This window comes from Oncorhynchus keta, chromosome 4, assembly GCF_023373465.1.
Source record: "Oncorhynchus keta strain PuntledgeMale-10-30-2019 chromosome 4, Oket_V2, whole genome shotgun sequence".
Classification (NCBI taxonomy): domain Eukaryota; kingdom Metazoa; phylum Chordata; class Actinopteri; order Salmoniformes; family Salmonidae; genus Oncorhynchus; species Oncorhynchus keta.
In genome coordinates, this window is record NC_068424.1 from 30,844,614 (window position 1) to 30,916,702 (window position 72,089).

Genomic DNA, 72,089 nt, shown 5'->3' on the forward strand with positions numbered 1-72,089 from the left:
CTGAATGGTCACTATAATGTTTGTATGGGGATTGTTCTCTGAAGATTCCCCATCACAATGTTCCATTGTATTGGACAGAAGTCATTATTGAGACACTCCTCTCTGTCTTCAGTCTGATTTGGAGTGAGCCAGGATGGAGGTCTCCAGGTGTCTCCACTCCAGTCGACCTGCCCGAGGAGCACCTTCTCTGCTACACGCTCACTGGATTACCGGGGCTGTGGGAAGATGCAGCCATAGACAGGTCAGAATAAAGATCCCTGCTAGGACAGTGGCTTGGATGTGGATCATGTATGTACCTGCCTAGGACATGCTGGAGCAAATCCTGTCCCTCGATGGACCTAGGACATGCTGGAGCAAATCCTGTCCCTCGATGGACCTAGGACATGCTGGAGCAAATCCTGTCCCTCGATGGACCGAGGACATGCTGGAGCAAATCCTGTCCCTTGATGGACCTAGGACATGCTGGAGCAAATCCTGTCCCTCGATGGACCTAGGACATGCTGGAGCAAATCCTGTCCCTCGATGGACCTAGGACATGCTGGAGCAAATCCTGTCCCTCGATGGACCTAGGACATGCTGGAGCAAATCCTGTCCCTCGATGGACCTAGGACATGCTGGAGCAAATCCTGTCCCTCGATGGACCTAGGACATGCTGGAGCAAATCCTATCCCTCGATGGACCTAGGACATGCTGGAGCAAATCCTGTCCCTCGATGGACCTAGGACATGCTGGAGCATATCCTGTCCCTCGATGGACCTAGGACATGCTGGAGCAAATCCTATCCCTCGATGGACCTAGGACATGCTGGAGCAAATCCTATCCCTCGATAGACCTAGGACATGCTGGAGCAAATCCTGTCCCTCGATGGACCTAGGACATGCTGGAGCAAATCCTATCCCTCGATGGACCTAGGACATGCTGGAGCAAATCCTGTCCCTCGATGGACCTAGGACATGCTGGAGCAAATCCTATCCCTCGATGGACCTAGGACATGCAGTAGAAAGAGGAAGCTCACTGGATGGAGTGACGTGAGGCTGATTAGCTGGATATACTCATCTTAATCACCAGTGGGACCATATTGCATTGTGTCAGTGTGCTGTACTCGCAGGGGGTTACACTTGTAGAATGATCTTCACCAACCAAACTCTGTGTGTTTGAAGTAACTTCAAGGACAAATGTGCAACAACAAAATGGAGACCCCAAAAAATAGAGTATTTCTAACAAGAGGATGTAAAGTAAGATCATGTGTCTTGGGGGCTTTGTTAGCGAACCTCTGTATTCCAGTGGACTCGTATAAAACAGGCCCACATGGAGATACGGGTGAGTTTCCATACAGTGGCTGTTCATAGCAAACTGTGATCTGAGGTTTGAGGTGTGAACTGCATTGTCACAAAACTGTGTGAATGGCATTATGTGGAGTGGGTCTCTGCATGGTGACTGTTGGTTCAGACTCCTACTGCATTGTATGGACCCAGGAGGCTGGCATCGGTTACACTGTCAGCCTCAGACATCATTCTATGCAGCAGCCTTCCCCCCTCTTCTCTCCTTCTGCCTGCATCCAGCCAGTGCTAATCAGGTATTTGAGCACACACCATAGACTAAGGCCTCAGCCCTGGGTGCCAGCTCCAACACATGTAAACAGTGCCCTGCCCTGGTCTGTCCTACGTGGGGATAACTGAGAGGATTACCCCCCTAATGTGGCTTAATGTGGTCTCATTAGTTGAACACAATGATGTCCCCACCTCTCAGAGCAGATAACACACCATGCTTTTAACCCCAAACAGAGCTTAAAACCCATCCTCAGACCATCAAACTCAGGCTGCAGACAGTGCTGCAGTAGCAGGGGCCAGACTCAGAATGGGTGTATTAGGCTACATCATTTTTGCGGTAATTTCATCATGATTATGTATTTATTTAAGGGTGATTTGCATTTTTTTTCAAGATACACTTGAAATATATATTTTAATACACCATTTTTTTCTGTTTTCTTTTCATATGTTTAAGTCCAATGTTTGGAATATTAAATAAAACAAGACAAACACGATCTAGGTACTGATATTACAATGTTGTAATACATTCAGTGGTTATGAAGAAGTCAAATATATACCCAATAAACAGCATGTTAGCAAGAACACAACACTGTTGGTTTAGAAAAGACAAATATAAAAGAGGCATCTAGAGATCCAACAGGAACCAATGACGGCTGTCTATTGTGTCAGGCCTCTGTGACATGATGAGGAAAAAGCACTTCATTGTCCTTATCCTATCATCGGATTAAAACTTCATTCCTGCCTATGATGATTTATTGGTGTAAATCCCTTGTGGGTTACACATAAATGTCTTCCATTGCAAAATGCATTGCGCCACAGCTCTGAAATACGCTATTGAAGGGAAGATCATTTTCAGTCATGCCTAAAAACAATTATATTCTTTGTAAATGAGCAATTGTATTCTGGACCTGGCCCTCTGATAAGACCCTTATCTATTAAATTGAGTGCTTCTTTTATTATCCGGGCTATTGAGCTTGGGCATTTGATGAAGTGGTGTCGTATTGCCACAACAGGCTATTGCACTATACATCCAATATAGACAGTCTCAGTCTCTGATCCTCTCTGCTGTTCTACAGCGCTGTCATGGACACTGCATCCCATCATGGTGCTGTGCACTATACCAGATTCTCATAGTTTAACCAAAGGTAAAGACTTGTCCCCTAGTGATGTACAGTATAGCCCTTTGATCTGTCCCACTGCTCCTCCCTGTCCTGTCACTAGTCTTGTCTGTGTGTCTGTCTTGCCTGTGTGATCCCCCTGGCAGACAGACAGAGCTCCATCTGATTGCAATCGCCTCTAATTATTAACTGGTCTGGATAAGTATCAGTGTATAACCCTCACCAGATCTGCGAGACACCATGATATCTGCGTCTGTCCCAAACGACCTACTCAGCGATAGCCGATGGGCAATTACAATGACCTGGTCTACTTGGACAACGACAATGTTGAATGTTTAATTAGATAGTGTGAATTGGTGCTGACTATCACACTCAGACATTAGATGATTTGGAGCACAAGCAATGGTAAATGCTTTGTAAACTCCCAGCAAATATTTGAAATCTTAAATGTTGGATAATTGCTTAGGGAACTCGATTGATGGCGTTTCTATAAAACGTTGTTTAGTCTATCTAATTTAGGATTAGAGTCTAATAACACTTTAGTCTACTATTATACTAAAGTGATGCTTTCTGTGTAGATACTTCAAATTCAACATATACTCCAGCCTAGGGATTTCAGACAACCATCCCGAAGATTTAAACCAGAACCAGATTCAAACGGATTTCTGTTGCTTTGAAGATAAGGACTGTAGCTCTGCAATAAACAGTAATTGTTTAGTTGCTTTCCTGTGGTGTGATTTATTTCAAGTACTGTGCTGTAAGATTTCAGGCTTGTTTTCCCGGCAGGGCCTGACGTGTGTGTACAGTGTCAACTAGGTGTATATGTTGGTTTATTATTGTCAACAAGGTGCCAATCCTGAGATTCACACCTCCATCACCCCCCCAATTAACACATGAATCCACCTAGAAAAACACTCATGATGACCTTCGAATTTGCACAGTTTACAGAAATAGCATAATACGATCTCTAACTACCTAAGTAGTAACAATGGGATTAAGACATTTTTCATTTAGAAATTAACAGCTGTGCACTGTAAAATTCCTCTAACATTGCAATTGTGAAAGTCTAAACCAAACAAGGTGAAATCTATGCCACCGTTGGCAATTCCTATTACAATACACCCAAGCTATTCACAATACACACACTAGATAATACAGATAAAATAATACAAGTAATAATAATAATAATAATATAATTTACAGAGCTTTTATCCAAAGCGACTTACAGTCATGTGTGCATACATACAAGTAAGCGCCATGCTCTACCAACTGAGCTACAGGACATTCAACATTGTTCAGTTCATATGAACCGAAGTAAAGTTCATTTCTATTGAAAATCCCTGCATCATCAGTGCGAGTATAGAAAGAGCATGGCAGTGGGACTACTGAGGTGCTGCGGCTCCCCTACACGCTCACACACACAAACATATGCTTCCCTAGATAAAGACTTTCATGCAGCAGAAAGACAATGTCAGCTTAGAATACCAAGTTATTTATGGAGAACGTTTTGTCTTAAAATATTTAAAAAAATAGAAGTGGGATGGGAAATACAGTATGAATATAAAGGCCTTTTCTGATTTGATTTATTATTTTATTGATGTGGAATACCTCATCCTAGTATTGCCGGAAAGGGTTATCATTTAGATAGCAATCAGGAAGTGATTTTGGAGCATTACATCAATACAATCATGGCATTTTCTAAATACTCTTTACATATCAGTCAGCTTTAGATCATAACAGGGGTAGAACTACAAGTGTGTGTGCCTCAGATTGTGTTCCAAACAGGGGGGTACAGTCGTTTGAACGTCCAGGCCAGGATACAGCTGCCTATGACTCATTTCAAACTCCCCCTTCTCCAGCCAAGGCAACCCATTTTACATTTAACACACATCAGCAGGCATCTGCTTCCTGTTTTCATTCTTTGAGTCATCTTATGTTTCTTATTTCCCCCTCACCTGTTTGGGTCTATGTTCCTTCCATCATGTTGGACATTGGTGTTTCCAGCTAGGGGAACTAAAGCACCACCAGCGGAAGTGATCATTACAGCACTTTCATCCGAGACTGCAGTGTGGTTACTTATCAAAGTCAACACGTTAGTCCAAGTGTCCGCTATCCCAAGAATTTCCCTGATCAGTGCACGACCGTACCATGTTTGTAACCTAATCGAAACAAACTCCTCAATCCACTATAAGCATTGAACATAAAAGCATGGTGCATTACATACAGAGCTGCACTGTAGAAATACATTGTCAGATCTTGGGTGAAACACCCCTAAGATGAACGACAGAACAATGGCACTAAATTATGAATATTTAATACAACACACGCAGTAGATCAGTGGTGTTAAGAAAAAGCTGAATCTATTGTCAAGTTGTGCTCAGAGACATTCCTTTTAAAAACAATCACAAAAAAAATCATGACACTTATGTACATCAACAGGGCATGTACATTTGAATAATTTATGAACTGTAATATTGGAGCAGTTTATCATCAGTCGGTTTCAGTATCTTCTTCTCGGCCATGTTGACGACCCAGCCTGGCGAGAGGCCAAAGAAGATCTGTCTGGGGTCCTTTATCATAGAGAGCATGTGGAACAATTCGTCTTTGGAAATGTCCGGTAAAACGTAGCCATACTTCTGGGCCAAGGCTACCCGTGCTTTTTGAATCTTCTCTGGATCTGCCAGGTAACCCCGGTTGGCAGCATCTGTGTAGTAGGGAACCATGTCTTCCCCAGGCAACATTCTCTTTGGAATGGGCTGTCCACTTATGAAGAATGGGACAGGCTTACAGAGGACCGCTAACAGACAAGAGGAAAGCACAGGGTTACAAACACTCCAAAATGCATACAATTTAAGTGGCGTCATGGCAAGATCATTAAGTTTTGGCCTAACGTGTCACTACTACTCACCAAGACTTCTGGGGTCATAGAAACCTGTAGTGACCATCCCTCCGTTTCTCTCAATGGCAGCAATGGCCTCTTCAGACGCCATCTGAACTTCTATGTTGACTTTCGCCGCAAAGATACCAGCACCCTAGTAACACACACAATTGGATGCAACATTAAATAAAATAGACTTCCAAAACAGAACAAACTAGCGGGATGGGAAAAACAGTCTTTGGATATCATAATGACAGCTACAATCTTAACTAAATACTGCCACCTACTGGCAAAAGATAGGTGCACTAAATAACTACAGATCCAAATAAAATCTAAATCAAATGTTATTTGTCACATGTGCCAAATACAACAGGTGTAGTAGACCTTACCGTGAAATGCTTAATTACAAGCCCTTAACCAACAATGCAGTTCAAGAAATAGTCATAGTCCTTGCATTACATATGTAACAGGGTTGGTTATGTTTCCACGTGCCTCTAAAGAAAGGTGTATTTAATGTTCAAGCATTCTTATTGGTTGGTTCAATTCCGATGACATGGTGTGTTATTGGCCCCGCTTGCAGATAGGGGGAGATCGAACATCAGGTCTCCCCAGTATGAAAATGTGATGCAAGGGATTTTGCCACCGACAGCCATCAACATCATTAAGCCCTGCACAACAAACATGCTGTTTCCTATTTAACAACAGCTAATAAATCATGATCAACTTGGACCACTGACTGGAGTGATTTAGTTGGACAAAACACAATGCAAGGGGAGTACGATTAACATCTCTTACACATACACATAAGCACTTAACTGCCTTTGTGAGATTGTGCTTCATCTCCAATGTTTAATTGATGCTTCTGTAACAATTAACTCCCCCAAATCAAGCGGAGACATCAGCTAGCTATGACAGTTTATGTGTGAACGTAGCCAAGACAACCATCTTACCTCGCCAACAAGCTGAACACCATAATCCCTCTTCTGTGGCTGGATGGTCACTCCCCTGCCATTAACCAGCTGAGTCAGGTCAATGGGCTGAGTGGGGTCAACCCGGCCCAGGTCAATCAGATACTGCAGCCTGTTCAGGGTCAGGGGCTGGTACTGAGCCCGCCGACTGGGAAGATGAGCACAAATTTGTGAGTATAATCTCCTGTCTCTAGCTATGTATGTACAGAGATGCAGTATGAAAAGTTACAAGGCCTTTTTTGCTTCTAGGCCACCAACTCTGTATAGTATGATCATTTGATGATAGAACATGGAGTGTTCAACAATGGACATCAATGTATTTACCTGTGTCCTTCATTGTAGCCGTATTTTGGGATGGCGAGATAGAAGGGTGTCTGACCCCCTTCGAACCCCAGACGAGGTCGGTTGCCTCGCTGCCTCTCCCCCTTGTGACCCCGGCCACTTCTGTTTCCTCCATGTTGGCCTCTGCCTCGCTTCTTCTCCTGCAAAATAATAGACAATATGAAAAATACCAGCGTTAGAACAGCTGTACATATTCTTCACTATTAATGTTCAATAATATATCCATAGTAATTAATCGCTAATTGTTTATCATTGGCACAATGAATTCATGCAACGAATGTCTGTTTGAGACAAGACCAAAACTGTCTAGAAATTATAACTACTATGCTATTTGCTTGTGTTTTGATATAGCAGACAGTGATGATAACTGACCAATTGTGTTCAAATCAGATGTTGTGCTTACATTCTAGGGGTAAACAAGAGATTTAGCTATAGATAGCTACTATTTGTACAAGCAAGCCATCTTTGGCTGGCTAAATTACAGTAGTTAGCTGATGGATACTACTAGCCATGCTAGTTAGCTTGCTAGCTATTCAGCAACTGATGGTCTGGTAAACGCATACTTACAGCCTTCTTGGTCCCCGGTTCAGGTCGTAAGTTTGCTAATGAAATACGAGGCAAATTCTGCAAAATATCTAATGCCTTCCCACTAGGTTTTCTCGTAAAAGACATCGTCCTCTCCACATGTCAACGTCACCCAAGGACAAAATCGGCTACCATGGATATGGCTCACGTGACACACAATCTGCATTTGCCGGAAACGGAAGTGCCATTGTTTCACAGACTTTTAGACCATCTGTATTTTCTACGAATTGAATGGATTAGTACATTTTCCTATCCACTGGGTTTACCAGTTAATTAATTCTTACTGCGCTCTCTCTTTGCCAAACTGATGCCCGCGAGTACGAAAACATACTGTTCCCGCAACTATTGCATGTAATAACAAGGGCGATACAAATTTAACGTTTTCGTTCCATCCAAGGATACATTGTCAATTCTCTTGGAGAATACCAGCTGCCTACGTTGTATGTGCGGTAATAGTATGTCAGTGCCCTTGCCTGCTATTCTACCTGCCGCTCGGAAAGCCACTGCAGCGGTGAGTTAAGATGATTTTTGACAGCGAGTTTTGAATACATAGTTTATTGTTGCGGACAATAACTTGCCCTCACATTAAAACTGTATTCTCAGTAAAGGACCACTAGTGGGAAGCTAGAATCAAGTGTTTTAGTATAGGGCTGTAACAAAATCCTGCACAGTAGCTCTCCAGGTGGAGGGTTGGCCACCCCTGACCTAGATTTACCAACCATAGACATTGAAGTGTCAATAAAGCTAACCACATTGTACATTTATGTATATATTTTGCATTACAGGTGATATTTCTTCATGGCCTAGGTGACACTGGGTATGTGCAGCTTATTAGTTTCATCCCTCATCTTACTCCTTCCACTCACCATTGATTTCAGGGTTATCTGTTGTTATTATTCCCAATCACTATAGTCTATAGCTCATAAAATGTCATTTGCTTTTGTTCATAGCCATGGCTGGGCAGAGGCCTTTGCTGGGATCCGGACACCACATGTGAAATACATCTGTCCTCACGCGTGAGTACCTCTGTGGACAAGTACAGCTCCTGTATTTGGACAATGTTGATGATAGTGATTATTGATGACATTAGGTTTAGTATACACATTTATTACTGACATTGAAATATTTTTGTTATTTTGATTTTTCAGTCCAATCAAGCCTGTTACATTAAACATGGGGATGTCCATGCCCTCCTGGTAAGAAGGGAAGTCTCTTTCATTTGATATAAAGTAGGCAATATCGAAGAACAGTACTATTTGGGTTAATGTTTTTATGTTTTAGGTTTGACATCATCGGATTGCAAACAGATGCAGAGGAAGACGAAGCTGGTATTAAACAGGCTTCAGAGAATAGTAAGTTAGAGTAGTAGGTTTGAATGTAGCAGTACTAGGACATTACAGTATGATGGAAGTTTAAAACGGTATGAACTTGAGCTTGACATGATTCTATTTGAGCTTGATTTGATTTACTGCTTCCAATCTCCTCAGTTAAAGCACTGATAGATCAAGAAGTGAAGAATGGAATACCATCACACAGAATTGTTCTTGGTGGATTTTCTCAGGTAGACTAGTGTATGACAACAAAAAACTGTAAAACAATGCTGAAATCTACATAATTCAGTGGTAAGACAGTGAGTATTCGTGTTTTTGTGTGCTTTGGTATAAATAGGGTGGAGCGTTGTCTCTGTACACAGCTCTCACAACCCAACAGAAGCTGGGGGGAGTGGTTGCCCTCAGCTGCTGGCTCCCTCTACGGAACTCCTTCCCCCAGGTAATACAATTAGAAGTGTTCTGTGGTGCACTTAGGTTATGCATATGATCCATTCAATTGTTTTGGAATGCAAACAGTCTATCAGCTTGTTACTTTACCAAATCACACAAATCAACCATGTTCAAAGTCCAAGACAGACCAAATAATTTAAGAGGCATTGCAAATTGTAGCTGATTTGAAATATAACCATAATGAAATCTTTTTTCAGGCATCGAGAAACTCTGCCAACAATGAGATGCATGTCCTGCAGTGCCATGGCGAGGCGGACCCTCTGGTGCCCGTAATGTTTGGATGTCTCACTGTAGAGAAGCTAAAGATCCTCTGCAATCCATCCAACATCATCTTCAAGACCTATCCCAGAATGCCACACAGTGCCTGCCCTGAGGTTAGTATGGCTTGCACAGTGGCTGTGAGAAGAGATTAGAATGAAGATCGACACTTTTTGAAGACTTTGGACATGCACTATTGAATTGATATGACATGACTTTATATTTTGTGCAGTAATACTTGTCTTTCTTGCATCCCACAGGAAATGATGGATATCAAGCAGTTTATTGAGAAGCAGCTTCCTCCAATCTAACAGTTAGACCCACACACCCACCACCATCAGAGCTCATCGAAGGTGACACCCGTGACGCTCCATAGACTGTCTGAACCACAGACCTCACTCAATAGTACCTGCTAACTCTGGCTGTCAGAGACAGAGTCCGAGACAGGCCCTAGGGCTAGAGACAAGCTGGGGTGAGGGACATCATAACTAAACCTATTGTATTTTCTGCTGGAGCCAGGTGGAATCCTCAGTATTTGAATCGTTAATGTTGTCAGTTGCCAGTAGTGTAGCTGTTTGCTATTGGGATGCCATCTTTCCCAGGGAATACATGTGTTGGGAGTATCTTAGATTGTATGGTTTGAAAATATGATTCTTAATATGTTGATTTGTAACAAATAACTTAATGAATGTATAAAAGCCTGATATAATGCAAGAGTAAAATAAGAATATGGCATAAAAGTATTGTGCTTTCATAGATTTGTAAGAATTGGAAGCAATGTTCTGTCAATTCAATACACAAATACCATATATGAATGGTCACATTCTATTTATTTCATACATATATTATATTCCTGTTTACGTTTTGTGTGAGAAAAAAAATTGGACTGAATCAGCATCACAATATTAAAATCCACAGGCAAGATCTATTTCCAGGTATCAGCTTACACTATATATAAAAAGTTACTATTATTGTGATCAACTGTTGCACCATTTCTGTGATATTTTATTCAAACGATCTTGAAGGTGAATGATCTAATGCCAAGGCACTTCCCCATGTCTTCTTAACAATAAGTCAAACCTAATTTTATGCTTTAAGGCTGACAATAGACCTACACACGAATGCAGTGCTCACTGATACAACATGCTTCCCCCTCAGAAAAGTGCAATGCCAAGCGCTATGGAATATATAAAAATATAAATATATATATATATATATGCAATCGGGAACTGAATCTAGCGTATGTTCTTGCTTGCTCTGAGTATTTTGGAAAGTCAATATTCAAGGTAATATAAACAGTAGTTTACACCTTAATAAATACTGTTTGGAAAATACAGCTTATTAACCTGTTGATCAATCAACATTTGAACTGTAACTGAAAGCTAAACCTAAAACCCCCTTTGGATAAGACAAGTGTCCTCTAAAAGCAGTGCAGAGTGATTGATGGTGAGTGAGAGTCTATGGCTCTGTGGCAGGTGGCTGTTCGGCCAGGTCCTGCAGCAGCTCTGCGTACGCTGTGGAGTTTATGTAGCGTGGGTATGAGTCTCTCTGCATTAGCGTGTAGATCTGATGCTGGGCGTCTTCGAACGTGTGCGACGTGGGCTCCAACATGTTCTTGTTAATCACGTCTCGAACACGCGAGTCCAAACTCACCTGGAGAAGGAAATAACAATTTAAAGGGAATAAGTATACTCTATAGAAAGAGAAAAAATGATAGGCTTATTGCTTGAACTTAGAGCGTAATTAGAGTAAACCACCTCAGTCATATAAATGCCTAGGGTGGTGTAGGCTCACCTCTTTAGGGGAGAGGATGGAGATGAAGTCCTTGTAGATCTGTCGTACTTTATCCTCCACCACAGTTTTGTTGGTCTCCTTCTTCAGCTCCTCGCAGGCCAACCAGAACATCATGTTCTCTTCACTGAACTCTGTCCTCAGGAACTGGCGGAAGCAGCCCCGCCCTGCAGAGCTCTTCATCAGCCTCTCAAATGACATGGTCCATGTCATCGCATCCTCCAGAATAGGCTTGGGGCTACAAAAGAGGGACCATGAGCTTTATTTCATACAGTAGATATCGTTGAGACTGTTCAATGTCAATGTTTCAGCTCTAGCTCCATACAATTACATATGGAACTCCGAACATATAATTACTCGGAACATTAAATTACATACAAGTCACTTAATAGGATCTCCATGTCTAGAGACCGCATTTAAAGTCGACATTAAACAGGCTAAACTATATCCCCTCTTCTTTTTTTCTTACATTATGTGGCTAGCTGTATAGGGGATATACTTGTGAAGAGCTGATTCTCATTATTATACAATATTTATCACAATATTCTAATCAATGATATGCATAATCTTAAGACCTATATGCTCACACAACCATAGTCATCTGATTGACTGAAATCTTGAACTAGTGAAGTGTTATATGATTTTGATGTTGATCGCTAACAGCGACCAGAGTATTCCAGAAGTTACCTGTCATCACAGTTTGCGATTTCCTCTGCTCTCCTCTCATAGGTGTTTTTTTTTATCCTCTCATCCTCCGCCCTAACAGTCAGACTGAAAAACAGTGAAAAACAATAGAAATAGAAAATGCATCAATGTACAATGTGTGTTTCTGCTATTGTCAATTGGGATGGTGGGTAGCAGATAGAGAGGCATGTTGTTAGTTTCAAGCGGTGAAAAAAAGTGGTGGGAGGTGCACATCCTGCTTCGTGAGCTCTGCAGGGGGGGGGGGCTTCTGTAAACACTACTGTCATCCAGTCTTTGGAGATGTGTTGCAACACCTGGTGTGGCAGTCACCTGTAGTCTAATTAAAGCCCTGTGAGAATCCACCACACCTGTGATCCCCGGCCACACTCTGTAGCGCTGCGACAATTTGCATAACTGAATTGAGGTTGATGTGGAGATAGAGACTATTCCCACTCAATGGGGACTGAATTAGCATGCTCTTATTCTGCACACAACAGGAAGAGGCATAACTTGCTTACGTGCAGTGGGGCAAAAAAAGTATTTAGTCAGCCACCAATTGTGCAAGTTCTCCCACTTAAAAAGATGAGAGAGGCCTGTAATGTTCACCATAGGTACACTTAAACTATGATAGACAAAATGACAAAGAAAAATCCCGAAAATCACATTGTAGGATTTTTAATGAATTTATTTGCAAATTATGGTGGGAAATAAGTATTTGGTAACCTACAACCAAGCAAGATTTCTGGCTCTCACAGACCTGTAACTTCTTATTTAAGAGGCCCCTCTGTCCTCCGCTCGTTACCTGTATTAATGGCACCTATTTGAACTTGTTATCAGTATAAAAGACACCTGTCCACAACCTCAAACAGTCACACTCCAAACTCCACTATGGCCAAGACCAAAGAGCTGTCAAAGGACACCAGAAACACATTTGTAGACCTGCACCAGGCTGGGAACACTAAATCAATAGGTAAGTAGCTTGGTTTGAAGAAATCAACTGTGGGAGCAATTATTAGGAAATGGAAGACATACAAGACCACTGATAATCTCCTTCGAATCTGGGGCTCCACGCAAGATCTCACCAAGGGGGGTCAAAATGATCACAAGAACGGTGAGCAAAAATCCCAGAACCACACGGGGGGACCTGGGACCAAAGTAAAAAAGCCTACCATCAGTAACACACTACGCCGCCAGGGACTCAAATCCTGCACTGCCAGACGTGTCCCCCTGCTTAAGCCAGTACATGTCCAGGCCCATCTGAAGTTTGCTAGAGAGCATTTGGATGATCCAGAAGAAGATTGGGAGAATGTCATATGGTCAGAGGAAACCAAAATATAACTTTTTGGTAAAAACTCAACTTGTTGTGTTTGGAGGCCAAAGAATGCTGAGTTGCATCCAAAGAACACCATACCTACTGTGAAGCATGGGGGTGGAAACATCATGCTTTGGGGCTGTTTTTCTGCAAAGGGACCAGGACGACTGATCCGTGTAAAGGAAAGAATGAATGGGGCCATGTATCGTGAGATTTTGAGTGAAAACCTCCTTCCATCAGCAAGGGCATTGAAGATGAAACGTGGCTGGGTCTTTCAGCATGACAATGATCCCAAACACACTGCCCGGGCAACGAAGGAGTGGCTTCGTAAGAAGCATTTCAAGGTCCTGTATTGGCCTAGCCAGTCTCCAGATCTCAACCCCATAGAAAATCTTTGGAGGGAGTTGAAAGTCCGTGTTGCCCAGCAACAGCCCCAAAACATCACTGCTCTAGAGGAGATCTGCATGGAGAAATGGGCCAAAATACCAGCAACAGTGTGTGAAAACCTTGTGAAGACTTACAGAAAATGTTTGACCTCTGTCATTGCCAACAAAGGGTATATAATAAAGTATTGAGATAAACTTTTGTTATTGACCAAATACTTATTTTCCACCATAATTTGCAAATAAATTCATTAAAAATCCTACAATGTGATTTTTCTGGATTTTTTTTCTCATTTTGTCTGTCATAGTTGAAGTGTACCCATGATGAAAATTACAGGCCTCTCATCTTTTTAAGTGGGAGAACTTGCACAATTGGTGGCTGGCTAAATACTTTTTTGCCCTGGAGATGTCAATAACTCCATAACATAAATGCCCCTGTGTGTTTTTCCCCCAATGAGACTGTGTGTGTAACCGGCTGACACTCAGTTTTCATGCTCTGCTGGTTGTGTCCTGTGCAGAGCATATGTAGCATAAGAGTTTGGAGTGTTGGAAGGAGCATGGTATGGAATCTCATTATAGTAGGTCCCCCTATGTCCCAAATGGCACCCTATTCCCTATGTAGTACACTACTTTTGTCAAGAGTCCTATGCATCCTGGTCAAAATAAGTGCACTATATATGCAATAGGGTGCTGTTAGGTAAGCAACCCCTTACTATGGACAATATAGTCACAGATAGAACAATGAGACAGATCTTTCACTGGATGTATAAATATGAAGCATCAGCTTGGCGTTGCTACGAAATCCAGCAGCCGGCAGTGGGAGAAGATGGAAGGATATGGATTTTGGCCTACATTCTGCACATTTTTTCATCGATGAAACTTTTGATCTCAATACAGTTTTATGTTCCCAAAACTAGAAACTAGAAAGTTTGGTTGACTTTAGGCTTTGCCAAAGTTTTTAAAAAGCTAGTTGTTTAAAAGGACTGCAAAGGCAAATTGAGTTACTGCACACACACATTTCACAAAGTAGACGTTCCCTAACTGAAATATGCAGATATATGCCAGAACGGGCCAATAGGAAACCTCACTAGCTCGTGCTTGGCTCTCCCCACCTCCCTGCTTGTTCTTCCCACTATGACTAATCTGTTCCCATTGGAAACGACAGGCTATGGTCTATGTTGGTTTAGTTATAAGAATATTTGGTATAGTGGTACCTACCAGGAGCAGCTGCAGCAACAACACCAGCAGAAGCAACAGGCATTGGAGGCATTGGTGGGCGTGTTCCCCATCCCGTGCTGCGTTTGGAGAACACTGGCAGCAGCTTCCTGGTGCACCTGCATCTGTCTCTTGCGCATCTCCACCCGCTCGGACCCCATGGGCTGCAGACCAAGACACAACATCATGCTGAAGATGTAGGACAGACACACAATACAGGAGAACACACACCCCGACAAAACAATGCAGCACACTGCAATCAATTCGGTCCAGAACATGATGACATAGAAGGCAGGTGTCAGTCATCCATCCCTAATCCATATCTTCATGTGGATGAATACGACATTTTAAAGACTGGTACAACATCATGAAACCATGGTACTGTATAATCATCTCAGAGGAAAAATATTACTGAGGGAATCACCATGGCATGTCGTCACATAATTTCGAGTGCGCATGTCTTTCGGAATACTCTGACCACTTCAACATAACAGAATGATCTCTGCACGAACTTTTACACTGTCCAAGCTTTAATTTATTATAGCGAGAAATGTAGTACCATTTGGCTATGCAAATTACGGTCACTGACAGTAATGCACAAATATATATAAGCTATTAAACGCCTATTACCAAGCATTATAGCCTATCATTTGCAGGATCAAACTATTGTAGCGCGCTCTGCGATGAAAAATGCACAGGACGAGAAAGACGGAGGCGTGGTGTTAGTTATACAGGCAAGGCGTTACTGCCTCCATCCTAGCATCCTCAGATGCAACACAGATGGATCCTTGGGGGGTAGACAGCATTTTAAGCATGTATTAGGTTCTAATAAAGACTAAGAATACATGTAACGAAATAATACAATACTTAAAGCATTTGTGTTTTTCTTAAAAAATGGACAACATGGCATCTGGTGCAAGTTATGACTACAGCAATAAATACATAACCATTCAATTGGATAGCTACATCCCAAATATAGAACGAGATTGTCAAGAAACTATGCTGGCAATAATGATCTAGTCCTCAATCATGTGTAAAAATGATCATTATTGTAGATTATGCCGACTGAATTCTCATTTGCCTTCTGGATTGTTGGTGTTGAATCTAATTCACAGTTTAGCATTCAATTATATTTCAAAGAGGAAATTCCAATGTAACTGTACTCACTGTCACCATGAATGCCAGAATACAGGTGATTCTTGCCTCGATCACATCCGTCTGCGCTGGTCTGCAACGGACAAATTGCTTTGCTCGATGCGCATGCGTTTTGTTCGAGTGCAAAAATATGTTCTGTGTCTGAAGCTCTGAAGGGCGGACCAGCTTTTACTGGAGGCTTCGCGCGATGGGTGATAATGCTCTCATATTATCATCTGTTGCATAGCCTACTTCACAGCAACTGATGAAACCGATACATCAACCACCGACCATGAGCCTGGAGATTTTATTTTAAGTTAATCATCGTGATACAGGGTCCAGACTTCCAACCAATCATAATAAGCCTATGTAATGGTTTGGGTCATTGATATGGCGTTAGAATTTGTGACCAACGTCTTCCCATGATATAAGGCCAAATATTTCAGCCAACTCGTAGCTGGAAAACCACCTTACCTCATTGGAGCGCATGGATATGGCCTATCTTTGCATATGATAGCAGTAGGTGCCCACAGCCACCAGATAGCAGTAGCGATCTAGCTATGTTAAAAGAAAGGCACGTTCCAGTTTTGATAGGACTTGATGGATGCTGTATTGAATATGTTTTCGAAGCAGCGCCAAATTAAATATCAGATATCTTTGCTGCTAATACGGGCGACAAAACACATACAGTGCCTTCAAAAAGTATCCATACGCCTTGACCTATTCCACATTTTGTTGTGTTACAGGCTGAATTCAAAATTGATTAAATTATACAGTTGAAGTCGGGAGTTTGCATACACCTGAGCCAAATACATTTAAACTCAGTTTTTCAGAATTCTTGACATTTAATCGTAGTAAAAAGTCCCTGTCTTAGGTCAGTTAGGATCACCACTTTATTTTAAGAATGTGAAATGTCAGAATAATGGTAGAGAGAATGATTTATTTCAGCTTTTATTTCTTTCATCACATTCCTAGTGGGTCAGAAGTTTACATACACTCAATTAGTATTTGGTAGCATTGCCTTAAAAAAAGTTTAACTTGGGTCAAACGTTTTGGGGAGCCTTCCACAAGCTTCCCACAATAAGTTGGGTGAATTTTGGCCCATTCCTCCTGACAGAGCTGGTGCAACTGAGTCAGGTTTGTAGGCCTTCTTGCTCCCACTCGCTTTTTCAGTTCTGCCCATACATTTTCTATAGGATTGAGGTCAGGGCTTTTTGATGGCCACTCCAATACCTTGACTTTGTTGTCCTTAAGCCATTTTGCCACAACTTTGGAAGTATGCTTGGGGTCATTGTCCATTTGGAAGAGCCATTTGCGACCAAGCTTTAACTTCCCGACTGATGTCTTGAGATGTTGCTTCAAAATATCTACATACATTTCCGTCCTCATGATGCCATCTATTTTGTGAAGTGCATCAGTCCCTCCTGCAGTAAAGTACCCCCACAACATGATGCTGCCACCCCGTGCTTCACGGTTGGGATGGTGTTCTTCAGCTTGCAAGCCCCCCCCTTTTGGTTATTATGGCCAAACAGTTATATTTTTGTTTCATCAGACCAGAGGACATTTCTCCAAAAAGTACGATCTTTGTCCCAATGTGCAGTTGCAATCCATAGTCTGTCTTTTTTTATGGCGGTTTTGGAGCAGTGGCTTCTTCCTTGCTAAGTGGCCTTTCAGGTTATGTCGATATAGGACTTGTTTTACTGTGGATATAGATACCTTTGTACCCGTTTCCTCCAGCATCTTCACAATGTCCTTTGCTGTTGTTTTGGGATTGATTTGCACTTTTCACACCAAAGTACGTTAATCTCTAGGAGACGGAACGTGTCTCCTTTCTTAGCAGTATGATGGCTGCATGGTCCCTTGGTGTTTATACTTGCGTACTATTGTTTGTACAGATAAATGTGGTACCTTCAGGCGTTTGGAAATTGATCGCAAGGATGAACCAAACTTGTGGAGGTCTACAATTGTTTTTCTGAGGTCTTTGCTGATTTCTTTTGATTTTCCCATGATGTCAAGCAAAGAGGCACTGAGTTTGAAGGTAGGCCTTGAAATACATCCACAGGTACACCTTCAATTGACTCAAATGATGTCAATTAGCCTATCAGAAGCTTCTAAAGCCATGACATACATTTCTGGAATTTTACAAACTGTTTAAAGGCACAGTCAACTTAGTGTATGTCAACTTCTGACCAACTGGAATTGTGATACAGTGAATTATAAGTGATCTGTTGGTAAACAATTACTTGAGTCATGCACAAAGAAGATGTACTAACCGACTTGCCAAAATTATAGTTTGTTAACAAGAAATTTGTGGAGTGGTTGAAAAACAAGTTTAATGACTCCAACCTAAGTGTATGTAAACTTCCGACTTCAACTGTATATAGACCCGTGATTAGTTTCCGAGCAGAGAATCATCTACTTGAAGACAAGGTAGGCCTTAGTCCACATGATTACACATGGGTAAAATCACATAATTTCACATGTGAAATGTCTACATTTTTCACATGTGAAATCATGTTCAACCATGTGGTTTTGGAACACATGACATGTGATGATATTTCACAAGAAGTTTTACATGTGGATCTTCACATGTGATCACATAACCTTTCACATGTGAAATCATGTGGTTTTGGTACACTTCACATGTGATGATATTTCACATGAAGTTTCACATACATTTTCACATGATCACATAACCTTTCACATGCGAAATCCTGGGAAGCCATGTGGATTTATAACACTTCATATGTGGATTTTCCATGTTTTGCACATGTAAAATACATTTCCACATGTGAAATCATGTGAAACCATGTGGTGTTGGAACACTTCACATATGATGATATTTCACAAAAGGTTTCACATGTGGATTTTCACATGATCACATAACCTTTCACATGTGAAATCATATGAAACCATGTGGTTTTGGAACACTTCACATGTGATTATATTTCACATGAAGTTTCCCAGATGATGCCCTGCAAAGAAAAAGGAGTTGTTAGGATGTTCCTGGAATGTCTTGCAGTCGCAGTGTTTTCAACTTACATATTTTACACACTTTGACATACATGATTACATTATGTTTATTTTTACAGTAATTATTATTCAACATGTCCTCACCTGGGTTATGAACTCACAACCTACTGGTTCACGGTATGCCGATATTCCTGCTACCATATCTGTGTCAATAACACATTTCACCTGGCTTTGGACTTCAAAGTAAATCTCACATTTGTTAAAATTACACTAAAAGTATTCTATTCATCATGGGGATTTAGGAGTAACATAAAAATAGAATAGTATGCCACACCAACATTATAAACTTTCACATGTGAAAATGTATTTTCACATGTGAAAAATAATTAGCAGTTGTCACGTGTAGTCTCATGCTATTACATGTTTATTTTACATGTTGTCACATGTTATGCCATTAACATCCAATAGGATCACATGTGAAATTGATATATACAAGACAATGTACATTTAGGACTACGGCCTACATTATAGCATGCTTAGTCCTATATAGGTGGTGTGGTTGAATATTTTCCATGTATTTACAAATATTCCACCTCGAGAATAAATTACTTTTCTCCCGGGTTATCAGGTATTTCCCGCCAGAACAGGAAGTGCCATTCAAAAACATTATAAAGCATATGAATAGGCCTATGTCTGGATTTGATTAGACGTTTGATTAAAAAAAAATCAAGCCTGATGCAACCTGAACCTGAAGAGTAATACATTAAATCTATTGTATGAGCCCTACATTAAAGACTTTTAATGAGCCCAAGCCCCAAAATCCCAAATGATTGTGCCATTCTCCATTACATTTATGATATAGGCTATACTGCACATTTACACACGACAGAAAAACATACAAGCCCATAGATGTTGCTAGCTATATGCTCTCTTGGGTAAACAAATTAAACTAGCTACAATAGGCTAATATTTTTGAGCGTGAACTGTATCAATGTACCATATTGTATTGTATGGACTGGAATTACGCACATCGTTCAAACCATGATAACGCAGGGAGAGAACAAACCGATTCTGGTGCAGCAAATGTTGACTACAAAGTTACAAGTATAGGCTAGCAAATTGGATTTAAATGTTGAAATAAAATAGGGCCTATTTGTATAATTAATAGGCTGTCGCATATATAGTTTCATAATATTTCCCCTAATGTTATTAGCCTACCTCCTCTTTCTCTATCATTGCTTCATTCCTTCCTCGCCTTCAACAGTTAAATGAAATGCGATTCGTTGTCCTTATCGTCATCATTCTAATGACATCCTTGAAAAGTATAGGACTATAATTAGATGCAGAAGGCTTTCATTTCTCTTCACAAAGATTGAATGTGTCTAACTGCTATAGCCTACTGCCATAGTCCATTTGCTCTTCTTTCAAACCAGTGGAGGTTGGGGCCGATGAGGGAGGATTTTTTTTTTTTTTGAATAAGCATGGCCTTATTTCTATTACAGCATATTGGATGACTGTCATTCATATTCCATTCACCCAGCTCAATGTAACATCGATAGGTGTAGGCTACTACATGATACTCAAATTTTCTATGTACCCATCTGTCACGAATCCCGTTTCCTGAGTTTCCTGAGTTTTTTGCCTGTGTTCTGTCCTGGAGTGTTTTTTTTCCGGCGTCCTGGAACGCACCCTGTCTGGTTGCCGGGCAATGTAGCCAGTTGGGAGTTCTGATTACCCGCACCTGTATCCCATCAGCCTTCTGCACACCTGGTCCTGATCATCATCTCTCCTCTTCATAAGCCCGGACCTGACATCCATTCCCTGCCGGATCGTTAGCCATGAACACGATGTTATGCCATAGTATCAGCCTCAAGTTGGATAGAATTTGTTTTGTTGTTTTTTACGTATTGCTTGCCTTAAACTTACCTCCGTTTGTTCTGTCTTCAGTTACTCACCCGGATCATTTACCCCATTCCCGCCTGGTCGTCGGAGGATTCCGCTACCCCATTGGATCCACCTATTTACTCCCATCAACTCACCACCGCTGCCCGCTACGCCACCTGGATATATCTACCCATTCACATTCACTTGTAAATAAATACTCACCTTCTTCCTACTCTCCTTGTCCTGGTCTGCTTCTGGGTTCGATTTTGAAAGAACGTGACACCATCATACAATGTAGGTACACAGTTTGAGAGAATTGAGTAATCAAGGTGACAGACAGTGACACATTTAATACCGCCTTGCATACTCTTGCCTGCGTCTAGCTGATCTAGGGTGGTATCATTAGTCCAACAGTTGCAAAATAGATTTTCCATTGGACAAATTCAGTTAAGTTGATCCCTGTTTTGTTCCATTTAAGAAACGTTTTTCAACAGAATCAGCAGAATGAACAGACTCCTGATCACACACAGACAGTTCACTTTCTATATAAAAACAGCATGATCACTTTGGTCTTTGTATATACAGTACCAGTCAAAAGTTTGGACACAGGTACTGGTTCCATGCTTTTTCTTTATTTTAACAATTTTCTACATTGCAGAATAATAGTGAAGAAAACAACACTATGAAATAACACATGGAATCATGTAACCAAAGAACTGTTAAACAAATCAAAATACATTTTATATTTGAGATTCTTCAAAGTAGCCATGCTTTGCCTTGATGACAGTGTTGCACACTTGGCATTCTCCCAACCAGCTTCAATTAACATGTGCCCTTAAGTATATTTCTGGAATTTCTTTCCTTAATGCGTTTTTAGCCAATCAGTTGTTGTGACAAGGTAGGGGTGGTATACAAAGGATATCTCTATTTAGTAAAAGACCAAGTCCATATTATGGCAAGAACAGCTCAAATAAGCAAAGAGAAATGACAGTCCATTTAAGACATGACGGTCAGTCAATGCGGAAAATCTCTAGAACTTTGAAAGTTTCTTCAATTGCAATGAAATCACTAAAGGACACTAAGACACTTGCTTGGATCAAGAGTACACAAGCAATGGATATTTGACTGTTAAAAATCTGTCCTCTGGTCTGATGAGTCCAAATTTCAGTCCAAATGTCTTTGTGAGACGCAGAGTAGGTGAACGGATGATCTCCGCATGTGTGGTTCCCACTGTGAAGCATGGAGGAGGAGGTGTGATGGTGTGGGGGTAGTTTGCTGGTGACAGTCTGTGATTTATTTAGAATTCAAAGCACACTTTACCAGCATGGCTACCACAGCATTCTGCAGTAATAAGCCATCCCATCTGGTTTGCGCTTAGTGGGACTATCATTTGTTTTTCAACAGGACAATGATACAAAATACACCTCCATGCTGTGTAAGGGCTATTTGACCATTGAGCGTGATGGAGTGCTGCACCAGATAACCTGGCCTCCAAAATCACCCAACCTCAACCAAATTGAGATGATTTGGGAAGAGTTGGACCACAGAGTGAAGGAAAAGCAGTCAACAAGTGCTCATCATATGTGGGAACTCATTCAAGACTGTTGAAAAAGCATTCCAAGTGTAGCTAGTTGAGAGAATGCCAAGAGTGTGCAAATCTGTCATCAAGGCAAAGGGTGGCTACTTTGAAGAATCTCAAATATAAAATATATTTTGATTTGTTTAATACTTTTTTTGTTTAGTACATAATTCCATATGTGTTATTTCATAGTTTTGATGTCTTCACTATTATTCTATAATGTAGAAAATAGTCAAAATTAACAAAAACCCTTGATTGAGTAGGTGTGTCCAAACTTTTGACTCGTACTGTATAATTCCTTCTTTCAACTATCTACGCGCTCTCCTCCTCTGACCTTTTCTTTTAGCTACTAGAACTAACTTGTTAGTAAACACGCTGCAATCATGCAGTACAGTGTACAGTAGTTGTTTGAACCTGTTGTTTGAGTAGGCTAAACAACCAACAACGACTAGACGGCCTACAGGGAGGAGGTGAGGGCTCTCGGAGTGTGGTGTCAGGAAAATAACCTCACACTCAACGTCAACAAAACTAAGGAGATGATTGTGGACTTCAGGAAACAGCAGAGGGAACACCCCCCTATCCACATCGATGGAACAGTAGTGGAGAGGGTAGCAAGTTTTAAGTTCCTCGGCATACACATCACAGACAAACTGAATTGGTCCACTCACACAGACAGCATCGTGAAGAAGGCGCAGCAGCGCCTCTTCAACCTCAGGAGGCTGAAGAAATTCGGCTTGTCACCAAAAGCACTCACAAACTTCTACAGATGCACAATCGAGAGCATCCTGGCGGCCTGTATCACCGCCTGGTACGGCAACTGCTCCGTCCTCAACCGTAAGGCTCTCCAGAGGGTAGTGAGGTCTGCACAACGCATCACCGGGGGCAAACTACCTGCCATCCAGGACACCTACACCACCCGATGTTACAGGAAGGCCATAAAGATCATCAAGGACATCAACCACCCGAGCCACTGCCTGTTCACCCCGCTATCATCCAGAAGGCGAGGTCAGTACAGGTGCATCAAAGCTGGGACCGAGAGACTGAAAAACAGCTTCTATCTCAAGCCCATCAGACTGTTAAACAGCCACCACTAACATTGAGTGGCCGCTGCCAACACACTGACACTGACTCAACTCCAGCCACTTTAATAATGGGAATTGATGGGAATGATGTAAATATATCACTAGCCACTTTAAACAATGCTACCTTATATAATGTTACTTACCCTACATTATTCATCTCATATGCATACGTATATACTGTACTCTATATCATCGACTGCATCCTTATGTAATACATGTATCACTAGCCACTTTAACTATGCCACTTTGTTTACATACTCATCTTATATGTATATACTGTACTCGATACCATCTACTGTATCTTGCCTATGCTGCTCTGTACCATCACTCATTCATATATCCTTATGTACATATTCTTTATCCCCTTACACTGTGTATAAGACAGTAGTTTAGGAATTGTTAGTTAGATTACTTGTTGGTTATTACTGCATTGTCGGAACTAGAAGCACAAGCATTTCGCTACACTCGCATTAACATCTACTAACCATGTGTATGTGACAAATAAGATTTGATTTGATTTGATTTGAACTAGCTAGGTGCATTCATCGAGGTAACTGAAAGCGAAAGAACAAAAAATACACCCAAATAAGGTCCTCCCTTTCCACCTCTGAGGAGTCTCCACTGTTTCAAACTACCTGTGAGTTCTATTGGCTACTGTATTTTTAACATTCACAAAAGAATAGCTTGCATCCCTCTTTCGAATAGTCTATTTGTATAAGAAATGCAAAAAAAAATGATGTCCAGCAAGCTATTCTAGTCTAGCTTTTCCTGCATGAGACACGATTTTTAAGGAGAGGCCAGCGGAGCACAAGTGTGTGCGTATTGTGCAAGAGGCTAGTTAGAAACGTATTATGCATAACCCATCATTAATTAGGCAAATATATGGCTAATACTGTATTGAATTTATTACTTGAAAGAGGTAGTCTGGGACATCTATTTATAGGGCTATGTATCAATCTAGAACAGGATGATCTATTTTGGGTGAAATATGAAGGGAGTTGATGGAGAAGAAAGACTGCAAGAGTGCTCGAGTTTGCACTGATTAAAATGAATTATATTCGAGGGATAGGCTGTTTGAAAACTCTGCAGATGCAATTAAAAAATAATAATCTTTACAATTAAAAAGTAAGGTGACTGCCGAAAGCCAGATGGAGATGAGTAAATTACCCTCGCATTCGGTCTTTATATTACTGTAGCATAGGCTGCAGCAAATGCAACAAACCTGTTTCAAGAAAAAAGTTCAATTTCACGCCATGCTGTTCATATGAATAATTTATTATCAATTTCTTATCAATTTTTATTATCAATTTCTAGCAGTTATGATTTTAGGAGCAATGATTTTTAGTAAATCTCAGTAACCGGGTTCCCACCATTCAACCCTAGTGTCTAGTTGTTGACACCATGCAGCACCTACTGAACTAAGCCAACTGAACTGTGTAGGTTCTTTTGAGTTCAGCCTTAACTGACTTTATCAGAGAGATGAAAAAAACAAAAAAGCCTAATGACATCTGGGACTATCCCCAAGAATGGGCATGATGCCTCCATCAGTTGCATCTCTGTCCAATTAATTGATCATTAGTTTCTCTGTTCGTTGAGCTTGACATTCAGCAGAGAGAAAGGACTTGTGCATTTACACCTACATAAGCAAATAGACAATGGCTTGTGCATTATAGTGAAATTATCTATCACCTATGCTTGTTAGCCTAATCATCTCTGCCAGTTTCTTATGAGTAGCATATTGCAAGTTTGAGTGTGTGTGTGTTGTGTGTTGTGTGTTGTGTGTGTGTGTGTGTGTGTGTGTGTGTGTGTGTGTGTGTGTGTGTGTGTGTGTGTGTGTGTGTGTGTGTGTGTGTGTGTGTGTGTGTGCAGGTGCAGAGCCATGGGAAATACAGTGCATCCGGAGAGTGTTCAGACCTTTGACTTTTTTCACATTTTGTTACGTTACAGCCTTATTCTTAAATTGATTAAATTGTTTCCCCACTCATCAATCCACACACAATGCCCCATAATGACAAAGCAAAAAACCTTTTTTAGAATTTTTTGCAAATATCACATTTACATAAGTATTCAGATCCTTTACTTAGTACTTTGTTGAAGCACCTTTGGCAGAGATTACATCCTCTTGTCTTCTTGGGTATGATGCTACAAGCTTGGCATACCTGTATTTGGGGAGTTTCTCCCATTCTTCTCTGCAAATCCTCTCAAGCTCTGTCAGGTTGGATGGGGATCGTCGCTGCACAGATATTACCATACCATACCATACCATAACCATACTTAGGTAGCCTGTTTTTCCCACTTGATTTGTGGGTAGTTGTTTTCTGTTTAGTGTGTCTGCACCAGACATAACTGTTTCGGTTTCATTTTCTTGTTCCCTTGTTGTTTTTTGTCATTAAGTGTCCCATTCTATTAAATATCATGAACACTTACCAGGCTGCGCATTGGTCCGATCTCTCATGCTCCCCGTCAGACGAAGACGAAGAGGACAGCCGTTACAGAACTACCCACCACCGAAGGACCAAGCAGCATGGTGAGGAGCAGCAGAGATATCTGGAGAAATGGACATGGGAGGAGATACTGGAAGGCAAGGGACCCTGGGCACAGGCTGGGGAGTATCTCCGTCCACAGGAGGAACTGGAGGCAGCTAAGGCTGAGCGGAAACACTACGTGGAGTTGGCCTACGGCTGGCAAGGAAGCCCGAGAGGCAGCCCCACACATTTATTGGATGGGGGGGCACACGGGAGTGTGGCAGAGTCAGGAGTCAGACCTGAGCCAACTCCCCGTGCTTATCGTAAGGAGCCAAGGATGGAACCAGAGCCGGTCAGGGCGAAATTGGAGGTGAGCAAAGGAAGGAAAGCAGAGACAGTGAAGGAGTTAATGGGGAGATTGGAGGAGAGAGGAATGAGGGAGTTGCTGTGTTGGTGCATGAGGCACGACATCCGCCCGACGGAGCATGTCCTGAATTTGATGTCACCTGAATCAGCTCTCCATACTCGTCCTGAAGTGCGTGCAAGCCGTCTGGTGAAGTCTGTGCCAGCCCCACACATCAGGCCTCCTGTGCGCCTTCCTAGCCCTGCACGTCCTGTGCCAGCTCGGCACTACAGCTCTCCAAGAGGTGCTTACCATGGAGAACGTCGTACTTGTCATTCACCGTCCCCAGTACGTGTGCTTAGCCCGGTGCGCTACATCCCAGCTCCCCGCATCTGCCGGGCTAGGGTGAGGATCCAGCCAGGGCGGATGGTGCCAGCCCTGCTCTCCAGACAGCCAGTGCGTCTCCTCGGGCCAGGATATCCTTTGCCGGCGCTGCGCACTGTGTCTCCTGTGTGTCTGCACAGCCCAGTGCGTTCTGTGCCTGCGCCCCGCACGTGCCTGGCTAGAGTCACCATCCAGCCAGGATGGGTTGTGCAGGCAATTAGTTTGAGACCTCCAGTGCGCCTCCACGGCCCTGTGTATCAGGTGCCTCCTCCATGCACCAGGCCTCCTGTGGCAGCCCCACGCACCAGGCTGTCTCTCCGTCTCCTCCCTCCAGGTTCTCCCGCCTGTCCAGCGCTTCCAGAGTCTTCCACCATCCCGGAGCCGCAAGAGTCTCCCTCCAGCCCGGAGCTGCCAGAGTCTCCCTCCAGCCCAGAGCTGCCAGAGTCTCCCTCCAGCCCGGAGCTGCCAGAGTCTCCCTCCAGCCCGGAGCTGCCGGAGTCTCCCTCCAGCTCGGAGCTGCCGGAGTCTCCCTCCTGTCTGGAGCTGCCGGAGTCTCCCTCCTGTCTGGAGCTGCCGGAGTCTCCCTCCTGTCTGGAGCTGCCGGAGTCTCCCTCATGTCTGGAGCTGCCGGAGTCTCCCTCCTGCCTGGAGCTGCCGGAGTCTCCCTCCTGTCTGGAGTTGTTGGAGTCTCCCTCCTGTCTGGAGCTGCCGGAGTCTCCCTCCTGCCTGGAGCTGCCGGAGCCGCCCGTCTGTCTTGAGCTGCCGGAGCCGCCCGTCTGTCTTGAGCTGCCGGAGCCGCCCTTCACTCCGGCGCTGCCGGAGTCTCCCGTCGATTCGGGGCCCGCTGCAAGTGTCCCCAGTCTGAGGTCGGCGGCGAGGGTCGCCGCTCCAAAGGCAAGACTATGGCGGAGTGGGGTCCACGTCCCGCGCCAGAGCCGCCTCCGCGGACAGATGCCCAACCAGACCCTCCCCTATGGGTTTAGGTTATGCGGCCGGAGTCCGCACCTTTGGAGAGGGGGGTACTGTCACGTCCTGAACTTAGTTTCTTTGTTATGTTTCTTGTTTAGGTTGGTCAGGGCGTGAGTTGGGGTGGGCATTCTATGTGTTGTTCTAGTTTTGGTTTTCTATATGTTTGGCCTGGTATGGTTCTCAATCAGAGGCAGTTGTCAATTGTTGTCTCTGATTGAGAACCATACTTAGGTAGCCTGTTTTTCCCACTTGATTTGTGGGTAGTTGTTTTCTGTTTAGTGTGTCTGCACCAGGCAGAACTGTTTCGGTTTCATTTATTTCGTTCTCTTGTTGTTTTTTGTCATTAAGTGTTCCGTTCTATTAAATATCATGAACACTTACCACGCTGTGTATTGGTCTGATCTCTCATACTCCTCGTTAGAGGAAGACGGAGAGGACAGCCGTTACACAACATGACTCCCTGTTCAAATAAAGGTTAAATAAAAAATAAACTGTAACATATTACATTTAGAAAGTAACTTATCAAACCCTGGTGATTGGGAGAGCCGCAGAAGGGGAATATTTATCCTCCTCCACTTTGTATGACAACTGGACTATAAAACAAATTCAATATAGCAGATCGCTGCTTAAGGGGTCTCTCTCTCTCTCACGTCTCTCCCTCTGTGTGTGTGTGTGTGTCTGTATGTGTAATAAATCATAGCCAAGTAGTCATATTTCCGGACTGATATCCTGGTTAATAGGCCAAGCTATTGGAGCCCAGATAATGTACTACAGTAGCGCATGTGAGAGTGTATAATATTTAATAGCAAACCATGAGACAGCACATCTGAGTCTCTCTCAGTAAAGATTTAACCCTGCCTTTAAGGGTTGTTTTTATTATGCATGTGTGAACTGCCTGTAAAATATTAGATTTAAATAAATATTTGATCATTTAATTTGACAATAAACCACACATTCCATAACACTAAGGCCTTGAAATACACATTAGATAAATCAAATAATTTTCTGGTGGTTCAGCAAAATATGGCATATACCAATCAATCATTAAAATGTCATTTATAAAGCCCTTCTTTTTACATCAGCAGTTGTTACAAAGTGCTTATACAGATATCAAGCCTACAGACAGACAAAATAACAATAACAAATAAATAAAAAAGACCATTAATTAGTATACAGATCATAGACACACAACAATCAAATCATCAAACTGCACCATCACAATGTCAAGTATGTGAAAATAGTACAAATAACCTACATAGATAGAGTAGGATCATTCTCAAGTATCCGAGTCGAGTCAGGCCCGGCAGTCCTGAAATTAACATTTGGGCTTTGATTTGGTCAAGGGTAGTTCAAGAAGGTGTCCCACATCTTAAAGGGTAGACTCTGCGATATGACACAGATGCAGAACTGAAACAACACAGTGAGTCAATTTATGCAACAACTACATTAAGAGCGTTGAAGTGCAAGGCTCAAGTACTCCGCTGTTTTGGTGCCCTGGCTACAGCGTGAAGCGAATCTGTGTACACGTGGAGATACTGCATGTGACTGCATGAAAGTCTTGCATCTCGCTCATCTCAATATCTGCGACGCTGCTCGTGGCAACGTCATTTCGCTGAGTTTACCTTTAAAGAAATTATACGACTTATTTTTCAATGCTGTAGAGAAAGCTTCACTGGGAAGTAAATCAATGACCCTTTGTTCCCATTAAATTCTTGATTCTCGAGGAAGAATACATTTTCGCGCACAATATAGTAAAATGTGTAAAAGATGTGTCACGAAATCTAAGAGGCAGCTCATCTCTAGTTCCCAGTATAGAAGACGTTGCACCTAGCTGGAGAGAGCATTCAAAAACTGTATCTGTCTCCTGTACCACTTCCAACCCAAATGTTTTTATGTAAGGACAAGCCCAGAAGTAATGAATAAGTGAACCTTCTGCACACTGACACATTACAAAGACAAGAAGGGTTCATTCTATGTCTAGACACAGGAGTGACATGCAGTTGATGTAGGGTCTTAAATTGCATTTCCCAGGCTGAGTTACAAGCTAGAAAATGGGATGGTTGTACACACATTTCTTTCCAGTCTGCAAGCTTTATTGGGGAGCCTATATCAGCCTCCAATAACACCATCGTTTTGTCTGCATTATCCTTCTTCAAATTGCACAGTGAGTTATAAAATAGTTGCGTGATAGATTTGAGCTGGGTATTCTTCAAGAGGAGATGGAGAAGCCCTCTGGATGCAATTTCAGCTTTGCAGATCTAAAACTACGAACCGGAAAGAATCTCTCTTAGAGATGACACATTTACCAACAATCTGGCCAAATGTAAGGATTTACATTTGGGAAATATGCACAATATTTTAAACATCATTGATACCCTTACTTTTCCATGTAGAGAAGCCACCCTTCATCCCAGGTGGGAAATCAGGGTAATCTTGCAAAGGGGAGTTACAATTATTATGACCTTCTGACTGAGCATGTTCTTCAGCATATACTGTAATTGTCTTTCGTCAGTTTGGTTATCATTGTCTGGGATATGCATGAAAGGTTACTGAGTGGTTTTGTAGGAGCTGATTCACCATTAAGTCAAGGGGAACTTGGGTTTTCAATACACCGCTCGAGGATACATCTCAGTTGAGATGCCAGTTTATAACATTTAAAGGCATTTAAATAACATTTCAATAATCTCAATATCAACTTCTTTCTGGGTAACAATTAAGTACCTCAAGGGTCTCCTCGGGGGACCAGTGTGCTTTTGTTGAGGGGGAGGTGGGTATCCAAGCTCCATCAGCCAGGACTAGACATTGGGCAATCAACTCTTCCTGGAAAATGTTGGCGCTTCTCTCAACAACACAACGAGATTATAACTACCCAATGACTCAATTAAGTAGGTCTGCTGTCTGTAAAGAAATGGAAGGTCTGTTGGTTGATTCTGCTGCTACGATTGGATAATGTGCAGCTGTTTTCCCCATTCCCCGTTTATTGCAGCCTCCTTGAGATTTGTTTGATTGACATGAGCCAACGAACGAGACACACCATCGCTAATGTTATGTTGAATGTTTCCAACTCAAACATCCTCACATTCGTAAGCTAAAGCTAGCATCACAAACACAAATCCAGGCTGCATCACATCCGGCCGTGATTGAGTGTCCCATAGGACGGCGCACAATTAGCCCAGCATCGTCCCGGTTTGGCCCGAGGTAGGCCAGCACTGTAAATAATAATTTATTCTTAACCGACTTAAATAAAGGTTAAATAACATTTTACAAAAATTAGGCAAAGTCATAGCAAAGAAATCTTAGCTAAAACGTTTTGTGTTTGGAATTGCAGTATGTGTTTAGTTTGAGAATTTGGACGCAAGCTAACTTTTGACAGACTGTTTTAGCATGGACAAACAAGAAGCGGTTGCTCAGCAACCAGATACCAACGTGTTCTGGAGAGAAAAAAAATGGATGTTTGGGAATTAATCTTGTTCCAAAAATGGATGGTTTGGGAATTAATCTTGCTTTTTAATGCTGGTAACACCTGACTATGACCATGTCACAACCATGATACAAATGTGATAACACATGCGTTTCATGTATCATTGCTTAAATAACACACCCACGTCAAATCACACTCCCATGACGCAAATCACTTTTCAGAAAACGAGTCTCTTACAGTAATGAGGATAAGTTCAGTCCCCCTTTAAAAGGGGAGTTAGGTGGTTCTATCATATCTAATTGTTAAATGTTTGTAATGTCTACCACTGTCTTGCAATGTAAACGGTAGACTTCTGTCTGTTTCACAGTAGCCCTAAGGGGCAAATCAGCAAGTCACCGTGTCTTGCAGTGGGCCGGGCGCATGCACACTGAAAGGTCGCCAGGTGCACAGTGTTTCCTCCGACACATTGGTGATGCTAGCTTCCGGGTTAAGCGTGCCTTGTGTCAAGAAGCAATGCGGCTTGGTTGGGTTGTGTTTCAAAGGATGCACGGCTCTCAATCTTCGCCCTCCAGAGTCCGTACGGGAGTTGCAGCGATGGGACAGGACTGTAACTACCAATTGGATATGGCAATTGGGGAGAAAAATGGGCCAAAAAAATGCAAAATATTTCATAGGCCTCCAAAGTTTCAAAGATGCCTGCAAAGTTTCAGAAAAAGCTGCTAAATATTTCAAAACGTGAAGTTTCATGAAAGACTGCAAAATATTTCAAAACCTGAGAAGTTTCATGAAAGGCTGCAAAATATCTCAAAACTTGTGACGTTTCATAAAAAAAATGGCTAAATATTTCGAAGGTCTGCAAAGTTTCATAGACACCTGCGAAGTATCATAACAAGCTTCAAAATATAAACAGTACTTTGACCCAACCCAAGGCTCATGTACACAGAAGGATCCTACATTTGGGAAATTAAAGGCCCCTGAACACAACATATAATCTTAATGTGATCCCCCTGTTGCAGGATTGTTGTAATGAGTTTCCTCCTCTTCTTCTGAAGAGGAGAGGCGAAACGGATCAGAGGACCAATACGCGGCGTGGTAATTGTCCATGGTACTTTTTAATGCTTTAAGGTACACATGAACAAACTAACAAAAACAAGAAATGTGAAAACTCAAAAACAGTCCTATCTGGTGCACACACAGAGACAGGAACAATCACCCACAAACACACAGTGAAACCCAGGCCACCTAAGTATGATTCTCAATCAGAGACAACTAATGACACCTGCCTCTGATTGAGAACCATACTAGGCCGAAACATAGAAATTCCCAAAACCTAGACAAACAAACATAGACTGCCCACCCAACTCACGCCCTGACCATACTAACTAAATACAAAACACAGAAAATAAAGGTCAGAACGTGACAGTACCCCCCCCCCCCAAAGGTGCGGACTCCGGCCGCAAAACCTTGACCTATAGGGGAGGGTCTGGGTGGGCGTCTGTCCGCGGTGGCGGTTCTGGCGCGGGACGCGGACCCCACTTCACCATTGTCTTAGTCCGCTTTATTGTCCGCCTCCGTGGCTTTCTCACCATGGCAACCCCTCTCAATGACCCCACTGGACAGAGGGGCAGCTCGGGACAGAGGGGCAGAAGCTCTGGACAGAGGGGCAGGGGCTCTGGCGCCTCTGGGCTGAGGGGCTCTGGCGCCTCTGGGCTGAGGGGCTCTGGCGCCTCTGGGCTGAGGGGCTCTGCAGCGGCGCCTGGGCAGGCGGGGGCTCCGGCAGCGGCGCGGACAGGCGGGAGGGCAGCGGCGCGGACAGGCCGGCAGCGGCGCCGGACAGGCGGGACGCTCCGGCAGCGGCGCCGGACAGGCGGGACGCTCCGGCAGTGGCGCCGGACAGGCGGGACGCTCCGGCAACGGCGCCGGACAGGCGGGACGCTCCGGCAGCAGCGCCGGACAGGCGGGAGCACCTGCAGGGAGGAGACTGAGAGACAGCCTGGTGCGTGGGGCTGCCACAGGAACCACCAGGCTGGGGAGACTTTCAGGAGGCTTGGTGTTAGGAGGAGCCTGAAAGACCGGGCTGTGGGGGAGCACTGGAGCTCTGGTGCGCAACCTTGGCACCACTTCCCCAGGCTGGACAACTACTCGAGCCCGGACCCTCCAGAGTGCAGGCACGGGTTGAACCGGGCTGTGGGTAAGCACGGGAGATCTAGTGCTTACTACACGCACCTCTCCCCTAGGCTCCACTCCCACAGTTGCCCGGTACGAGCGGAGCGCAGGCAGAGGACACACTGCACCCTCCCAGCGCCCGGAGACACAGCACGCAGAGCCGGCGCAGGATAACCTGGACCAAGACTGCGTACCGGCGACCAGACCCGCTGAGCAGGACCATACGCCCTGGCTCAATGCCCAAACTCGCATGGCACTCTCGGGGGGCTGTCCTATAGCGCACCGGGCTATGGACACGCACTGGCGACACCGTGCGCTTAACCTCATAACATGGTGCCTGACCAGTAATGCGCTGCTTATCATGAACACGAGGAGTGAGCTCAGGTCTGCTACCTGGCTTAGTACCACCCCTCGTGTGCCCCCCCACAAAAAAAATTTGGGGCTGCCTCTCGTACCTGTCGCACTGCCGTGCTGGCTCCTCACATTGCCAGCTCCTCTCTCCGGCTGCCTCTGCTTTCCTAGCTGCCTCCACCTGTTCCCATGGAAGGCGATCCTTTCCCGCCAGGATCTCCTCCCAGGTGTAGCAACCCTTGCCGTCCAATACATCCTCCCATGTCCATTCCTCCTGTGATGCTGGCCGCTGTTGTTGCTGCTGCTGCTGCTGTCGTCGCTGTCCTTTACCAGGCCGCTTGGTCCGATTTTGGTGGGTGATTCTGTAATGAGTTTCCTCCTCTTCTTCCGAAGAGGAGAGGCGAAACGGATCAGAGGACCAATACGCGGCGTGGTAATTGTCCATGGTACTTTTTAATGCTTTAAGGTACACATGAACAAACTAACAAAAACAAGAAATGTGAAAACTCAAAAACAGTCCTATCTGGTGCACACACAGAGACAGGAACAATCACCCACAAACACACAGTGAAACCCAGGCCACCTAAGTATGATTCTCAATCAGAGACAACTAATGACACCTGCCTCTGATTGAGAACCATACTAGGCCGAAACATAGAAATTCCCAAAACCTAGACAAACAAACATAGACTGCCCACCCAACTCACGCCCTGACCATACTAACTAAATACAAAACACAGAAAATAAAGGTCAGAACGTGACAATTGTAGTGTATGTGAGGTTCAAAAAGGATCCTGAATTTTTTTAATTTCCACTTTTTTTCAAATTTCAGACTTGATTTCCCTTTATGAAAAATATACCAGTCAAAAGTTTGGATACACCAACTCATCTTTATTTGTACTATTTTCTACATTGTAGAAATATGCTGAGCACTTGTTGGCTGCTTTTCCTTCACTCTGCGGTCCAAGTCATCCAAAACCATCTCAATTGTGTTGAGGTCAGATGATTGTGGAGGCCAGGTTATCTGATGCAGCACTCCATCACTCTCCTTCTTTGTCAAATAGCCCTTACACAGCCTGGAGGTGTGTTGGGTCATTGTCCGGTTGAAAAACAAATGATAGTCCCACTAAGCGCAAACCAGATAGGATGGTGTATCGCTGCAGAATGTGGTAGCCATGCTGGTTAAGATTGCCTTGAATTCTAAATAAATTACAGACAGTGTCACCAGCAAAGCACCATCACACCTCCTTCTCCATGCTTCACGGTGAGAACCTGTCACGTTCTGACCTTTATTTCCTGTGTTTTGTATTTAGTTAGTATGGTCAGGGCGTGAGTTGGGTGGGCAGTCTATGTTTGTTTTTCTATGTTTTGGGTATGTCTATGTTTCGGCCTAGTATGGTTCTCAATCAGAGGCAGGTGTCATTAGTTGTCTTTGATTGAGAATCATACTTAGGTAGCCTGGGTTTCACTGTGTGTTTGTGGGTGATTGTTCCTGTTTCTGTCTTTGCACCAGATAGGACTGTTTTGAGTTTTCACATTTCTTGTTTTTTGTAGTCAGTTGTTCATGTGTACCTTAACGCATTAAAAAGAACCATGGACACTTACCACGCCACGTATTGGTCCTCTGATCCGTTTCGCCTCTCCTCTTCGAAAGAAGAGGAGGAAATTCATTACAGAACCACACATGCAGAGATCATCCATTCACCTACTCTGCGCCTCACAAAGACACGGCGGTTGGAACCAAAAATCTAAAATTTGGACTCATCAAACGAAAGGACAGATTTCCACTGGTCTAATGTCCATTGCTCGTGTTTCTTGGCCCACGCAAATCTCTTCTTATTATTGGTGTCCTTTAGTAGTGGTTTCTTTGCAGCAATTTAACCATGAAGGCCTGATTCACGCAGTCTCCTCTGAACAGTTGATGTTGAAATGTGTCTGTTACTTGAAATCTGTGAAGCTTTTAGTTGTGCTCCAATTTCTGAGGCTGGTAACTCTAATGAACTTATCCTCTGCTGCAGAAGTAACTCTGGGTCTTCCTTTCCTGAGGCGGACCTCATGAGAGCCAGTTTCATCATCGCGCCTGATGGTTTTTGCAACTGCATTTGAAGAAGTTCTTGACATTTTCGTGGATTGACTGACCATCATGTCTTAAAGTAATGATGGACTGTCATTTTTTTTGCTTATTTGTGCTGTTCTTGCCAGAAATGAACTTTTAACAAGGGCACACCTGTTAATTTAAATGCATTCCAGGTGACTACCCATTGAAGCTGGTTGAGAGAATGCCAAAGGTGTGCAAAGCTGTCATCAAGGCAAAGGTGTCTACATTGAGGAATCTCAAGTATAAACATTTATTTGGATTTGTTTAACACATTTTTGGTTACTACTTAATTCCATATGTGTTATTTCATAGTTTTGATGTCTTCGCTATTATGCTACAATGTAGAAAATAGTAAAGAAAAGAAAAATCCTTGAATGAGTGGGTGTGTCCAAACTTTTGATTCTTACTGTACATATACAAATATATCCCTACAAAAATGATCATTCATTATAATCTACATAATAATTCACATTTCCTGTTGCTGCAGGGTTAATTTCCTGCTCTTGCAAACTGGGTCAAATTAAGATCCTACGTCTGTATTGCATTTGGCCTTAAATACATTCGGGGAAATCGGATTATAACTCCATTATATCCAACCTTCGTCAGTTCTTAGAATACATCCAGTTTACAGACCAATCATCTACTAATCATCCAACATCCTTCTCCTCTCTCAGAGAAAGAGCAGGCATGGTCACTTCAAATATTATATTGTTCGAAAGTGTGCTGTTCGGAATGCTCTCATATCTCTTAATGGATAGTCATCTTTATGGACTCAAAACATGACCAAGAGATTTATTTATATTTTTAATTACAGATGAAAGGGAAAATCCAAATGGGTCACGTCTCTGAGAGAGGAGTAGGACATTAAATGATTAGTAGATAATTGGTCTGTATACTGGATGTATTCTCAGAACTAATGGGGCCATCATGAATCCAATTTCCCCAGCCCGGATCTTAAGAATGTATTCAAGGCCAAAAGCAACATGTTGTGTAGCATATTTCTGTGTACAGGAAGGAGCCTTGGGTTGGTTCAAAGTTTATTCCATGAAATTGCACAGGCGTGTTTGAAACTTTGCAGGCCTTTGTGTCACGATCGTTATAAGGAGTGGACAAAGGCGCAGCATGATTTGGGTTCATCATAATTGATTTGAATGTGAACCAGCAACAAAAACAATAAAGCCAAACAAACGACCGTACTTGTAGGGCTCAAAAGCAACAATACAAAAACACGCTCCCACAAACAACAGGTGGGAAAAGGCTACCTAAATATGATCACCAATCAGAGACAACGATAGACAGCTGCCTCTGATTGGGAACCATACCAGGCCAACATAGAAATCCAAACACTAGACTACTACACATAGAAATAATAAACTAGAACACCCCCCAGTCACGCCTTGACCTACTCCACCATAGAAAATAAAGGCTTTCTATAGTCAGTACGTGATATATTTTGCAGCCTTCTATGGAACTTTGCAGGTATCTATGAAACTTCGCAGGCCTATGAAATATTCCACAGGCTTGGTTGAAACTTTGCAGTCTTCAACATATTTTCACAGGCTTGGTTTAAAGTCTTGCTTTATGTGCGTGTCCTGTCACTGTCATGTTCTGACCTTAGTTCCTTTGTTTTGTCTTTTGTTTTAGTATGGTCAGGGCGTGAGTTGGGTGGGTTGTCTATGTTAGTTTTTCTATGATTTTCTATTTCTGTGTTTGGCAGATTTAGTTCTCAATCAGAGGCAGCTGTCAATCGTTGTCCCTGATTGAGAACCATATTTAGGTAGCCTGTTTTCTATCGTATTTCGTGGGTGGTTATTTTCAGTCTTTGTTTGTCTGCACAAGACAGAACTGTTTCGGTTGTGTCTTTGTTATTCAGTGTTCAGTTTTGATTATTATTAAATAAGATGAACACTAACCACGCTGCGCTTTGGGCCTCTCCTTCTTCCACCCAAGACAACCGTTACAGTCACTTCATTTGGGAAGCGGATTTTCCCTTTAGGACCACTGTAGTAATGTCATTATAGTTGCGTGTCAACTCATGGTTCAGGTTTACTTTTACTTTTGAATTTTTTAATCATCTAGCAGATGCTCTTATCCAGAGCGACTTACAGAAGCAATTAGGGTTAGGTGCCTTGCTCAAGGGCACATGGAAAGATTTTTCACCTAGTTGGCTCAGGGATATGAACCACAACCTTCCGATTACTGGCCCAAAGCTCTTAACCACTAACCTACATGCCGCCCGTTTTCTCTAAACAGCCACAAAAAAATTCAGCTAACTTTAGCCACCGCTAGCTAAAGATCAATTGTAGTGGTAGGGGCATATTGCAATAGTCAAATTTTCTAGCTGTACAATCCTACACTTCCCCTTCAAGGTTTACATTATTATCATTTTAAAATGGGAGAAAGTATTTTAACATGAGCTGTCACTGAAACACATAGATAAATCCTGATCTCAATATGATCTGTTATCAACTCTGCACTTATCAACACAGAGTTGTGCTGCGTCAAGTGTCAGCCCTGTGCCAGTAGCAGAAGTTCTCTCTGTAATGGATCCTCTACATTTTCCTCCTGCCATTTTTACATCAATTACAGAGCAGGGTGGCCTGCCTAAACTGTAGCAATTCTGAGGGGAGGCAGTCTGAGGATGCGAGGCAGCCCCTCAAGCAGCCCCTAAAACACAGTCACTCAAGCAGCTCCTTTTGGGGCGGCAGGGCAGCCTAGTGGTTAGACTGTTGGACGAGTAACCGGAAGGTTGCAAGTTCAAAACCCCCGAGCTGACAAGGTACAAATCTGTCGTTCTGCCCCTGAAAAGGCAGTTAAACCACTGTTCCTAGGCTGTCATTGAAACTAAGAATTTGTTCTTAACTGACTTGCCTAGTTAAAGGTAAAAAAAAAGACAGCATTTGGCAGAATATTTGCCACAATGTCCAGGCCGGTGAATGTAAGACCAGGAAAAGTCGTGCTTCATACCTTTTAAAAGTAACTGTCCAATGAAAATTGTACTTTTAAAAGTTAATATTCTGTTAACTCATAACCAAATAATGTTGTTGACTCATCTTGTGCTCCCCCTCATCTTGTGCTCGTATTTGTGGCCAAAGCATAAATTAGAGAAAAAGCTCCTAAAAAAACTCACCTCAAACTTGTATCTCAACATTTTTTAAATATATGCTTGCTATTTCCTTATAGAGGATGACATCCTCATGAGGATGATGAGCTGGCCAATCAGTGGTTTACTCGTATTTATATTTTTTTATGACTGATATACACCCACACAATTCTGTTGTTGGGGTACATTCACACATATTTCATAAAAATCTGGAAACACTGGACAGTTACTTGAAATCAAATATCTAGTGTATGCATGCCATAGCTAGCCTTTGTCTCAATTATCTTGCGAAAGAATGGGACAGGTTGATTGGCCAGGAAAATAGACACAGTTATTAGCATTTAGATGAGTGTTCTGTTTGTCTGTTGTTGCCATATGCAGAAATCGAAAAACTACAGAAAACCTTTTACCACAATGTGAATAATAAACTGTAGATCAAATAGTCTCTTTGTACGACCGCATGCCACATTCACAATTCCAATATAGTGCACCTTGTTATTACAATATTCATTCTAATAACCTTTTTATTGCTTCTTGAGAGTCAGGTGGATTTTTAGGAGAGAGGAGTGAATTCTGTGTTCCACAAGACCATGATTAGATGGAATTGCCTTTGACCTTGACATGGAGAGACTTTTATTGAGCATCCATATTGGAACATTTTCATAATTTGATATTGCTTTCTCTTAGAAAACAGCCAGCACTTGAGTTTCAGATCATAGTCCATCTGGTCATAGTGCCAGGCTGGCCGCAAGAACAGTCCGCATCAGTCATTTATCTGTCAGGGAGAAGCAGATAGTGGGCCTGACAATGGTCAACCAATCGTTAATGCTTTTACTGAAGTAAATTCCAAGTGACACTTGGAATTGAATGCAGATTAAAAAATATATATTCTAAATGTTAAGCGATATTGTCACGCCACGACCGTAGATTGCTTTGTATGTTTCTATTGTTGTTTGGTCAGGGTGTGATTTGGGTGGGCATTCTGTGATTGTATGTCCAGGTTTTTGTATTTCTATGTTTCGGCCGGGTATGGTTCTCAATCAGGGACAGCTGTCTGTCGTTGTCTCTGATTGGGAATCATACTTAGGTAGCCTGTTTTTCCACTTTTAGTTGTGGGTAGTTGTATTTCTGTTTAGTTGTTGTTTCACCTTGCAGGACTGTTTCAGGTTTTCCTTTTGTTATTTTTGTATTCTGTGTTCAGTTCCTTATAATGAAGATGAACACGTATCCCGCTGCATTTTGGTCTGACGATTCCTCTTCTTCCGATGAAAGCTGTTACAGATATGTAACCTCTATATGGACTGTTTATTTATGTATTTTAATCTAGCACAGACACCGTCTATTTTAGCGGAATCTGGCTTCCCAAAATGTTGACGACATCAAACTATTGTTCAGAAGTTCAGAAACTTGCTGCCTCTGGGGCCTTAAAGTGCAGTTACTATTGATGTTTTTGCCCTTGTGGCAGTAACTATAGCCAAATGGTCATGCTTCAAGAGGGCCACCATTGTTCCTGTTCCCTAGAAAGCTAAGGTAACTGAGCTAAACGACTACCGCCCCGTAGCACTCACTTCCGTCATCATGAGTGCTTTGAGAGACTAGTCAAGGACCATATCACCTCCACCCTACCTGACACCCTAGACCCACTCCAATTTGCATACCGCCCCAATAGGTCCACAGACGACGCAATCGCAACCACACTGCACACTGCCCTAACCCATCTGGACAAGAGGAATACCTATGTGAGAATGCTGTTCATCGACTACAGCTCAGCATTTAACACCATAGTACCCTCCAAACTCGTCATCAAGCTCGAGACCCTGGGTCTCGACCCCCCCCCTGAGCAACTGGGTACTGGACTTCCTGACGGGCCGCCCCCAGGTGGTGAGGGTAGGTAACAACATCTCCACCCCGCTGATCCTCAACACTGGGGCCCCACAAGGGTGCATTCTGAGCCCTCTCCTGTGCTCCCTGTTCACCCACGACTGCGTGGCCATGCACGCCTCCAACTCAATCATCAAGTTTGCAGACGACACTACAGTGGTAGGCTTGATTACCAACAACGACGAGACGGCCTACAGGGAGGAGGTGAGGGCCCTCGGAGTGTGGTGTCAGGAAAATAACCTCACACTCAACATCAACAAAACAAAGGAGATGATTGTGGACTTCAGGAAACAGCAGAGGGAGCACCCCCCTATCCACATCGATGGGACAGTAGTGGAGAGGGTAGTAAGTTTTAAGTTCCTCGGCGTACACATCACAGACAAACTGAATTGGTCCACCCACACAGACAGCGTTGTGAAGAAGACGCAGCAGCGCCTCTTCAACCTCAGAAGGCTGAAGAAATTCAGCTTGTCACCAAAAGCACTCACAAACTTCTACAGATGCACGATCGAGAGCATCCTGTCGTGCTGTATCACTGCCTGGTACGGCAACTGCTCCGCCCACAACCGTAAGGCTCTCCAGAGGGTAGTGTGGTCTGCACAACGCATCACCGGTGGCAAACTACCTGCCCTCCAGGACACCTACACCACCCGATGTCACATGAAGGCCATAAAGATCATCAAGGACAACAACCACCCGAGCCACTGCCTGTTCACCGCTATCATCCAGAAAGTGAGGTCAGTACAGGTGCATCAAAGCAGGGACCGAGAGACTGAAAAACAGCTTCTATCTCAAGGCCATCAGACTGTTAAATAGCCAACCACTAACATTGAGTGGCTGCTGCCAACATACTGACTCAACTCCACCCACTTTAATAATGGAAATTGATGGGAATTGATGTAAAATTGTATCACTAGCCACTTTAAACAATCCCACTTAATATAATGTTTACATACCCTACATTACTTATCTCATATGTATATGTATATACTGTACTCTACTGCTTCTTGTAACGGCGTTCTTCGTTTGTGGAAAGAGAGTCGGACCGAAATGCAGCGTAGTTGTTACTCATGTTCTTTAATGAATGAAATGACGATACATGAAATAACTAAACAAATACAAAAACAACAAACGGAACATGAAACCTAATTACAGCCTATCTGGTGAAACTACACAGAGACAGGAACAATCACCCACAAAATACACAGCGAAACCAGGCTACCTAAATACGGTTCCCAATCAGAGACAACGAGAATCACCTGACTCAGATTGAGAACCGCCTCAGGCAGCCAAACCTATACAACACCCCTAATCAGCAGCGATCCCAAATACTACAAACCCCAATACGAAAATACAATATAACAAAAACCCATGTCACACCCTGGCCTGACCAAATAATATAACGAAAACACAAAATACAATGACCAAGGCGTGACACTTCTTGCCATCTTTATGTAATACATGTATCACTAGCCACTTTAAACTATGCCACTTTATGTTTATATACCCTACTTTACTCATCTCATATGTATATACTGTACTCTATACCATCTACTGCATCTTGCCTATGCCGTCCTGCACCATCACTCATTCATATATCTTTATGTACATATTCTTTATCCCTTTACACTTGTGTGTATAAGGTAGTAGTTGTGGAATTGTTAGGTTAGATTACTCATTGGTTATTACTGCATTGTCGGAACTAGAAGCACAAGCATTTCGCTACACTCGCATTAACATCGGCATGTGACAAATAAAATTAGATTTGATTTGATGGTAGCTTAGGATTGAAGTCACTGCTTTTGTGCCCTTGGGACAGTAACTTTTATAGGCTTTGCAAGATCTACAAAACAGTTCAAAATGGTTTTCATTAGTTTCATCTCCTTTTTCTGCAGTTCTCATACTTTGGAGGGCCATTAGTTACACAAGAGTTATAACATATTTATGTGTTTAGTAGAGAATTGTACCCCTTACTTCCCTCACCTTCAGATATAGCCATCAGGTACGTTTTCTGACCCATATCTCTCGCCATCTCCTCCAGTCAAATGACCTAGTGGCTTCATGGATGGAATGTTTTTAATATTTTTTTATAATTTCATATTGAATAAACATTATTTAAAAAACTGCTGAAAATACGGTGTTTCTAGTTCAAACGGTTTTGTTATAGTTCAGTCTTCTGTGATGTACATAAAGTGTAATATTGGTATGCATACTCAAAATTGAATACATTTCAACTGTATATCTGACATGGTACAGGTGTATTTTGTTAAGCCCATAACCATGTGTGTGAGGTGTATACTTTTGTTTCAAAACAGATTTGTTTAAGACTACCAAGAAACACTCTGTGTGACCTAAATCTTGTCCACTGCAGTAAAGGGTTATTAATGTAACCAGGATTACGTTCAAACCCCAGTGCAGCTCAGTGTAAACAAATGTAACGGTAGGTTCCGAATCTGCTGGCTACTCCAAACTCTTACATTTGAAATGTTACCTTTATTTAACCAGGTAGGCCAGTTGAGAACAAATTGTCATTTACAACTGCGGCCTGGCCAAGATAAAGCAAAGCAGTGAGACAAAAAACAACAACACAGAGTTACACATGGGATATACAATTTAGCAAAGTAACACTGGAGTGATAGATGTGCAGATGATGATGTGCAAGTAGAAATACTGGTGTGCAAAAGAGAAAAAAAGTAAATAAAAACAATATGGGGATGAGGTAGGTGGATGGGCTATTTGCAGATGGGTTGTGTACAGTTGCAGCGACCAGTAAGCTGCTCAGATAGCTGATGCTTAAAGTTAGTGAGCGAGATATAAGTCTTCAACTTCAGCGACTTAAGGAAAGGCGGCCAAAGGAGGTTTTGGCTTTGGGGATGACCAGTGAGATATACCTGCTGGAGCGCATGCTACGGGTGTGTGTTGTAATGGTGACCAGTGAACTGAGATAAGGCGGAGCCTTACCTAGCAAAGACATACAGATGACCTGGAGCCAGTGGGTCTGGTGACGAATATGTAGAGAGGGCCAGCCGACAAGAGCATACAGGTCACAGTGATGGGTGGTAAATGGGGCTTTGGTGACTAAATAGATGGCACTGTGACAGACTGCATCCAGTTTGCTGAGTAGAGTGTTGGAGGCTATTTTGTATGACATCGCCGAAATCGAGGATCGGTAAGGACAGTCAGTTTTACAAGGATATGTTTGGCAGCGTGAGTGAAATAGGCTTTGTTTTGCGAAATAGGAAGCCGATTCTAAATGTAATTTTGGATTAGAGATGCTTAATGTGAGTCTGGAAGGAGAGTTTACAGTCTAACCAGACAACTAGGTATTTGTAGTCCAGAGTAGTGATGCTAGCCAGGCGGGCAGGGGCAGTGATCGGTTGAAGAGCATGCATTTAGTTTTATTAGCGTTTAAGATCAGTTGGAGGCCACGGAAGGAGTGTTGTATGACATTGAAGCTCGTTTGGAGGTTTATTAACAAAATGTCCAAAGAGGGGCCAGATGTATACCGAATGGTGTCGTCTGTATAGAGGTGGATCAAGGAATCACCCGCAGCAAGAACGACATCATTGATATATACAGAGATAAGAGTCGCCCCGAGAATTGAAACCCATGGTACCCCCATAGAGACTGCCAGAGGTTCCGGACAACAGGCCCTCCGATTTGACACACTGAACTCTATCTGAGAAGTAGTTGGTGAACCAGGTGAGGCAGTCATTTGAGAAACCAAGGTTGTTGAGTCTGCCGATAAGAATACGGTGATTGACAGAGTCAAAAACCTTGGCCAGGTCGATGAAGACAGCTGCACAGTACTGTCTTTTATCGATGGCAGTTATGATATCGTTTAATACCTTGAGCTTGTCTGAGGTGAACCCGTGACCAGCTCGGAAACCGGATTGCACAGCGGAGAAGGTATGGTGGGATTCTCAATGGTCAGTGATCTGTTTGTTAACTTGGCTTTCGAAGACTTTAGAATAGCAGGGCAGGATGGATATAGGTCTGTAACAGTTTGGGTCTGGAGTGTCACCCGCTTTGAAGAGGGGGATGACCGTGGCAGCTTTCCAATCTTTAGGAATCTCAGACGATGCGAAAGAGAGATTGAACAGACTAGTAATAGGGGTTGCAACAATGGTGGCGGTCCAGGTTTTGCAGCTCTTTCAGAACATCTGCTATCTGGATTTGGGTGAAGGAGAAGCTGGGAAGGCTTGGGCAAGTAGCTGCGGGGGGTGCAGAGCTGATGGCCGGGGTTGGGGTAGTCAGGAGGAAAGCATGTCCAGCCCTAGAAAAATGCTAATTGAAATTCTCGATTATCGTGGATTTATCGGTGGTGACAGTGTTTCCAAGCCTCAGTGCAGTGGGCAGTTGGGAGGAGGTGCTCTTATTCTCCATGGACTTTACAGTGTCCCATAACTTTTTGGAGTTAGAGCTATAGGATGCAAATTTCTGTTTGAAAAAGCTAGTCTTTGCTTTCCTAACTGATTGTGTTTTTTGGTTCCTGACTTCCCTGAAAAGTTGAGTGTCGCGGGGACTATTTGATGCTAGTGCAGGACGCCACAGGATGTTTTTGTGCTGGTCGAGGGCAGTCAGGTCTGGAGTGAACCAAGGGCTATATCAAATCAAATCAAATCAAATGTATTTATATAGCCCTTCGTACATCAGCTGATATCTCAAAGTGCTGTACAGAAACCCAGTCTAAAACCCCAAACAGCAAACAATGCAGGTGTAAAAGCACGGTTCTTAGTTGAGGTCAATATCCATCCAGGATACCCGGGCCAGGTCGATTAGAAAGGCCTGCTTGCAGAAGTGTTTTAGGGAGCGTTTGACAGTCATGAGGGTTGTTTTTTTGACCGCGGACCCATAACGAATACAAGCAATGAGGCAGTGATCGCTGAGATCCTGATTGAAAACAGCAGAGGTGTATTTGGAGGGCAAGTTGGTCAGGATGATATCTATGAGGGTGCCCATGTTTACGGATTTAGGGTTGTACCTGGTGGGTTCCTTGATAACTTGTGTGAGATTCAGGGCATCTAGCTTAGATTGTAGGACGGCCGGGGTGTTAAGCATATCCCAGTTTAGGTCACCAAACAGAATGAACTCTGAAGATAGATGGGGGGCAATCAATTCACATATGGTGTCCAGGGCACAGCTGGGAGCTGAGGGGGGTCTATAACAGGCCGCAACAGTGAGAGACTTATTTCTGTAGGGATTTGTTTTTAAAATTAGAAGTTTGGGCATAGACCTGGAAAGTATGACAGAACTTTGCAGGCTATCTCTGCAGTAGATTGCAACTCCTCCCCCTTTGGCAGTTCTATCTTGACGGAAAATGTTGTAGTTGGGGATGGAAATCTCAGAATTCTTGGTGGCCTTCCTAAGCCAGGTTTCAGACACGGCAAGGGCATCAGGGTTGGTAAGTAAAACAAACGTAGGATGGAGGCTTCTGATGTTAACATGCATGAAACCAAGGCTTTTATGGTTACAGAAGTCAACAAATGAGAGCGCCTGGGGACACACAGGCCTGGGTTAACCTCTACATCACCCGAGGAACAGAGGAGGAGTAGGATGAGGGTACGGCTAAAGGCTATCAAAACTGGTCATCTAGTGCGTTGGGGACAGAGAATAAAAAGAACAGATTTTGAGTGACGATGAGAGAGGTTGCATCTCTGGAGGCACTAGCTATGCTAGGTGAGGTCACCGCATTTATGGGAGGTGCGACAAAGAGGTATCTGAGGCATGTTGAGTGGGGCTAGGGGCTCCGCAGTAAAATAAAACAATGATAATTACCCTAAACAACAGTATACAAGGCATATTGACATTAGAGAGAGGCATAAAGCGAGGCATAAAGCAATCAAAGGTGTTGATTGGGAGAGCTAGCTAAGACAACAACGGGTAAGACAACAACAGTTAATCAGCTAAGACAACAACAACAGTAAAATAAAACAATGATAATTACCCTAAACAACAGTATACAAGGCATATTGACATTAGAGAGAGACATAAAGCGAGGCATAAAGCAATCACAGGTGTTGATTGGGAGAGCTAGCTAAGACAACAACGGGTAAGACAACAACAGCTAATCAGCTAAGACAACAACAACAGGTAAAGTGGCAATGAATGGGCAGAGAGGGTCAGTTAGCTACGCACAGGGCATAAGTTTGAGGCTGGGGCCGACAGATAAACAAAATAAACTAAATGGAGTACCAGTGAACAGCAACAGATGAAACAGGGAAGCCGTTAGGTAGTTGTTACTACGCTAGCAAGCGGGAGACACAGCATTCATAAAGTTAGCATGCCGGGGCTAGCAGAAGTGTGACTAAATAGCTAGTAGCTAATTAGCTGGTTAGCATCTGATGAGTATTAGCTGGTTAGCATCTGATGACTAGAGCCCTGCACAGCCATGAATTTGAACCCCGAGCCCCACCCATGCCCTCCAGGTTCAGGGCCTCACCCTTTCCGAAGCCCGAAATCAGAAATAACATCCACTGTCAGTAAATCCATTAGCTGCTCCTCGCTGTCTGTCACTTGCTCCCTGTGTCCTGCTAGCTCTGCATGTACTCTGCTCATGGTGGCTCTGAGTCTGTTAGTTTCCATAGCAAAGGCTCTGCTTGGGCTGCTCTGCTCAATGAAGAGACATGAGACAGCAGTTAGCTGCAAATTTATATCACTCTAAATTCCGACAAAACTCAAGGAACATTATTATTTTCTGTGAAATAATCTCACCTGTTTAATACACTGAGTGTACAAAGCAGTAGGAACACCTGCTATTTCCATGAATCCAGGTGAAAGCTACAATCCCTTATTGATGTCACCTGTTAAATCCACTTCAAATCATTATAGATGAAGGGGAGGAGACAGGTTAAAGAATGATTTTTAAGTCTTGAGATAACTTAGACATGGATTGTGTATGTGTGCCATTCAGAGGGTGAACGGGCAAGACAAAAGATTTAAGTGCCTTTGAAACGGGGTATGGTAGTAGGTGCCAGGCGCACCAGTTTGTGTAAAGAACTGCAGTGTTGCTGAGTTTTTCACGCTCAACAGTTTCCTGTGTGTATCAAGAATGGTCCACCACCCAAAGGACATCCAGCCAACTTGACACAACTGTGGGAAGCATTGGAGTCAACATGGACCAGCATCCCTGTGGAACGCTTTCAACATCTTGTAGAGTCCATGCCCCGACAAATTGAGGCTGTTCTGAGGGCAAAAGGGCGTGCGACTCAATATTAGAAAAGTGTTCTTAATGTTTTGTACACAGTGTATTTGACGAGATTAAAGCACTTCTGACACCATGTTATGATCTTAGTCAGATATGACTGAAATGCGCAGCAGAGCACAAGCATATGGCTCAGCTTCAAAATGTTAGTGATCAATTTAGTGATACCTAAGTCCTGCCCGTACCCTAATGATTGATTAAAAAACAGGCCCTACCCGGCCCTAACCGAACATACAATGTTGAGGCCCATCAGGCTCGGGTCGGGTAGCAGAGCTCTACTCCAGACTCATTGGTAGCACTGGTGCTCCCAGCTTATAATGTTAGGAGCACCACATCAAATTTAGGAGCAAAGGTAAGATTTGTATTTAATTGACTGAGATTTATATTGGGCCTCAACTTTCTGTTAAGAGTTAAAATAGTAGAATAACATTTCGAAAATTTGGTTGTGTCCCAGAAGTTTTCTTTTGTTATGTCATTCACTGACACCCACTCAATGTCAGCTAACAATTCTAACCCTAACCATAACCAGCTTTTTAAGTAATCATGGCCGAATACCGCCCGGGCACGCAGGGCCCGTGCTCAAGGCCCTGACCTCCATGGGGCCCCCATGGATTTTGTTAGTCAATCTCACTCAGCTATCATTTTAACATGGCATAAGTCATGGAAAATCTTGTGGAATTGCAGGAAATTGGCTGTTAAACTGAACAAATTGTTCTCTACGCCCCATGGCAAAATGTGCAGAGTTGCAGAAAACTTGCTTTAAAACTTGTTCACTCTGCCTAAAATTATGCTAAAATGTTGATTCAAACACCTGTCATTGAAATTACAAAGTCATTTGTGGAATATTAGGTTTCTACATTGTGTAAAAGCACTATTTTCCTATTACGATGCATTACAGTGAAAGTTGTACACTGTCTCTTGAAAAACCTCAGGTTTGTGATGATGACATGCAAGAGATCTGTGATTCATTCATTGCTATGATCATTGATCTCCTGAAGAAACTATCCTGAAGAAGCTACCCCTTTCTTTCTTTGCCCCCATATGTTTGGATATGCTGGTAAAGTTTGTTTTAGAACGGCCCACGACATTGTTCATTAATGTAAAATGCGGTCTCGTCAATCTGCATTTGACATTCAAACATTGCACCTGTAGTATGGAAAATAAATGTTGAGCTGGTTGAGCTAGAAACAAGCCGTTCTTTAATGGTTCTTCCTCAGCGCTTAAGTTTCCCTGGAGAACTATTGCATGATAAAGAACCTCTTAGTTAAATGTGGGGTTCTACTGTACAGTTTTTCAGAATTCTAAAAGGTTCTTGAAATGTATGGAAGCCTGCAGGTGTGTTCCTTTCATAGCACACAACAAATTAGCCTGTGTTAACTAACGTTGATTTCTCAATGTAACATTTCTAGTATTGATTCAATAGTTAAATTAACACTGTAAAGAGTTAAATTAACACTCGGTAGTGTAAATTAACCCCAGTGTTGGTGTTGAGCCAAAACCACATCCATCATTATCATATTTTCCAGCCCGCTCGATTTTCTTTGAATAGTTTATTTCAATATTAAGGTTATACATTTATTGATTAATTAATCTTATGCTATTGAAATATAAATAACATAAAACATTTTCTAAACTGTTCAAATGTGTTACTTGGACTTATTGCACCTGTTACTGAAATAGATGTTCCAGTTTAGATGTTTAAAGGGATACTTTGGGATTTTGGCTAACTAGCGCTAGCACAATTGCTTACTAGCATGCAAGTGGATATAGACTTCCAGTCATTGCACTAACGCTAGTTAGCATTGGCTTGCAAAACTACTTCTAACATCCTTCAAACTGGATACAGAGAACTATAAAAGGTATCCACAAATTCAATCTGACTCTGGGGAAGCAGCTAAAGGGCCTCATTGCCAAAATCCCGAAGTATCCCTTTAAGGTAGTCTCAGATCGTCATCTTCATAACCCTGGCACTCGTTCTGAATGCAGGATGTGGATGAATAAAAATTCTGAATTACACATCACTTTGCAAGCCAGCATAATGTGACTTGATGTGGCATGTTAGCTATGAGATTCAGGCAAGTGTAGTAGGGTATAACAAGGTCCTCAAAATAAGGCCTTATGAAATATGTATTCTATTACTTTAAACAATGTTATTTAAATTTTTCTTTTGGAAAAGTTTTATTGGCACAATTCCTTTAAAAACAGCTCATACATTTTGTACATCATTTACACACATTTACAAACAGCAACAAAGCATAAAACACAGCATTTGAACGTTAAATTTAAATTTGTTAAAAGTACATGTTGTTAAAACCAATGAAAACAACCATGAATAAAAGTACTTTCCTTGTAAAAACATCAAATCTGTAAAAGCCATTTAAAATGTGTGCTAATGATCTAACAAAGGTAAAACATTTTAAGACATGAAAAACATGTTAAAAAGCCACTTTGTTAAAAGGCTGTCTTCAGTCCCTTGTACAGGAGCGGGGTGAGTCTTTATCAAGCTCACCTCATCCTGCTCTTCTGACTAGATCATCGTCCAGTCCTTCGGGGCCTAGAGGAGATCCCTCCCCTAGGCGCATCGCCCTAGGCGCCGCAGCGCTGTCAGGCCGTGGCTGCCGGGACCTAGGGTGTTGTGGGGGACCCTTCGCCTGGGGTCGAGGCCCCCTTCCTTCTGTACCACCCCTGGGCTTCCGTGGCTACCATGGCCACTGCCTGGGGGGGTGGTCTCTACGTTTTTCGCAACCAGCAGGTTACGGGAGGACCACAGTGCTTCCTTCAGGCACGTGAGGGTGGGCCAGAACTTGGTGAAGGTCTTCGATGGAATGGGCTCCCAGAGCATGTGCCTCACCGACTCTTCTTGGCCGCAGCCTGGTCGGGGGCACGCGGATGTCCTCGCCATGCCCCGTGAGTGCATAACGGCCCTGACCGGGAGGATCTCGTGGGCGACCATCCAGGACAGGTCCCGATGCCGATTCAGGAGAGCAGGATGGGCCACGTTGCGCCAAACCGTTGTGGGCTCACCTATAGCGAGTCCGCGCACTGGACATACTGGTTCCCGCTCCTGCACAAGAGAGAGAAGAGAGCGGTGTTTTGTTAAGACCGTGACTGTTTCTTTTTCCAGTTTAAAATGTCTTAAAAACTTCTGGAGCTGGGCGTGGTGCGGGGGTAGCAGGAAAGAGACTGGGGCTCGCAGGTCGACTGGGATCAGCCTCAGAGTCCTGAGGTAAGATCCCAGCCAGAACCGTGCGAGTGCCTGCGTCTTGTTGTTGACCGGGGAGGTGGCAAGAGTCAGATATAACGCTGTGTAGCGGCTGCCCAGGAACAAGTAGAGAGGTCAGGCAAGCCTTTCCCCCCCTTGGACCTGGGCCTCCTCAGCCTCTCCCACAGGAAGTAAAAAAGCATCCGCTCCAGGTCTAAAATACTGCTTCGAGGGGGGAGAAAAACAGTTATTTTAATATCATATTCACCAAAGATCTCACTTGGTGAAGGCAACAGAGCTGAATGTTTATGAATGCAACAACCATGTCTCTGCCACTAGCAAACACACTCATGGGTGGTACTGGTAACTCTAAAATTCATTTGAAAAGCACCCTGGGAAATATGCAAATAAGGCTTAAAACCCTACACCAGGGCTATTCAATTCCGCAATGGTGCTCCAAAAATTGAATTCCAGGTCGTACCAAAAACTACTGTATTTAGGAGCACATGCGACCAAAATGATCACACTTTAGAGCCCTGCCTCCAGATGGTAGCAGCAGGCTCTGAGATTCTAGTCATTATCTCCCCAAAGTTGGATCCCTATGATCTGCGATCTCTAAATAACGATTGATAAACATGCTGAGTCTAACTGTGTCTGTCATGGGATACTTTGCAGGCAAGATAAACTAATATGCTTACAATTACATTTGTAGGATTTGCAGCAAGTATACAACTTTTATCTTTATTCTGGAGTTGAATTAAAGATTTATGATCCCCTCCTCCATCCTTGTGCTTTGCAGTCCTTGTGCTCTGCACAGTGAATGATGCTTCCCGGATCTGCAGTATGTGTGTATGCGTGTGTGAGTTTTCGAGCCCGAGCATACATTGACTGTGCTGTAGATTTGCTCTCCCTCTTCCTCCCACCTCCCGTCTTACAATGTTGCTTGGTTGATCTGGGCTACAATATTTATTCTATAAGTTGAATGGTAGGAGTATACAGGAGCCTGTTTTTTATGGCTCTAACACTCCTCTCAGAGGGGAAGATAATAGAAGCACAGAGAAGAAGGTAATGGACCGCTCAGCATTCACGCCTCATTCAGCAGCCACATGTTCAACACCGAAGTGCCTAAGGACCGGATTTGAAGAAATACATTAGGCATGCCCAAGTCCAGCCCTTGATGTCATTCTGATGGTGCTTCTTTTCCTGGCCACTCAACTGGTCAATTAAAGTTACTTGGTGAAAACTCCTGGTTTCTCAAGAGTGGATTAGTTCTCATTAAAAAGCAAGCCCAAAACTTGATTTCTCAAATCTTCTGTCAGTTGAAGTGTATCTCCAGATAAATGGTTTCCGAGAAATGACTTGAAATGACATTGTACATCACTGCCCGCTCACCAAAGTTCATCGTTAAAATGCCTATTCTTCACTGGTAACTGTCAGAGAGACTGTTAGCTTCACAGCCATCCTTCCCATTACTTTGTTCTCCATACTAACTCACCTGCAGCTCACAGAGGCTCTGGAGGTACATGGACTAATGTGAGCTCTATGGGGGAATTAATAGGAAGATAAAGACAGGCCCTCATGAAATAATTGCCCATGACAATGACTGCAGATGTACTGCCTCAATTAGAAAGCAAAAAGGAGCCCATCTCCCCACTCCCCTTCACTACCGCTCTCCACTCTTGCAGTACCTAGTGGACTTTATTTTACGTTGGTTAGATTGTAAGGGGGTGCATTTAGATGACAATGCCATATCCACCTATTACGAAGAAAATAAAAGGATGCAAGTTGGAAATGAACTGTGAGCAACTAGGTCGAGGCCACATTGCTAGAAATACAGTGTCATTGATGGACAAGCTGGGTAAAGAAGCACTCATTGACTACAGCTCATGCATTCCTTTTCCTATTGCAAAACTCTGGGCGCTTTTCTTTCCTCCAGATTGTCTCTAGCATTTTCCTTCTTTTTTCTCTTCCCCCTACAGCTCCAGCAGCAGCAGAAACTCTTCTCTCGTTTCCCTCTGCCGTGATGCAATGCTGCTGTTACTGCCAGGGGTGATGCCTCACCAGGTCATCATGATAACCAACAGTAGGTTTATTTCTACTAAAACGTCTACTAATGGTGCCTTTTCTCTTCAGTTTCAAAGACTGTTGTCTTTGTCATTGCATGTTACTGACATTGAACACTGGTTGGATAATACTCTACGAATCCTTTTTTATTACACGACGAGGATTCATAGGATTTGACCTAAATCCTGTTTCATCCCTCTGGTGTTCCCTGCTATATTCCACAATCTCTGGGTTCTCAAAGGAACGTACCCTGAAAACAAGGCCACTTATATCTCAGAACCCATACAAAGAGAAAAGTATGTCCCACTTTAAGCACTCTAACGTACATTACATTATCCATCTAATAAAATAGTATTTTGGGGGATGTTCAATAATGACTTTCAGGATGCGACAAGAAATATATACAGAGTGTTTGTATGTTATCAATAACAACTTTTCTGGACAGTAGACTCATACAAACATTTGATATGGGTTAACAATTCCCATTTTCCATTTTCCCATTAGCCATTTCAGCCAACACAGTTGTTTTACTGCATTCGGGGATGCACATCCCATTGTGTTGGTGTTTCTCGTTTGGCTGATGCCTATCATGTTTGCTTTTTTAGTCCATTACAAAGGGACATTAGAAAAAAATTGGGTGTTGTTCTGGCTTTTTATTTGCAGTATTAAGATGCTATTTGGAGCTACTGTCAAATTAGAGCGCTTTATTTGCGGTGGATTTCAAAACATTGTAGCTGCTCTCTCTCTCTCGTTTCCCATCCTCTATTATGAATCATGATGATTCATATTCTGTCCCAAGGTCTTCTCTTGAGAGATTATATTTGTTTCTTGGGGCTGATATTTATTTATTTGGGCAGATGATAACTTTTTAGCTTCAGACTTCCTACTGGTGCAAATTTAAAACAAATCCTTCTGTTCTTCCCATAGTTTTCCCATTTACAGGTATACTACCATGTGCACCTCACCAAACCCACTGCTTCCAATTCTCTCATGTCAACCCCACTCCTCTCGACTGCAACTCTTCTCCTGGCTGTTATTGTACGGTAATTGAGAGTGTGTTGTCAATCAACTCGATGAAATAAAGCTAGACATATTGTGTGCAGCCAGCTACAGTGGGTTTTGCTGCTGTAATATGGTGCGTGTCGGTGGCAGGGAAGTCAGGCGCAGGAAAACGAACTTGGTATAAATGGGGTTATTTAATAAGTGCTCATAAAACGCCAAAAACCAAAACATGCAAAAAATTATATAAATGGGTACAAAATCCGTCGCACACCAACACATGACTCGCACAGAACATACAATGAAACAATCTCCGACAAGGGCATGAGGGGAAACAGAGGGTTAAAAGACAACATGTAATTGATGGGATTGGAGCCAGGTGTGAAGGAAGACAAGACAAAACCAATGGAAAATGAAAAAATGGATCAGTGATGGCTAGAATGTCGGTGACGTCGTCCACCAAACACCACCCGAACAAGGAGAGGGACCGACTTCGGCGGAAGTCGTGACAGCTGCAAGATATTATGAACAACATCAGGTTACTAGGGAATGTTTGATGCCATGAAAAGTTCACATCAGGGTGGGGGTATACCTGAACATTTTTTGTAAATAAGGATCTTTTTTTAACAGGGGCCGTATAGAAATGTGCTTATTTTATTATAAAGGTAAAACACAGTGCTTCTGTGTGAAAATGGCTTTAGATTCTGTTACCTTGTGTCTGCTTCTTAGACACTCTCGTTCTTCATGCTGAGCTCGTTGTCATGCAGACCAGACTCCCACAGCTGTCTGAGCGAATGAAAAATTGCTAACACTTTATTTTAAGGGGTCCGTTTACACTGTAATAAAAGCATGTAATGGGCGGTAATTGCAGTCTGTAATTACAGAAGTGTAACAACGAACACTTGTTCACATGCTTGTTACAAATGTGCAAGTTTCCACTAAATTCTCCAATTTAGTATTTTGTTTCTTCTCAGCTGCATCCGATTCAGTAACAACTGTCACAAGGTTGTCTTGGACAGATGCGCTGGGTGTCCGAGATTACAAATGTTGGAGGCTCTAATTACCTACCGGTGAACGCACTCTTGTGCGTGAACGCACAAAAAATCTTGTTTTTGCTAGCACTTGACCCCAAAAAGTGTATAATCTGGGTTCACTTGATTGAGTTTACAGAAACAGATCAGATAAATGTCAACCTCACGGACTGGGGTCTGCCATACGGGTGTCATCCCAGACAATAATTTAAAGATGTATTTAGAATGAATATGTACGTTACCCATTATGACAACCTGAACCTCATTGCCATCCAAGTGGGAGGATAAACATAAGAAACGTCCTCTCACTGTCAACTGCGTTTATTTTCAGCAAACTTAACATGTGTAAATATTTGCATGACCATAACAAGATTCAACAACTGACACAAGTTCCACAGACATGTGACTAACAGAAATGGAATAATGTATCCCTGAACAAAGGGGGTCAAAATCAAAAGTAACAGTCAATATCTGGTGTGGTCACCAGCTGCATTAAGTACTGCAGTGCATCTCTACTTCATGAACTGCATCAGATTTGCCAGTTCTTGCTGTGAGATGTCACCCCATTCCACCAAGGCACCTGCAAGTTCCCAGAAATTTCTGGGGGGGATGGCCCTAGCCCTCACCTCCGATCCAACAGGTCCCAGACGTGCTCAATGGGACTGAGATCCGGGCTCTTCGCTGGTCAAGACAAAACACTGACAGGAAATCACCCACAGAACGAGCAGTACGGCTGGTGGCATTGTCATGCTGGAGGGTCATGTCAGGATGAGCCTGCAGGAAGGGTACCACATGAGGGAGGAGGATGGCTTCTCTGTAACACACAGCGTTGAGATTGCCTGAAATGACAACAAGCTCAGTCCAATGATGCTGTGACACACCGCTACAGACCATGACGCACCCTCCACCTCCAAATCGATCCCGCTCCGGAGTACAGGCCTCGGTGAAATGCTCATTCTTTCCAAGATAAATGCAAATCCGACCATCACCCCTGGTGAGACAAAACCGTGAAAAGAGCACTTTTTGCCAGTCCTGTCTGGTCCAGCGACGGTGGGTTTGCGCCCATAGACGAATGTTGTTGCCGGTGATGTCTGGTGAGGACCTGCCTTACAACAGGCCTACAAGCCCTCAGTCCAGCCTCTGTCAGCCTATTGCGGACAGTCTGAGCACTGATGGAGGGATTGTGCGGTCCTGGTGTAACTTGGGTGGTTGTTGTTGCCATCCTGTACCTGTCCCACAGGTGTGATGTTCGGATGTACTGATCCTGTGCAGGTGTTGTTACACATGATCTGCCACTGCGAGGACGATCAGCTGTCCGTCTTGTCTCCCTGTAGCGCAGTCTTAGGCGTCTCACAGTACAGACATTCCAATTTATTGCCATGGCCACATCTGCAGTCCTCATGCCTCCTTGCAGCATGCCTAAGGCACATTCACGCAGATGAGCAGGGACCCTGGGCATCTTTCTTTTGGTGTTTTTGAGAGTCAGTAGAAAGCCCTCTTTAGTGTCCTAAGTTTTCATAACTGTGACCTTATTTGCCTATCGTCTGTAAGCTGTTAGTGTCTTAACGATTGCTCCACAGGTGCATGTTGTCACGAATGTATTTATTTTAACATTTATTTTACCTTTATTCAACTAGGCAAGTCAGTTAAGAACAGATTCTTATTTTCAATGACGGCCTAAGAACAGTGGGTTAACTGCCTGTTCAGGGGCAGAATCCCGCCGAAGATGTTGCCTCTTCCTGTTCGGGCGGCGCTCGGCGGTTGTCGTCGCCGGCCTACTAGCTGCCACCGATCTCCTTTTCTGTTTCATTTAGTTTTGTCTGATTAGTTGCACCTGTTTCTTGTTTAGGTTTTTGGTTTTGGGCTATTTAAACCCGGTAGGCCCGCTGGCTTTTGGGCGGGCTTGTTTTCTGGTATTTGATGTGTGTGATTTCTGTGGAAGTATTTTGTTCTCGAACCGTCTCGTCCTGTTGTTTTGGACTGGGTCTTATTGCGCCCGTGTGTGTGGCGTTGACCGACACTGTTGTTTTGGGAATAAACAGTCCACATATACACTACCCTGCCCTCTGCGCCTGACTCCTCCACCCACTACTTCTAGAATTACATGACACATGTTCATTAATTGTTTATGGTTAATTGAACAAGCATGGGAATCTGTGTTTAAACCCTTTACAATGAATATCAATGAAGTTATTTGGATTTTTATTAATTATCTTTGAAAGACAGGGTCCTGAAAAAGGGACGTTTCTTTTTTTGCTGAGTTTAGTATACCACAGAGTACATGTCATATCCGTGCAATGTAATTACTTGGTGTTACACAGGATTTAACTAGTTCAAATGAAGTGTATCTTGAGGGGTACATACTTGTTTACCTACATACTGCGTATATAGTTACCTATGAGCAATTACCATATACAGTGCATTCAGAAAGTATTCAGACCCCTTGTTGTTACATTACAGGCTTATTCTGAAATATATAAAATAATTTTTCCCCTCATCAATCTACACACAATACCCCATCATGACAAAGCAAAAACAGGTTTTTAGAAACGTATGCAAATGTATATAAAAAAATGAAATATCACATTTACACAAATATTCAGACCCTTTACTCAGTACTTTGTTGAAGCACCTTTGGCAGCGATTACAGCCTTGAGTCATCTTGGGTATGATGCTACAAGCTTGAAACACCTGTATTTGGGGAGTTTCTCCCATTCTTCTCTGTAAATTCTCTCAAGTTCTTTCAGGTTGGATGGGGAGCGTCGTTTAAAATCTATTTTTAGGTCTCTTCAAAGATGTTTGTTCTTGTTGATGTCCGGGCTTTGGCTGGGCCACTCAAGAAGATTCAGAGACTTCTCCTGAAGCCATTACTGCATTGTCATGGCTGTGTGCTTAGGGTCATTGTCCTGTTGTCCTGCCACCACCATGCTTCACCGTAGGGATGGTGCCAGTTTTCTCAAGACATGACGGTTGGCATTCAGGCCAAAGAGTTAAATATTGGTTTCATTGGACCAGAGAATCTTGTTTCTCATGGTCTGAGAGACCTTTAGGTGCCTTTTGGCAAACTCCAAGTGGGCTGTCATGTGCTTTTTACTGAGTAGTGTCTTCCGTCTGGCCGCTGCAGCGATGGCTGTCCTTCTGTAAGGTTCTCCCATCTCCACAGAGGAACTCTAGAGCTCTGTCAAAGTGACCATCGGGTTCTTGGTCAACTCCCTGACCAAGACCCTTCTCCCCTGGTTGCTCAGAACCCCCTCTGGTGGTTCCAGACTTCTTCCATTTAAGAATGATGGAGGCAACTGTGTTCTTGGGGACGTTCAATGTTGCAGAAACTGTTTGGTACCCTTCCCCAGATCTGTGCCTCGACACAATCCTGTCTCGGAGCTCTACGGACAATTATTTCGACCTCATGGCTTGGTTTTTGCTCTGACATGCACTGTCAACTGTAGGACCTTATATAGACAGTTGTGTGCCTTGTGAACCTGAGCTCAATTTCGAGTCTCATAGCAAAAGGTCTGAAACTTATTTTAGTAAGATATTTCTGTTTTTGATTTTTAATAAATGGACAAAAAAATGATAACCTGTTTTGGCTTTTTCATTGTGGGGTTTTGTGTGTCGATTGAGGAGGGGGAAAACAATTTAATCCATTTTAGAATAAGCCTGTAACGTAACAAAATGTGCAAACAGTCAAGAGGTCTGAATATTTTCTGAATGCGCTGTACTTACTCCTCATTACCAAGTGAAAATACCAAAAAGGATGAGCTTCCAATTTAGTCAACTTTATTGCAACATGTCAAAATACTTTACATTTATTACAAAATAATAAGGATTTTTATTGTTGAATTAATAATTTGATGAAATAGATTAAACAAAGATATAGGCCTAATCAAAAACACAAAAATTTTGACAGGGGTTGCAGCATCATGTTGTGGGGGGGCTTTGCTGCAGGAGGGACTGGTGCACTTCACAAAATAGATGGCATCATGAGGACGGAAAATTATGTGGATATATTGAAGCAACATCTCAAGACACCAGTCAGGAAGTTAAAGCTTGGTCGCAAATGGGTCTTTCAAATGGACAATGACCCCAAGCATACTTCCAAAGTTGTGGCAAAATGGCTTAAGGACAACAAAGTCAAGGTATTGGAGTCGCCATTACAAAGCCAAAGTTAAACAATTTAAAGGCAATACTACCAAATACTAATTGAGTGAATGTAAACTTCTGACCCATTGGGAATGTGATGAAATAAATAAAAGCTGAAAGAAATAATTCTCTCTACTATTATTCTGACATTTCACATTCTTAAAATAAAGTTGTGATCCTAACTGACCCAAGGCTGGGAATTTTTACTCTGATTAAAAGTCAGGAATTGTGAATCACTGAGTTTCAATGTATTTGGTTAAGGTGTATGTAAACTTCCGACTTCAACTGCACATACCAAAAGATAGTTTTGGGGTGTAGTTTTCCTTTAATTCTATTATTAAAATGAGTTGATAATGTGATATAATATGAAATGACCCTTCCTCCACATTTAAATAATTTTATACCTGCTGATGCTCGCTGTTCTGTGTAGTGTCTGGATGCAATAATAATATGAACATACTGAACAAAAATATAAACGCAACATGCAGCAATTTCAACGATTTTACAGAGTTATGATTTCATATTAGGAAATCAGTCAATTGAAATACATTGTTTAGACCCTAATCTATAGATTTCACAAGATTGGGCAGGGATGCAGCCATGGGTGGCCCAGGCAATCATATTTTTTTCCCACAAAAGGGCTTTATTACAGACAGCAGTACTCTTAGTTTCATCAGCTGTCCGGGTGGCTGGTCTCAGAAGATCCTGCAGGTGTGGAGGTCCTGGGCTGGCGTGGTTAGATGTACTGTCAAATTCTCTAAAACGACATTGGAGGAGGCTTATGATAGAGAAATTAACATTAAATTCTCTGGCAACAGCTCTGGTGGACATTCCTGCAGTCAGCATGCCAATTGCACGCTCCCTCAAAACTTGAGACAACTGTGGCATTGTGTGGTGTGACAAAACTGCACATTTTAGAGTGGCTTCTTATTGTCCTCAGCACAAGGTGTGCCTGTTTAGAGATCATGCTGTTGAGTCAGCTTCTTGATATGTCACACCTGTCATGTGGATGGATTATGTTGGCAAATGATGAATGCTAAAATGGATGGAAACAAATTTGTGCCCAAAATGTGGGATATAAATATTTAGGAGAAATATTTACTTAATAAACTAAAGTAAAACGATATAATTAAATAAAAAGTTACAATAACGAGGCTATATACAGGGGGTATCGGTACGGAGCCAATGTAGGTTGTCGAGGTAGCTTGTACACGTAGGTAGGGGTAAAGTGTGTGTGTGGGTGGGGGTGGTGTACCTTCTGTAGCGCCTTATGGTCAGATGCCGAGCAGTGCCATACCAGGCGGTGATACAACCAGCTGTATAACTTTTTGAGGATCTGGGGACCCATGCATCCTAAGGGGGAAAAGGTGTTGTCGTGCCCTCTTCACAACTGTCTTGGTGTGTTTGGACCATGATAGTTTGTTGGTGTAGACACCAAAGAACTTGAAACTCTCGACCTGCTCCATTACAGCCCCTTCGATGTTAATGGGGTCCTGTTCGGCCCGCCTATTCCTGTAGTCCACGATCAGTTCCTTTGTCTTGCTCACATTGAGGGACAGGTTGTTGCCAGGTCTCTGACTGCCAGGTCTCTGACCTCCTCCCTATAGGCTGTCTCGTCGCTGTCCGTGATCAGGCCTACCACTGTTTTGTCGTCAGCAAACTTAATGATGGTGTTGGAGTTGTGTTTGGCTATGCAGTCGTGGGTGAACAGGGAGTACAGGAGGAGACTCAGCACGCACCCTTGATGGGCCCCAGTGTTGAGGATCAGCCTGGCAAACGTGTTGTTGCCTACCCTTACCACCTGGGGGCGGCCTGTCAGGAAGTCCAGGATCCAGTTGCAGAGGGATATGTTTAGTCCCAGGGTCCTTAGCTTGTTGATGTGCTTTGTGGGCACTATGGTGTTGAACGCTGAGCTGTAGTCAATGAAGAGCATTCTCACATAGGTGTTATTTTTGTCCAGGTGGAAAAGGGCAACGTGTAGTCAAATCAAATCAAATTGTATTTGTCACATACACATGGTTATCAGATGTTAATGCGAGTGTAGTGAAATGCTTGTGCTTCTAGTTCCGACCATGCAGTAATATATAACAAGTAATCAAACAATTTCACAACAACTACCTTATACACACAAGTGTAAAGCAATGAATAAGAATATGTACATGACAATATATGGATGAGCGATGGCCGAACGGCATAGGCGAGATGCAGTCGATGGTATAGAGTACAGTATATACATATGAGATGAGTAATGTAGGGCATGTAAACATTATATAAAGTGTAATTGTTTAAAGTGGCTAGTGATACATTTATTACATCCAATTGTTATTATTAAAGTGGCTAGAGATGAGTCAGTATGTTGGCAGCAGCCACTCAATGTTAGTGATGGCTGTTTAACAGTCTGATGGCCTTGAGATAGAAGCTGTTTTTCAGTCTCTCTCTTGCCAGTTGGTCCGCACATGCGTTGAGTACACGTCCTAGTAATTTCAACTCATGAAACATGTGACCTATAGCAACAATCACAAACAGCAGGGAGTATGTGTTAAGGATTCCTCTCAGAATCATACCTTCATATTGTAATTTAATTTGAGCTGGTGCTCGAGAATGTTTCGGGAACAGACAGGTTCCCAAAACAGAAAAAACAGGGGTTTCTCTCTCCCAGAGCGTCTCGCTCTCTCGGCCTCTCACTGTTACAAAGAGGCCATCAGATTGCTTATTGTTATTCGTCAGGATGAAGGAATATTCAGATGTAATCCCTTTGACGGGGGTGTGAGGGAGATGAAAACATGGTGGAGAAATGGGGGTCATTGGCCGGGTCAAAGAGAACAGGAATCTGCAGGAAATAAAACACTGTGTTACTTAAGCCGGGGGAATAAGAGGATTTAAGGCAACCCCTTTGACACTATTATTTGTTGGCTACAGTGGTTATTTTGTCCCTAAGCTGATCTAAGAATATTAGTGCTGTGTCTGGATCAGGTATGATGATCTGTCACAAACACAACCTCAGGTAACACAACCTGAGGCTTCCCCTGACTGCGGGACTTTCAGAGCAATTATTTTCATGTTTGTCGACATGTCCTCTGACATGGTATATTTGTTCTGCCAAAGATGTGTTGTTCGCGCTAAGATGTAGGGATTTGTAGCGGTTGTGTTTGAGTGCGTGTGTGCGTGGGTGTGTGTGTGTATGTGTATGGTGTGGTGTGTTTCAAGTTTTATTATTCGTATTTATGGGATATGTGTGGTATACACCGTTCAACAGAAGTCTTACTTTCAGATTCCTTCACCACTAGGCTCCAACAATAGGAAATGAGAAAAGATAAGAATACGAAAATAAAGTAAATGGCTCAGTAGAATAGAATAAACATTTGAACCTAAGCATAATACAGGGAGGCACAATTTATAGTCAAATATTTAACTGTGAATTGGGGAGGGGGGATAAGGGGGCAGTGTGTGTGTGTGTGTGTGTGTGTGTGTGTGTGTGTGTGTGTGTGTGTGTGTGTGTGTGTGTGTGTGTGTGTGTGTGTGTGTGTGTGTGTGTGTGTGTGTGTGTGTGTGTGTGTGTGTGTGTGTGTGTGTGTGTTCTCCACATAATGCATTTACTATATACACTGGAAGTAATTAGTTCAGCTTAACATCCCCTGAGTAAGTGCATCTTATTTCCCCATCATAACAATAACTATGAGAGGCACTGAGGTGAGATTATTCCTGAGATATTCTCAGCCATATTAGATTTAGAGGCATAAACACCATTAAAAGCACCAGTGTGTGAGCTATGTGTGAAGGCTTGGGCAGACTTCTATACTCCAAAGTAATTTAGAGTCAATACGATGGAGTCCACTGAGATCAGCACAGCTCTGACTGGAAATGAGCCAACCGATCGCTCCTGACAACTCTTTACACAACTTACCTTCTCTGACAGAAAGTTTAGGAAGACTTTTTGTGCAGTTAAAGGGATAGTCCAGAATTTTGACAATGAAACCCTTTATCTACCTCCCAGGGGTCAGATGAACTCATGAATGAAATGTATATGCCTCTGCATCCAGTATGAAGGAATTTAGAGGTCGTTGTTTTACAAGCCAATGCTAACTAGTGTTAGCACAATGACTGGAAGTCTACAGAAAAAGCTAGCATGCTTTCAGTCATTGCACTAATGCTAGTGAGCAATTGCGATAACGCTAGTTGGGAACTTCCTTCAAACTGCACATAGAGACATAAAAATGTTATCCATGAGTTCATCTGACTCTGAGGAAGTAGATCAAAATCCACAAATATCCCTTTAAGCTTGTTTTCTCTCCTGGGGAAGACGTTACCTGCTCTCTCTGACGTGTACGCGGTCCTCAACCTTCCTGACTCAAGAACACACTTAGCACTATTGGCAGCTGTCATAACACCAAGTTGTGAGGAAAGGTACATTTTCAAGGCTGCTATTGTACCCAGAACTCTCTGGTTGCCTTCGTCATCTTAGGCCCGAGGCTGCACCTCTGCTTGGGCCTCCGTGTCCTTTTTTCTGACACCATGTTCTGGTGACAGGTTTGCGGTGTTATCCTTGTTGTTTCCACTGTTGTCTTCATTCTTTCTGAGTCAAAGATCCGGTTTTGTTGCCATTCTCGAATGCTAAGATCTATATAACATTAAACAAGCCCTTTAGTATGGCTTTTAGGGCCGTCTGGAAATAAATGAAAACAAATTGATTGGAGGGTCGGAAAACCCAGCTTTTGAGCAGTCCTCCATAAATGGAAGCCCTATCTCTGATCTTTACTTTTCATTCTGAATGGCATTCGAACTAAACAGAGGCAGCATCATGACATGCAGTTGAAACACAAAGAGCATGCACAGGTACCAAGCAGACCAGGATTTATAGGATGAGTACAGTAACCACAGCAAAAACAGACAAAAAGGATTCTGGTAATAAATACAAAAACAGATGCTCTCTGCATCCCAATGGCACTCTATCAGTGGTGGAAAAAGTACCCAATTGTCATACTTGAGTAAAAGTATAGATACCTTAATAGAAAGTTATTCAAGTAAAAGTAAAAGTCGCCCACTAAAATACTACTTGAGTAAAAGTCAAAAATGATCAGTATCAGAAGTAAATGCAATTGCTAAAAATATACTTAAGTATCAAAGGTAAAAGTACAAATCATTTCAAATTCCTTCTATTAAGCAAAGCAGACTGAACCATTTAACTTGTTTTAAAAATGTATGGATAGCCCGGGGCACACTCCAAGACCCAGACATCATTTACAAAGAAGTGTGTTTAGTGAGTCCTCCAGATCAGAGGTGACCATGTGTTCTCTTGATAAGTGCGTGAATTGGACCATTTCCTATCCTGCAAAGCATTCAAAATGTACTGTAACGGGTACTTTTGGGGGTCAGGTAAAATATATGGAATAAAAAGTACATTCTTTTCTTTAGCAATATAGTGAAGTAAAAGTAATCGATATTATAAATAGTAAAGATCAACCAAAAAAACTACTCAAGTAGTATTTTAAAGTATTTATTAAGTACTTTACACCACTGCACTCTATTGCCTACATAGTGCTCTAGCCAAAAGTAATACTTTATTTCAGGAATAGGTTGCCATTTGGGAGACAGTCACTGTTCTGGGCACGTGTCCACGAAGTGTCTCAGAGTAGGAGTGTTATTCATAATGAATAAGATTGTATGGATAGATCCTAGACTCTCCGACTGAGATGCTTTGTGGATACAGGCCCCGTTCTTTATCATCGGACTCCAGCTAGCAGAGTTTATCTCCAGATTGGGCTAATTGATGTGACATTTTGTGTGCGAGTTTAGTAATGGCCTCTTTTATTAAGGAATTAGTTGCTTTTCATCTGGCTTGCCTAATGTCCTGCTTTGATGTAGGCCTATAGGCGTTATTAAAAGTAGTGAACAGATTTTCTTTGAAGGTGTCATTTGTAGTGATGCACCGATATGCCAGTTTTGGAAGATACTGATATCTGATATTTTCCTTGCCAAAAAACCCAATGCCGATAACCAATATTTAAAACTTTAGCGACCTTTTCAGCATTCTACTACATTTAAATATTTACACACACGTGGACGCAGCGGTCTAAGGCACTGCAACTCAGGGCAAGAGGCGTCACTACAGTCCCTGGTTCGAATCCAGGCTGTATCACATTCGGCCGTGATTGGGAGTCCCATAGGGCAGCGCACAATTGGCCCAGCGTCGTCCGCTTTTGGCCGGGGTAGGCTGTCATTGTAAATAAGAATTTGTTCTGACTAGTTCAATGAAGCAAGTTCTTTCAGGACAACCTTGTACGTGGATTGATTCATGCGTCCTTCACAAAGACAAATCTGCCCGATTCCAGCTTTGCCAAAGCACACCCAGATCTCCACCAAGCAGTCCACCAAATTTCCCAATGGGTGCGAGACACTGTGGCTTGTAGGCCTCTCCAGGTCTCGCACCCACTGGGAAATTTGGTGGAGGATCAGTGGGGATCTGGGCACGCTTCAGCAAAGCTGGAATCAGGCAGATGATATATACAGTGGGGCAAAAAAGTATTTAGTCAGCCACCAATTGTGCAAGTTCTCCCACTTAAAAAGATGAGAGAGGCCTGTAATTTTCATCATAGGTACACTTCAATAATGACAGACAAAATGAGGGGGAAAAAAACCCAGAAAATCACATTGTAGGATTTTTAATGAATTTATTTGCAAATTATGGTGGAAAATAAGTATTTGGTCACCTACAAACAAGCAAGATTTCTGGCTCTCACAGACCTGTAACTTCTTCTTTAAGAGGCTCCTCTGTCCTTCACTCGTTACCTGTATTAATGGCACCTGTTTGAACTTGTTATCAGTATAAAAGACACCTGTCCACAACCTCAAACAGTCACACTCCAAACTCCACTATGGCCGAGACCAAAGAGCTGTCAAAGGACACCAGAAACAAAATTGTAGACCTGCACCAGGCTGGGAAGACTGAATCTGCAATAGGTAAGCAGCTTGGTTTGAAGAAATCAACTGTGGGAGCAATTATTAGGAAATGAAAGACATACAAGACCACTGATAATCTCCCTCGATCTGGGGCTCCACGCAAGATCTCACCCAGTGGGGTTAAAATGATCGCAAGAACGGTGAGCAAAAATTCCAGAACCACACGGGGGGACCTAGTGAATGACTTGCAGAGAGCTGGGACCAAAGTAACAAAGCCTACCATCAGTAACACACTACGCCGCCAGGGACTCAAATCCTGCAGTGTCAGACGTGTCCCCCTGCTTAAGCCAATACATGTCCAGGCCCGTCTGAAGTTTGCTAGAGAGCATTTGGATGAGCCAGAAGAAGATTGGGAGAATGTCATATGGTCAGATGAAACCAAAATATAACTTTTTGGTAAAAGGACAAAGAATGCCGAGTTGCATCCAAAGAACACCATACCTACTGTGAAGCATGGGGGTGGAAACATCATGCTTTGGGGCTGTTTTTCTGCAAAGGGACCAGTACGACTGATCCGTGTAAAGGAAAGAATGAATGGGGCCATGTATCGTGAGATTTTGAATGAAAACCTCCTTCCATCAGCAAGGGCATTGAAGATGAAACGTGGCTGGGTCTTTCAGCATGACAATGATCCCAAACACACCGCCCGGGCAACGAAGGAGTGGCTTCGTAACAACGTCCTGGATTGGCCTAGCCAGTCTCCAGATCCAGAAAATCTTTGGAGGGAGTTGAAAGTCCATGTTGCCCAGCAACAGCCCCAAAACATCATTGCTCTAGAGGAGATCTGCATGGAGGAATGGGCCAAAATACCAGCAACAGTGTAACGGTTTTCCTGAGTCGAAGGAGAGGCGGACCAAAACGCAGCGTGGTAATTATTCATGGTTCTTTAATAAAGGAACTATACATGAATAGACTAACAAAACAAGAAATGTGAAAAACCAAAACAGCCCTATCTGGTGCAAACACAGAGACAGGAACAAACACCCACAAACACACAGTGAAACCCAGGCTACCTAAGTATGATTCTCAATCAGAGACAACTAATGACACCTGCCTCTGATTGAGAACCATACTAGGCCGAAACATAGAAATACTCAAATCATAGAAAAACAAACAGACTGCCCACCCCAACTCACACCCTGACCATACTAAATAATGACAAAACAAAGGAAATAAAGGTCAGAATAGTGTGTGAAAACCTTGTGAAGACTTACAGAAAACGTTTGACCTCTGTCATTGCCAGCAAAGGGTATATAACAAAGTATTCAGATAAACTTTTGTTATTGACCAAATACTTATTTTCCACCATAATTTGCAAATAGATTCATTAAAACATCATACAATGTGATGTGACAGGCCTCTCTCATCTTTTTAAGTGGGAGAACTTGCACAATTGGTGGCTGACTAAATACTTTTTTGCCCCACTGTATATACTGCTCAAAAAAATAAAGGGAACACTTAAACAACACAATGTAACTCCAAGTCAATCACACTTCTGTGAAATCAAACTGTCCACTTAGGAAGCAACACTGATTGACAATACATTTCACATGCTGTTGTGCAAATGGAATAGACAACAGGTGGAAATTATAGGCAATTAGCAAGACACTCCCAATAAAGGAGTGGTTCTGCAGGTCATAACCATAGACCACTTCTCAGTTCCTATGCTTCCTGGCTGATGTTTTGGTCACTTTTGAATGCTGGCGGTGCTTTCATTCTAGTGGTAGCATGAGACGGAGTCTACAACCCACACAAGTGGCTCAGATAGTGCAGCTCATCCAGGATGGCACATCAATGCGAGCTGTGGCAAGAATGTTTGCTGTGTCTATCAGCGTAGTGTCCAGAGCAAGGAGGCACTACCAGGAGACAGGCCAGTACATCAGGAGACGTGGAGGAGGCCGTAGGAGGGCAACAACCCAGCAGCAGGACCGCTACCTCCGCCTTTGCGCAAGGAGGAGCAGGAGGGGCACTGCCAGAGCCCTGCAAAATGACCTCCAGCAGGCCACAAATGTGCATGTGTCTGCTCAAATGGTCAGAAACAGACTCCATGAGGGTGGTATGAGGGCCCGATATCCACAGGTGGGGGTTGTGCTTACAGCCCAACACCGTGCAGGACGTTTTGCATTTGTCAAAGAACATCCAAGATTGGAAAAGTCGCCACTGGCGCCCTGTGCTCTTCACAGATGAAAGCAGGTTCACACTGAGCACATGTAACAGACGTGACAGTCTGGAGACGCCGTGGAGAACGTTCTGCTGCCTGCAACATCCTCTAGCATGACGGTTTGGTGGTGGTTCAGTCATGGTGGGTGGGAGGTGGGTCAGTCATGGTGTGGGGTGGCATTTCTTTGGGGGGCCGCACAGCCATGTGCTCGCCAGAGGAAGCCTGACTGCCATTAGGTACCGATATGAGATCCTCAGACCCCTTGTGAGACCATATGCTGGTGCGGTTGGCCCTGGGTTCCTCCTAATGCAAGGCAATGCTAGACCTCATGTGGCTGGAGTGTGTCAGTAGTTCCTGCAAGAGGAAGGCATTGATGCTATGGACTGTCCAGGCGTTGTAGGGAGGTCATACAGGCACATGGAGGCCACACACACTACTGAGCCTCATTTTGACTTGTTTTAAGGACATTACATCAAAGTTGGATCAGCCTGTAGTGTGGTTTTCCACTTTAATTTTGAGTGTGACTCCAAATCCAGACCTGCATGGGTTGATAAATTTGATTTCCATTGATAATTTGTGTGATAATGTTGTCAGCACATTCAACTATGTAAAATGTTTTTAAAAAAAGTATTTAATAAGAATATTTCATTCATTCAGATCTCGGATGTGTTATTTTAGTGTTCCCTTTATTTTTTTCATCAGTGTATATATTATACACACACAGTGTATATATATATACTACCGTTCAAAAGTTTGAGTCACTTTGACATTTTCTGGTTTTTTGAAAGAAAATCACTTTTTTTCCCATAAAAATATCAAATTGATCAGAAATGAGTGGTTAAGAAATAGGTATTCCTATATGCTTAATTTAGAGTTAATGTAACTTTAGTTCTTCTACAACCATTGGGCTATATGTTTTGTATTAGAAATCATTGTAAGGCTGCATGATGTGACTAATGATTTGAAAAAAGTTGCTTGAAAAGGCACGAGCTCTGCTTTGCTGTACACACTACATCAGTCACTCTTTCACCATTTGACAAGCACTTGATAATGCCTAGAATTGTGGCTGACTCCCCTTTGTGAGGCCATAATGCACCCTAAACAAAATCCTTGCCTTTTGAGGACAGTGGCCGTTGTGCCCTTCTCCGAGTGCTGAGCGCTCAGAATCACCTCGCATGGCTCTCCATCATGTGATCTGATCTTTCGCACAGGTTACATGTGAAGACAGACACTGGGGACGCAACTGCACGAGTCCTTATCCAATTCCGAGGTGCATATTGAAGATACTGGAAGAACTCCTCTTGTTGGCGGACGACAAAGTAAATTTAAAGGCCTAACAAACAGCAGCTATGCCCGTCTACTATCCCTCATAGTACAAAAGTCGACCTATTCTCTTCTGTACGAGAAATAAATATTCCAAACGGTCTGGGACAGTTGTAAATGCGATAGATCACCCCCCAAAAATACAACCACTAGCATCAAAAAACATTTTTTTTTAACGCAATGTGGCTGACGCAACAGATCAGAACATTTAGCTTAAATTTGATAAACTATTAGGCTATTTCTTCACATAAGTGCAGCAATGTACACATGGTAGTAGGCTATAAGAGCAAATGTTCCATTAGCGGGGAAAAAAACATCAAAGTGACCGCAAATGCAATTATACATTTAATTATTTTATTATAAAGATGCATTTTATGGTGAATATGATCTTTCCCAAACTTGAAACTCACACACTGCTTATGTATGCCAATTAGACTCTAGACCCCTTGTAAGGCAGATTAATGTGCTTCGTTTTAAGAAGTTATTTGGCCACTTTAGTTGTGATACAAGGCTAGGCTACATGAGGTGTGTGACAGTTTTGAAAAAGTCACAAATAAAGGCATTGTTTGTTATGCTGGGCATCAAATTACATATTGCTAATAAACTGACATTGTCACCCATCAGACTACTCTTGATTTAATCTGGTCTTTACAAGATTAAAACTTGTTTTGATTTAGAACAGACCATTGGACATGCAACTGTATCGAACTAGGGGCAGCAGAAAAATACATATCTATGCACTTAAATAGCGAAAGGAAGACGCTGTTCACCTGGTTCATTTTCATCCCAGTCAGGTAGGCTATACTTCTGTTGTAAATATAAGCAATGTGCTTACATTAGGAAAGTTGAGAAATATTGGAAGAATAGCCTATAGAACGCTGATTGGATCCTCCTCTTATAGTAGAGGCCATCATTGTTCTCACACAATGACCTCTCATGTGTTTGATTTGATTTGCAATTACATTTGCATTGATGTCAGTGTGATTAGAGGGACAATAGAGTACTGAGTACCAGGCAGTTAGCAAATTTAATAGTCTCCCAATGACCAGCAGCAGCGAGAAGCCTGATTACTGTGACTAAAAGGTCACGTGGAATTTGAATGCCTTCATGACCACCAGTGTGGTTGTAATATGGTCACCGCAACAGCCCTAGATGCATGTCTGTAGTTTGACTTAAGATGAGTCGAGTGTTGATTTCTTGAAGGGAGCAACTCGGACCATCTTGAGGTCAGAGGGGATGCAGCCCGGGATCAGGTATGAGTTGATGAGGAAGTGAAGAATGGAATAACGTGATGGTCAAGCAGGCAGGTTGTTGGGCAGCCAGACCTCACTAGTCGCAGCATCTGGAGAGAAAGAGGTCAAGACATAGGGTAGTTCTGTGTGAGGTGAGACCTGTGGGACTCAATAGGCTGAGTGAATGAGGAGCAGATGTCAGATGTCAACCTTTTCAAGTGGTTGACAATGTCATCTGCAGAGAGGGAGCTCAGCTGGAATATTATGGGGGGAGAAGAAGTTGGAAAAGAGTTACCTAGGGTTGGAGGCAGAAGCTTGACATTTAGAGTGACAGAAAGTGGCTTTAGCAGCAGTTCCAGAGGAAGGTAGAGAAAGGATGATTGAAGTTTAGTTTCCTCATTTTTGCACAGCTGCCCGCAGCCCTGTTCTGGAAGCTTGCAATGAGTCACTCAGCCACAGAGCAGGAGGGGAGGGACGAGCCAGCCGGGAGGATAAGGGACAGTGCAAATCATAGGATGCAGAAAGGGAGGAGAGTAGGGTCAAAGAGGCAGAATCAGTGAGAAGGTTTTGGCAGAAGGGAGAGATGATAGAAGAGCGGGAGAGAGCACAAAGATTGCAACTGACCATCTGGGTATGGATTGAGTGGCTAGGGTTGGAGTTAAGGGATACAGAAAAGGGAACGAAGTAATGATCAGAGGGAGGGGTTGCAGTGAGATTCGTAGGTGAACAGCCTCTGGTAAAGATGAGGTCAAGCGTATTGCCTGAGAGTTGGAATGGACTGGGAAAGTGAGAGGCCAAAAGAGGACAGAGTTGGAAAGAAATTAATCAAAGGCAAACGTCAGAAGGTTAAAGACACCAAGCATGAAAAGCAGTGAGCCATCGTCAGGGAATGATCTCATCTAGGTGTCAAGCTCATTGAGGAACTCCCCAAGGGCACCTGGTGGGTGATAGATGACAAAAATGTTAAGCTTGAGTGGACAAGGGACAGGATGAATTAAAATGGACAGGTGAGGGAGAAAAGAGAACTCCAGTTAGGAGAAATGAGTAGCTCTGTGCCACCACTGCAACAGCCAGATGC

The 72,089-nt window shown here is 42.9% G+C and overlaps 3 protein-coding genes across 4 annotated transcripts; 1 reads left to right on the plus strand and 2 right to left on the minus strand.

Annotated features, from left to right (window-relative positions):
* Positions 1–4,965: 4,965 nt before the first annotated feature.
* Positions 4,966–7,634, minus strand: LOC118373479 (39S ribosomal protein L15, mitochondrial-like). Its single transcript, XM_035759608.2, has 5 exons — positions 7,424–7,634; positions 6,839–6,996; positions 6,497–6,662; positions 5,577–5,700; positions 4,966–5,465 (listed from the first exon to the last, which is right to left on the minus strand). Exons 1-5 carry the CDS (start codon positions 7,526–7,528, stop codon positions 5,128–5,130), a joined length of 891 nt encoding a protein of 296 aa, XP_035615501.1. The 5' UTR covers positions 7,529–7,634; the 3' UTR covers positions 4,966–5,127.
* Positions 7,635–7,739: 105 nt separating this feature from the next.
* Positions 7,740–10,295, plus strand: lypla1 (lysophospholipase 1). Its single transcript, XM_035759636.2, has 9 exons — positions 7,740–7,952; positions 8,227–8,258; positions 8,392–8,457; positions 8,590–8,637; positions 8,723–8,793; positions 8,929–9,002; positions 9,110–9,211; positions 9,420–9,596; positions 9,741–10,295. The coding sequence occupies exons 1-9, from the start codon at positions 7,884–7,886 to the stop codon at positions 9,789–9,791; spliced, it is 690 nt and encodes a 229-aa protein (XP_035615529.1). The 5' UTR covers positions 7,740–7,883; the 3' UTR covers positions 9,792–10,295.
* LOC118373486 (regulator of G-protein signaling 20-like) lies at positions 10,294–21,132 on the minus strand. 2 transcript variants are annotated; one of them, XM_035759617.2, is made up of 5 exons: positions 20,191–21,132; positions 14,869–15,029; positions 11,959–12,042; positions 11,275–11,509; positions 10,294–11,133 (listed from the first exon to the last, which is right to left on the minus strand). In XM_035759617.2, exons 1-5 carry the CDS (start codon positions 20,206–20,208, stop codon positions 10,939–10,941), a joined length of 693 nt encoding a protein of 230 aa, XP_035615510.1. In that variant the 5' UTR covers positions 20,209–21,132; the 3' UTR covers positions 10,294–10,938. The 2 variants fall into 2 exon arrangements, with proteins under 2 accessions (XP_035615510.1, XP_035615519.1); XM_035759626.2 differs by lacking the exon at positions 20,191–21,132 and adding an exon at positions 16,033–17,417.
* Positions 21,133–72,089: the final 50,957 nt, after the last annotated feature.

What these genes read in the sequence shown, in the direction of transcription:
- LOC118373486 (XM_035759617.2), bottom strand. An exon ending in ATCGCAAACTGTGATGACAG is followed by an intron (nt 11,510 to 11,958) that starts GTAACTTCTGGA and finishes CCTCTTTTGTAG; the next exon opens with CCCCAAGCCTATTCTGGAGG. An exon ending in CCATCCTCTCCCCTAAAGAG is followed by an intron (nt 11,134 to 11,274) that starts GTGAGCCTACAC and finishes TTCCTTCTCCAG; the next exon opens with GTGAGTTTGGACTCGCGTGT.
- lypla1 (XM_035759636.2), top strand. Translation starts at nt 7,884, where the DNA reads ATGTGCGGTAATAGTATGTCAGTGCCCTTGCCTGCTATTCTACCTGCC. An exon ending in GGGATGTCCATGCCCTCCTG is followed by an intron (nt 8,638 to 8,722) that starts GTAAGAAGGGAA and finishes TTTATGTTTTAG; the next exon opens with GTTTGACATCATCGGATTGC. An exon ending in TAAACAGGCTTCAGAGAATA is followed by an intron (nt 8,794 to 8,928) that starts GTAAGTTAGAGT and finishes CAATCTCCTCAG; the next exon opens with TTAAAGCACTGATAGATCAA.
- LOC118373479 (XM_035759608.2), bottom strand. Translation starts at nt 7,528, where the DNA reads ATGTCTTTTACGAGAAAACCTAGTGGGAAGGCATTAGATATTTTGCAG. An exon ending in AACCGGGGACCAAGAAGGCT is followed by an intron (nt 6,997 to 7,423) that starts GTAAGTATGCGT and finishes ATTATTTTGCAG; the next exon opens with GAGAAGAAGCGAGGCAGAGG. An exon ending in CTATGACCCCAGAAGTCTTG is followed by an intron (nt 5,466 to 5,576) that starts GTGAGTAGTAGT and finishes CTTGTCTGTTAG; the next exon opens with CGGTCCTCTGTAAGCCTGTC.